Source organism: Salmo salar, chromosome 01 (genome assembly GCF_965601325.2).
Source record: "Salmo salar chromosome 01, fSalSal1, whole genome shotgun sequence".
Taxonomy (NCBI): Eukaryota; Metazoa; Chordata; class Actinopteri; order Salmoniformes; family Salmonidae; genus Salmo; species Salmo salar.
In genome coordinates this window covers 26,114,021-26,186,109 of record NC_138291.1, presented here as the reverse complement: position 1 = coordinate 26,186,109, position 72,089 = coordinate 26,114,021, and the positions used below count along the sequence as shown (strand labels likewise).

The following is a 72,089-nucleotide window of genomic DNA, read 5'->3' as shown; positions in this document are numbered from 1 at the left end:
TCCTCCACTTAGCTGACTGTTCACACTCCAGCTTTGCTCTTCCTCCTCCACTTAGCTAACTGTTCACACTCCTGCTCTGCTCTTCCTCCTCCACTTAGCTAACTGTTCAAACTCCTGCTCTGCTCTTCTTCCTCCACTTAGCTAACTGTTCACACTCCTGCTCTGCTCTTCCTCCTCCACTTAGCTGACTGTTCACAATCCTGCTCTGCTCCTCCTCCTCCACTTAGCTAACTGTTCACACTCCTGCTCTGCTCTTCCACCTCCACTTAGCTGACTGTTCACACTCCTGCTCTGCTCTTCCTCCTCCACTTAGCTAACTGTTCACACTCTTGCTCTCCTCTTCCTCCTCCACTTAGCTGACTGTTCACACTCCAGCTTTGCTCTTCCTCCTCCACTTAGCTAACTGTTCACACTCCTGCTCTGCTCTTCCTCCTCCACTTAGCTAACTGTTCAAACTCCTGCTCTGCTCTTCTTCCTCCACTTAGCTAACTGTTCACACTCCTGCTCTGCTCTTCCTCCTCCACTTAGCTAACTGTTCACTCTCCTGCTCTGCTCTTCCTACTCCACTTAGCTGACTGTTCACACTCCTGCTCTGCTATTCCTCCTCCACTTAGCTGACTGTTCACACTCCTGCTCTGCTCTTCCTCCTCCACTTAGCTAACTTTTCACAGTCCTGCTCTGCTCTTCCTCCTCCATTTAGCTAACTGTTCACACTCTTGCTCTGCTCTTCCTCCTCCACTTAGCTGACTGTTCACACTCCTGCTCTGCTCCTCCTCCACTTAGCTAACTTTTCACACTCCTGCTCTGCTCCTCCTCCGCCAGTTTGCTAACTGTTCACACTCCTGCTCTGCTCTTCCTCCTCCACTTAGCTGACTGTTCACACTCCTGCTCTGCTCCTCCTCCTCCACTTAGCTGACTGTTCACAATCCTGCTCTGCTCCTCCTCCTCCACTTAGCTAACTGTTCAAACTCCTGCTCTGCTCTTCCACCTCCACTTAGCTGACTGTTCACACTCCTGCTCTGCTCTTCCTCCTCCACTTAGCTAACTGTTCACATTCCTGCTCTGCTCTTCCTCCTCCACTTAGCTAACTGTTCACACTCCTGCTCTGCTCTTCCTCCTCCACTTAGCTGACTGTTCACACTCCTGCTCTGCACTTCCTCCTCCACTTAGCTAACTGTTCACACTCCTGCTCTGCTCTTCCTCCTCCACTTAGCTAACTGTTCACACTCCTGCTCTGCTCTTCCTCCTCCACTTAGCTAACTGTTCACACTCCTGCTCTGCTCTTCCTCCTCCACTTATCTAACTGTTCACACTCCTGCTCTGCTCTTCCTCCTCCACTTAGCTAACTGTTCACACTCCTGCTCTGCTCTTCCTCCTCCAGTTAGCTAACTGTTCACACTCCTGCTCTGCTCCTCCTCCTCCAATTAGCTAACTGTTCACACTCCTGCTCTGCTCTTCCTCCTCCACTTAGCTAACTGTTCACACTCCTGCTCTGCTCTTCCTCCTCCGCTTAGCTGACTGTTCACACTCCTGCTCTGCTCCTCCTCCTCCCCTTAGCTGACTGTTCACACTCCTGCTCTGCTCTTCCTCCTCCACTTAGCTGACTGTTCACACTCCTGCTCTGTTCTTCCTCCTCCACTTAGCTAACTGTTCACACTCCTGCTCTGCTCCTCCTCCTCCACTTAGCTAACTGTTCACACTCCTGCTCTGCTCTTCCTCCTCCCCTTAGCTAACTTTTCACACTCCTGCTCTGCTCTTCCTCCTCCACTTAGCTGACTGTTCACACTCCTGCTCTGCTCCTCCTCCACTTAGCTAACTGTTCACACTCCTGCTCTGCTCTTCCTCCTCCACTTAGCTGACTGTTCACACTCTTGCTCTGCTCCTCCTCCTCCACTTAGCTAACTGTTCACACTCCTGCTCTGCTCTTCCACTTCCACTTAGCTGACTGTTCACACTCCTGCTCTGCTCTTCCTCCTCCACTTAGCTAACTGTTCACATTCCTGCTCTGCTCTTCCTCCTCCACTTTGCTAACTGTTCAGACTCCTGCTCTGCTCTTCCTCCTCCACTTAGCTGACTTTTCACACTCCTGCTCTGCTCTTCCTCCTCCACTTAGCTAACTGTTCACATTCCTGCTCTGCTCTTCCTCCTCCACTTAGCTAACTGTTCAGACTCCTGCTCTGCTCTTCCTCCTCCACTTAGCTGACTGTTCACACTCCTGCTCTGCTCTTCCTCCTCCACTTAGCTAACTGTTCACACTCCTGCTCTGCTCTTCCTCCTCCACTTAGCTAACTGTTCACACTCCTGCTCTGCTCTTCCTCCTCCACTTAGCTAACTGTTCACACTCCTGCTCTGCTCTTCCTCCTCCACTTAGCTGACTGTTCACACTCCTGCTCTGCTCTTCCTCCTCCACTTAGCTGACTGTTCACACTCCTGCTCTGCTCTTCCTCCTCCACTTAGCTAACTGTTCACACTCCTGCTCTGCTCTTCCTCCTCCACTTAGCTAACTGTTCACACTCCTGCTCTGCTCTTCCTCCTCCACTTAGCTAACTGTTCACACTCCTGCTCTGCTCTTCCTCCTCCACTTAGCTAACTGTTCACACTCCTGCTCTGCTCTTCCTCCTCCACTTAGCTAACTGTTCACACTCCTGCTCTGTTCTTCCTCCTCCAGTTAGCTAACTGTTCACACTCCTGCTCTGCTCCTCCTCCTCCACTTAGCTAACTGTTCACACTCCTGCTCTGCTCTTCCTCCTCCACTTAGCTAACTGTTCACACTCCTGCTCTGCTCTTCCTCCTCCGCTTAGCTGACTGTTCACACTCCTGCTCTGCTCCTCCTCCTCCCCTTAGCTGACTGTTCACACTCCTGCTCTGCTCTTCCTCCTCCACTTAGCTGACTGTTCACACTCCTGCTCTGCACTTCCTCCTCCACTTAGCTAACTGTTCACACTCCTGCTCTGCTCTTCCTCCTCCACTTAGCTAACTGTTCACACTCCTGCTCTGCTCTTCCTCCTCCACTTAGCTAACTGTTCACACTCCTGCTCTGCTCTTCCTCCTCCACTTAGCTAACTGTTCACACTCCTGCTCTGCTCTTCCTCCTCCACTTAGCTAACTGTTCACACTCCTGCTCTGTTCTTCCTCCTCCAGTTAGCTAACTGTTCACACTCCTGCTCTGCTCCTCCTCCTCCACTTAGCTAACTGTTCACACTCCTGCTCTGCTCTTCCTCCTCCACTTAGCTAACTGTTCACACTCCTGCTCTGCTCTTCCTCCTCCGCTTAGCTGACTGTTCACACTCCTGCTCTGCTCCTCCTCCTCCCCTTAGCTGACTGTTCACACTCCTGCTCTGCTCTTCCTCCTCCACTTAGCTGACTGTTCACACTCCTGCTCTGTTCTTCCTCCTCCACTTAGCTAACTGTTCACACTCCTGCTCTGCTCCTCCTCCTCCACTTAGCTAACTGTTCACACTCCTGCTCTGCTCTTCCTCCTCCACTTAGCTAACTTTTCACACTCCTGCTCTGCTCTTCCTCCTCCACTTAGCTGACTGTTCACACTCCTGCTCTGCTCCTCCTCCACTTAGCTAACTGTTCACACTCCTGCTCTGCTCTTCCTCCTCCGCCAGTTAGCTAACTGTTCACACTCTTGCTCTGCTCTTCCTCCTCCACTTAGCTGACTGTTCACACTCCTGCTCTGCTCCTCCTCCTCCACTTAGCTGACTGTTCACACTCTTGCTCTGCTCCTCCTCCTCCACTTAGCTAACTGTTCACACTCCTGCTCTGCTCTTCCACTTCCACTTAGCTGACTGTTCACACTCCTGCTCTGCTCTTCCTCCTCCACTTAGCTAACTGTTCACACTCCTGCTCTGCTCTTCCTCCTCCACTTAGCTAACTGTTCACACTCCTGCTCTGTTCTTCCTCCTCCACTTAGCTAACTGTTCACACTCCTGCTCTGCTCTTCCTCCTCCACTTAGCTAACTGTTCACACTCCTGCTCTGCTCTTCCTCCTCCACTTAGCTAACTGTTCACACTCCTGCTCTGTTCTTCCTCCTCCACTTAGCTAACTGTTCACACTCCTGCTCCTCTCCTCCTCCTCCACTTAGCTGACTGTTCACACTCCTGCTCTTCCTCCTCCACTTAGCTAAATGTTTACACTCCTGCTCTGCTCTTCCTCCTCCACTTAGCTAACTGTTCACACTCTTGCTCTCCTCTTCCTCCTCCACTTAGCTGACTGTTCACACTCCTGCTCTGCTCCTCCTCCACTTAGCTAACTGTTCACACTCCTGCTCTGCTCTTCCTCCTCCACTTAGCTAACTGTTCACACTCCTGCTCTGCTCTTCCTCCTCCACTTAGCTGACTGTTCACACTCCTGCTCTGCTCCTCCTCCTCCACTTAGCTGACTGTTCACACTCTTGCTCTGCTCCTCCTCCTCCACTTAGCTAACTGTTCACACTCCTGCTCTGCTCTTCCACTTCCACTTAGCTGACTGTTCACACTCCTGCTCTGCTCTTCCTCCTCCACTTAGCTAACTGTTCACATTCCTGCTCTGCTCTTCCTCCTCCACTTTGCTAACTGTTCAGACTCCTGCTCTGCTCTTCCTCCTCCACTTAGCTGACTTTTCACACTCCTGCTCTGCTCTTCCTCCTCCACTTAGCTAACTGTTCACATTCCTGCTCTGCTCTTCCTCCTCCACTTAGCTAACTGTTCAGACTCCTGCTCTGCTCTTCCTCCTCCACTTAGCTGACTGTTCACACTCCTGCTCTGCTCTTCCTCCTCCACTTAGCTAACTGTTCACACTCCTGCTCTGCTCTTCCTCCTCCACTTAGCTAACTGTTCACACTCCTGCTCTTCTTCCTTAGCTGACTGTTCACACTCCTGCTCTGTTCTTCCTCCCCCACTTAGCTAACTGTTCACACTCCTGCTCTGCTCCTCCTCCTCCACTTAGCTAACTGTTCACACTCCTGCTCTGCTCTTCCTCCTCCCCTTAGCTAACTTTTCACACTCCTGCTCTGCTATTCCTCCTCCACTTAGCTGACTGTTCACACTCCTGCTCTGCTCTTCCTCCACTTAGCTAACTGTTCACACTCCTGCTCTGCTCCTCCTCCGCCAGTTAGCTAACTGTTCACACTCCTGCTCTGCTATTCTTCCTCCTCCACTTAGCTGACTGTTCACACTCCTGCTCTGCTCCTCCTCCTCCACTTAGCTGACTGTTCACACTCCTGCTCTGCTCCTCCTCCTCCACTTAGCTAACTGTTCACACTCCTGCTCTGCTCTTCCACTTCCACTTAGCTGACTGTTCACACTCCTGCTCTGCTCTTCCTCCTCCACTTAGCTAACTGTTCACATTCCTGCTCTGCTCTTCCTCCTCCACTTAGCTAACTGTTCAGACTCCTGCTCTGCTCTTCCTCCTCCACTTAGCTGACTGTTCACACTCCTGCTCTGCTCTTCCTCCTCCACTTAGCTAACTGTTCACACTCCTGCTCTGCTCTTCCTCCTCCACTTAGCTAACTGTTCACACTCCTGCTCTGCTCTTCCCTTCCACTTAGCTGACTGTTCACACTCCTGCTCTGCTCTTCCTCCTCCACTTAGCTAACTGTTCACACTCCTGCTCTGCTCTTCCTCCTCCACTTAGCTAACTGTTCACACTCCTGCTCTGTTCTTCCTCCTCCACTTAGCTAACTGTTCACACTCCTGCTCTGCTCTTCCTCCTCCACTTAGCTAACTGTTCACACTCCTGCTCTGCTCTTCCTCCTCCACTTAGCTAACTGTTCACACTCCTGCTCTGTTCTTCCTCCTCCACTTAGCTAACTGTTCACACTCCTGCTCTGCTCTTCCTCCTCCACTTAGCTAACTGTTCACACTCCTGCTCTGTTCTTCCTCCTCCACTTAGCTAACTGTTCACACTCCTGCTCTGCTCTTCCTCCTCCACTTAGCTAACTGTTCACACTCCTGCTCTGCTCTTCCTCCTCCACTTAGCTAACTGTTCACACTCTTGCTCTGCTCTTCCTCCTCCACTTAGCTAACTGTTCACACTCCTGCTCTGCTCCTCCTCCTCCACTTAGCTGACTGTTCACACTCTTGCTCTGCTCCTCCTCCTCCACTTAGCTAACTGTTCACACTCCTGCTCTGCTCTTCCACTTCCACTTAGCTGACTGTTCACACTCCTGCTCTGCTCTTCCTCCTCCACTTAGCTAACTGTTCACATTCCTGCTCTGCTCTTCCTCCTCCACTTTGCTAACTGTTCAGACTCCTGCTCTGCTCTTCCTCCTCCACTTAGCTGACTTTTCACACTCCTGCTCTGCTCTTCCTCCTCCACTTAGCTAACTGTTCACATTCCTGCTCTGCTCTTCCTCCTCCACTTAGCTAACTGTTCAGACTCCTGCTCTGCTCTTCCTCCTCCACTTAGCTGACTGTTCACACTCCTGCTCTGCTCTTCCTCCTCCACTTAGCTAACTGTTCACACTCCTGCTCTGCTCTTCCTCCTCCACTTAGCTAACTGTTCACACTCCTGCTCTTCTTCCTTAGCTGACTGTTCACACTCCTGCTCTGTTCTTCCTCCCCCACTTAGCTAACTGTTCACACTCCTGCTCTGCTCCTCCTCCTCCACTTAGCTAACTGTTCACACTCCTGCTCTGCTCTTCCTCCTCCCCTTAGCTAACTTTTCACACTCCTGCTCTGCTATTCCTCCTCCACTTAGCTGACTGTTCACACTCCTGCTCTGCTCTTCCTCCACTTAGCTAACTGTTCACACTCCTGCTCTGCTCCTCCTCCGCCAGTTAGCTAACTGTTCACACTCCTGCTCTGCTATTCTTCCTCCTCCACTTAGCTGACTGTTCACACTCCTGCTCTGCTCCTCCTCCTCCACTTAGCTGACTGTTCACACTCCTGCTCTGCTCCTCCTCCTCCACTTAGCTAACTGTTCACACTCCTGCTCTGCTCTTCCACTTCCACTTAGCTGACTGTTCACACTCCTGCTCTGCTCTTCCTCCTCCACTTAGCTAACTGTTCACATTCCTGCTCTGCTCTTCCTCCTCCACTTAGCTAACTGTTCAGACTCCTGCTCTGCTCTTCCTCCTCCACTTAGCTGACTGTTCACACTCCTGCTCTGCTCATCCTCCTCCACTTAGCTAACTGTTCACACTCCTGCTCTGCTCTTCCTCCTCCACTTAGCTAACTGTTCACACTCCTGCTCTTCTTCCTTAGCTGACTGTTCACACTCCTGCTTTGCTCTTCCTCCTCCACTTAGCTAACTGTTCACACTCCTGCTCTGCTCTTCCTCCTCCACTTAGCTAAATGTTCACACTCCTGCTCTGCTCTTCTTCCTCCACTTAGCTAACTGTTCACACTCCTGCTCTGCTCTTCCTCCTCCACTTAGCTAACTGTTCACACTCCTGCTCTGCTCTTCCTCCTCCACTTAGCTAACTGTTCACACTCCTGCTCTGCTCTTCCTCCTCCACTTAGCTAACTGTTCACATTCCTGCTCTGCTCTTCCTCCTCCACTTAGCTAACTGTTCACACTCCTGCTCTGCTCTTCCTCCTCCACTTAGCTGACTGTTCACACTCCTGCTCTGCACTTCCTCCTCCACTTAGCTAACTGTTCACACTCCTGCTCTGCTCTTCCTCCTCCACTTAGCTAACTGTTCACACTCCTGCTCTGCTCTTCCTCCTCCACTTAGCTGACTGTTCACAATCCTGCTCTGCTCCTCCTCCTCCACTTAGCTAACTGTTCACACTCCTGCTCTGCTCTTCCTCCTCCACTTAGCTAACTGTTCAAACTCCTGCTCTGCTCTTCTTCCTCCACTTAGCTAACTGTTCACACTCCTGCTCTGCTCTTCCTCCTCCACTTAGCTAACTGTTCACTCTCCTGCTCTGCTCTTCCTACTCCACTTAGCTGACTGTTCACACTCCTGCTCTGCTATTCCTCCTCCACTTAGCTGACTGTTCACACTCCTGCTCTGCTCTTCCTCCTCCACTTAGCTAACTTTTCACAGTCCTGCTCTGCTCTTCCTCCTCCATTTAGCTAACTGTTCACACTCTTGCTCTGCTCTTCCTCCTCCACTTAGCTGACTGTTCACACTCCTGCTCTGCTCCTCCTCCACTTAGCTAACTTTTCACACTCCAGCTCTGCTCCTCCTCCGCCAGTTTGCTAACTGTTCAGACTCCTGCTCTGCTCTTCCTCCTCCACTTAGCTGACTGTTCACACTCCTGCTCTGCTCCTCCTCCTCCACTTAGCTGACTGTTCACAATCCTGCTCTGCTCCTCCTCCTCCACTTAGCTAACTGTTCAAACTCCTGCTCTGCTCTTCCACCTCCACTTAGCTGACTGTTCACACTCCTGCTCTGCTCTTCCTCCTCCACTTAGCTAACTGTTCACATTCCTGCTCTGCTCTTCCTCCTCCACTTAGCTAACTGTTCACACTCCTGCTCTGCTCTTCCTCCTCCACTTAGCTGACTGTTCACACTCCTGCTCTGCACTTCCTCCTCCACTTAGCTAACTGTTCACACTCCTGCTCTGCTCTTCCTCCTCCACTTAGCTAACTGTTCACACTCCTGCTCTGCTCTTCCTCCTCCACTTAGCTAACTGTTCACACTCCTGCTCTGCTCCTCCTCCTCCACTTAGCTGACTGTTCACACTCCTGCTCTGCTCCTCCTCCTCCACTTAGCTAACTGTTCACACTCCTGCTCTGCTCTTCCACTTCCACTTAGCTGACTGTTCACACTCCTGCTCTGCTCTTCCTCCTCCACTTAGCTAACTGTTCACATTCCTGCTCTGCTCTTCCTCCTCCACTTTGCTAACTGTTCACACTCCTGCTCTGCTCTTCCTCCTCCACTTAGCTGACTGTTCACACTCCTGCTCTGCTCTTCCTCCTCCACTTAGCTGACTGTTCACATTCCTGCTCTGCTCTTCCTCCTCCACTTAGCTAACTGTTCAGACTCCTGCTCTGCTCTTCCTCCTCCACTTAGCTGACTGTTCACACTCCTGCTCTGCTCTTCCTCCTCCACTAAGCTAACTGTTCACACTCCTGCTCTGCTCTTCCTCCTCCACTTAGCTAACTGTTCACACTCCTGCTCTGCTCTTCCTCCTCCCCTTAGCTAACTTGTCACACTCCTGCTCTGCTCTTCCTCCACTTAGCTAACTGTTCACACTCCTGCTCTGCTCCTCCTCCGCCAGTTAGCTAACTGTTCACACTCCTGCTCTGCTATTCTTCCTCCTCCACTTAGCTGACTGTTCACACTCCTGCTCTGCTCCTCCTCCTCCACTTAGCTAACTGTTCACACTCCTGCTCTGCTCTTCCACTTCCACTTAGCTGACTGTTCACACTCCTGCTCTGCTCTTCCTCCTCCACTTAGCTAACTGTTCACATTCCTGCTCTGCTCTTCCTCCTCCACTTAGCTAACTGTTCAGACTCCTGCTCTGCTCTTCCTCCTCCACTTAGCTAACTGTTCACACTCCTGCTCTACTCCTCCTCCTCCACTTAGCTAACTGTTCACACTCCTGCTCTTCTTCCTTAGCTGACTGTTCACACTCCTGCTTTGCTCTTCCTCCTCCACTTAGCTAACTGTTCACACTCTCGCTCTGCTCTTCCTCCTCCACTTAGCTAACTGTTCACACTCCTGCTCTGCTCTTCCTCCTCCACTTAGCTGACTGTTCACACTCCTGCTCTGTTCTTCCTCCTCCACTTAGCTAATTGTTCACACTCCTGCTCTGCTCTTCCTCCTCCACTTAGCTAACATTTCACACTCCTGCTCTGTTCTTCCTCCTCCACTTAGCTAACTGTTCACACTCCTGCTCTGTTCTTCCTCCTCCACTTAGCTAACTGTTCACACTCCTGCTCTGCTCCTCCTCCTCCACTTAGCTAACTGTTCACACTCCTGCTCTGCTCTTCCTCCTCCACTTAGCTAACTGTTCACACTCCTGCTCTGCTCTTCCTCCTCCGCTTAGCTAACTGTTCACACTCCTGCTCTGCTCTTCCTCCTCCACTTAGCTAAATGTTCACACTTCTGCTCTTCCTCCTCCGCTTAGCTAACTGTTCACACTCCTGCTCTGCTCCTCCTCCTCCACTTAGCTAATTGTTCACACTCCTGCTCTGCTCTTCCTCCTCCACTCAGCTGACTGTTCACACTCCTGCTCTGCTCCTCCTCCTCCACTTAGCTGACCGTTCACAATCCCACTCTGCTCTTCCTCCTCCACTTAGCTAAATGTTCACACTTCTGCTCTTCCTCCTCCACTTAGCTAACTGTTCACACTCCTGCTCTGCTCCTCCTCCTCCACTTAGCTGACGGCTCACAGATGTCACTTCCTATCCATTTGATATTGCAGAATCAGGATAATGTCAATGCTGTGGAGCACACTGGTAGGAATTATCATACCTTTTTATATTAGTTATGCTATAGATGTTCATTATGTACACTTTTCTTCCTCCAGGGTAATAACTCAGCATGTTATAGTGTTGGAGCATGTGGTAATACCTCAGCATGTTATAGGTTTGGAGCATGTGGTAATACCTCAGCATGTTATAGTGTTGGAGCATGTGGTAATACCTCAGCATGTTATAGTGTTGGAGCATGTGGTAATACCTCAGCATGTTATAGTGTTGGAGCATGTGGTAATAACTCAGCATGTTATAGTGTTGGAGCATGTGGTAATACCTCAGCATGTTATAGTGTTGGAGCATGTGGTAATAACTCAGCATGTTATAGTGTTGGAGCATGTGGTAATACCTCAGCATGTTATAGTGTTGGAGCATGTGGTAATAACTCAGCATGTTATAGTGTTGGAGCATGTGGTAATACCTCAGCATGTTATAGTGTTGGAGCATGTGTTGTCTGCACCTTTCCATCCAAACATCCTACAGCAACGGAAACACAAGCTCCCATTAGACCAATAAGAAATAAATAGTCAGACTATCAGCCAAGTTTGCCATCACCCACTTCTCTCTCTCTCCATCCTCTGTTTGTTTTCTGCACCATTGTAATTACCCCACCCCCCTCCCCTAAAATCCAACTGGTTAACAATCCCCCCCTGCCTGGACGCTGACTGAGTCAGAAGCCATTGGGCTGTGACCCTGGACTCCTGCCAGAAACAGTCACAGTCTAATTGCCAAATCCTCTGTGCCAGTGGAGGCATTGTGTAGGACCCTGAGAGAACAGTTTATTCATCCCTGTATGTATGCTTGTCTTTACTGAAGTGGAACGCTCTTGACAATCTATATGTTTCTGCAAAAACAACAGGTCTGAATGAGTCGTTTGAGACAGCCATGAAAGCTTATACAATGAGAGTAAGCCTAGTCATACCGAATGAAAGGCAACGTGACAGTAAAGTGCAACGAAATGTGACAAAACATTGTCACGCTTAGACAGATTGTTACCATGGACACAGGGCCCAGCCAGACTGGTAGGGGATCTTTACAGCTGACTTTATGTAACTATATTGATGTCTAATGGGATTATCTGTCTATGTTGACTAAACATTTTGTGTTGTCTGGTCTGTATGTTGATTATCTGTATGGTGTGTGACACAGAAAAACGGTTTCAGTACAGTCATCACCATTGAATTACTGTGGTACTGTAGCCCTACATGAGACCGTATCTGCCCTGTAGTGTAGGCAGGTGGTCATCTGGGTCTCCTGATTGTGGCGTCTTTGCCTTGATCTCTGTGGGGTCCCTCTTTCATGGAACTGCATTCAAGATGACATACAGACATACCCAAATCTGGGTGTTTGTTTTGTTTATCCCCTCTGACTGCTTACACTGTGTGGGAACTGATGTAATTTTTACCAGCATGAAATCCTTCTGTCAATAGCCAGATTAGAGCTGTGGTCCAATGTTAGAAACAGCAGGGTGTAACTCAATGCAGATTAGATGCAATCATCTCTCTTTATCATGTCCATGATTGGATTTATCAAGCGTAATGGTGGCAATCTCTTTGATTATGAGCTAAGACTATTATAGGAGATACTGACAAGGCAAGCTAGTGTGGAGAGACAGACAGACCCCTGTAAAACACCAAATCATTGTTTTCAAAAGGACCACAGCTTTATTGATGCTCATCTGTAAAACAGACCTAGTTCTCAGCATGACTCCCTGTCAAAATAAAGGTTAAATAAATAAAAACAAATGTATGGTATGTGTTGGAGAGCTTATCAGACATGCTGTAATCTTGTCAAAAATGGAACATTATCACAGGTGGGACTAGGCCGAAACAATGGTGTTATGCCAGTTGTTGTCGCTAAAACAGTAGAATAGTATTATTTACGGGACATAACAACGCGTGTTATCTATTTTCTCTCTGGATCAGCACTTACAGGTTTTCCCAAGAATCCTTGAAAATAGCTCCAGACCACTTTTTTTTATCAGGAACACAACATTACTCTCTATAAACAACGCTGATATAAGAATGAGAAACACAAAGACATACAGTGGTTTAACATTCCTATGGGGTAGTACTACTTCTAGTACTACTTCTAGTCCTACTTCTAGTACTACTTCTAGTCCTACTTCTAGTACTACTTCTTGATCTACTTCTTGTTCTACTTCTAGTCCTACTTCTTGTTATACTTCTTGTTCTACTTCTAGTCCTGTTTTACTTCTAGTCCTACTTCTAGTACTACTTCTAGTCCTACCTCTTGTACTACTTCTAGTCCTACGTCTAGTTCTACTTCTAGTCCTACTTCGAGTCCTACTTCTTCTTCTACTTGTAGTACTAATTCTAGTCCTACTTCTAGTACTACTTATTGTTCTACTTCTTGTTCTACTTCTAGTCCTGTTCTACTTCTAATCCTACTTCTAGTACTACTTCTTGTTCTACTTCTAGTACTACTTCTTGTTCTACTTCTAGTTCTACTTATTGTTCTACTTCTTGTCCTACTTCTTGTTCTACTTCTAGTACTACTTCTTGTTCTACTTCTAGTACTACTTCTTGTTCTACTTCTAGTACTACTTCTTGTTCTACTTCTAGTCCTACTTCTTGTTCTACTTCTTGTCCTCTCAGGCTCTCTAGTCCACTCCGACTTCGCCTCCGTCTCTCGCACTTCTGCACCGTCCTCCGCACTTCGGTCCTACTTCTGCACATCTAGTACTACTTCTTGTTCTACTTCTAGTACTACTTCCTGTTCTACTTCTAGTACTACTTCTTGTTCTACATCTAGTACTACTTCTTGTTCTACTTCTAGTACTACTTCTATCTGAAGAACTCCTCTGCCAGTTCATATTCTCTCTGTCAGGTCTAACGGTCCTGTGCCACTCTTGTGGCTGAGAAGACATATCATGTGATGAAACAGGAAAGAAGGCTTCTATGAGTGGTTTGACTGCAGTTGAGGGCACCTACCCGTCTGCCTGTTCTGTTCTGGCTCGCATCAAGACTGTCAGTGGCCACGATCGTCTGTCTGTAGAAACCACAGACTCACCGCTCTCTCTCCGGCGTCGCAGCCGTTTGGAGGGCAGGGCCCGCCCACACCATACTACACCACACCTCACAACACCACAGAACTGAACGGCACCACAATCAGACACATAGGAACCCGGTCAACCCAGTCTCTACACAGCAATGCACTATCTGCAATGCATGAAACACCTGAGCTACATAATCTGTTTGTTTTGTGTATAAATTTAGCAAACTGGGAAGGTGGAGGTTTCACACATCAGCCCACTGGAAGACTGATGACTAAATCAACAATGATCTTTTGGCTTCCTGTTGTGTCTGGCTTCAAGTTCGTGCATGAGATGCAGCAAACTGAGAGACTATTGCCTGACCTTTATTAAGGAACTCATTTGTGAACAAGCCAACAGGAAGTTACAGTGCATTCGGAAAGTATTCAGACCCCTTCACTTTTTCCACATTTTGTTACGTTACAGCCTTATTCTAAAATTGATTAAATAGCTTTTTCCCTCATCAATCTACACACAATACCCCATAATGACAAAACAAAAACCGTTTTTTTGTAAAAAAGTACTTTGTTGAAGCACCTTTGGCAGCGATTACAGCCTCGAGTCTACTTGGGTATGACGCTACAAGCTTGGCACACCGGTATTTGGGGAGTTTCTCCCATTCTTCTCTTTTGATCATCTCAAGCACTGTCAGGCTGGATGTGATGCGGCGCGTCGCTGCACAGCTATTTTCAGGTCTCTCCAGAGATGTTCGATCAGGTTCAAGTCTGGGCTCTGGCTGGGCCACTCAGGGACATTCAGAGGGTTGTCCCGAATGCAGTCCTGCGTTGCGTTTGCTGTGAGCTTAGGGTCATTGTCATGTTGGAAGGTGAACCGTCATCCCAGTCTGAGGTCCTGAGCACTCTGGAGCAGGTTATTATTAAGGATCTCTCTATACTTTGTACCGTTCATCTTTCCCTCGATTCTGACTAGTCTCCCAGTCCCTGATGCTGAAAAACATCACCACAGCATGATGCTGCCAACACCATGCTTGACCGTAGGGATGGTGCCAGGTGACGTGACGCTTGGCATTCAGGCCAAAGAGTTACATTTGGTTTCATCAGACCAGATAATCTTGTTTCTCATGGTCTGAGAGTCTTTAGGTGCCTTTTGGCAAAATCCAAGTGGGCTGTCGTGCCTTTTACTGAGGAGTGTCTTCCATCTGGCCACTCTACCATAAAGCCCTGATTGGTGGAGTGGTGCAGAGATGGTTATCCTTCTGGAAGGTTCTCCCATCTCCACAGAGGAACTCTGGACTTTCAGAGTGACCATTGGGTTCTTGGTCACCTCCCTGACCAAGGTCCTTCTATCCCAATTGCTCAGTTTGCTTGTTTTGGTGGTTCCAAACTACTTCCATTTAAGAATGATGGAGGCCACTGTGTTCTTGGGGACCTTCAATGCTGCAGACATTTTTTGGTACCCTTCCCTAGATCTGTGCCTCGACACAATCCAGTCTCGGAGCTCTTCCTTTGACCTCATGGCTTGGTTTTTGCTCTGACATGCACTGTCATCTGTGGTACCTTATATAGACAGGTGTGTGCCTTTCCAAATCATGTCCAATCAATAGAATGTACCACAGGTGGAATCCAATCAAATTTAGAAACTCCATTTTTAGTCTCATAGCAAAGGGTCTGAATACTTATTTAAATAAGGTATTTCTAGTTTTTATTCGTAATAAATTAGCAAAAATGTCTAAAAACCTGTTTTTGCTTTGTCATTATGGTGTATTGTGTGTAGGTTGATGTGAAAAAAATTATCAATTTTAGAATAAGGCTGTAACGTAACAAAATATGGAAAAAGGGGAGGGGTCTGAATACTTTCCTAATGCACTGTATCTCCAATAGGACCCGACAGAAAGGTCAATATTCAAGTTATGCACATCTCACGGTGGTAGTATCCAGTAGTCTACAGCATATAGTAAAGTATTATGATCAATCTCTTGCGCTTTTTTTTCTTTGTGTTTCGCTGTTGGAGGTAGGCACTTGATTCAGAAGCCCTGCGCACCTGGTAGGCAAAGTGTTCCCATTTTGAACCATTTAATATGTCTGAAAAGACCAACCCCGCCTATCCGGCAGACCGGGAGAGCTGTGGCTAAATTGAGTTGTGCTGGCCAATCGGATAGCTCAAATCACTGTGCCCACAGCTTCCATGATCCAGCCACAGCAAAGTTTGATAGCCTACATGAGATTGCATAACTTTTAAAACCATGACCAGAGAGAGACTCTCAAAGAATTCAGCAAAGACATGCTGTTTTTTTGAGTGGGTTCATGTTTAAGTGTATATTCAACACTGTCAACAATGTTTTTATTCAACACAATTACAAAACATAAAACGGGCTTCTCCCTACTTCCACTCGTGTTGCAGCTGCAATGAATGAGTAGCCAAGTGTATCCATAGGCCTGCTTTTTTATTATTAACAGCTCATGTATTTTTTAATATCGAGGAATATTTAACTTTCTCTGGTCATAGGAACAACATGAATATGTGCATGAGGCAGATGCGGTGTGACTCGAGTTTCACCATCAGGTGAAAAACGGTGCCTCCTCCCTCTGGTCAGTCTCAGGAAAGGATTTGGCCTAGTTTTTTTCCCGAGTTGCCAGTATTCTTAAAAGAACCATGACAGATGCAGGTACCATCAGTCCACTAAAATAAAAAAGCTAATTATTTGCTAATTATTTCAATTCATGCTCAGCTGTGCCTTGCAAGCACTACACCAACTGATCTATTTTGTTATCAAAGCTCGAGTTTTGAAATATAATATGGTCTGAGAAGAACAATATTGGCAGGCCAGGCATATAGCCAATATATTGGGATAATGTATAAGGCCTACTGCACAAACCTCATTCCTACAGAACTGTTTTTGATAGGTTAGCGTTACATTTTTAAATGATGTTAAATAAATAAAATCTGAGCGGCAGATCTCGGCATGCTTTTTGAATGCGAAAGTGATCTCGACTTAGAGAACGTTGGTGACAGCTGTAGTAAATCATGGGCATGGCAGTCACCAAAATGAAGTTTAAAATACAAATGTTACACATCACTCACTGTTCATTAAATTCACTGTTTTTTTTATTTTTATCTCTGCTTCTACTTGAAATGCATCTGACTGTCTTTTAACTGAATAATTTATGAGGAAATCTGTTCATTTGAGTGTCTGTATTTGTTTTGTTATGCTGTGTTTCCCGAGTGGATTCAGCTGGGGTTCTATACCAGGTTATTTTCAATACTTTTAACAAAGTCAATATCCAAAGTGCAAGAAGTTATTTATTTAAAAAATAATAACGTAATTGCTGGAGTACTACTGAAGTACTACTTGGAATGATAACCTTCATACAAGAAACTCTGTACTGTTCTCCAATGTTATTCATGAGATACAGTGAATTTGTTGTTTTGTTTATCTTGAGGAATGTTTTCATGTGTTCCCATGGTACAGTAGTGTCATCAGGTTAATGATGAACTGCCAGCTCAGAGAAGATCATGGGAGTCTGAGTCCATCCCAGGTGGCTTCCAGCTCCAGATGTCTCTATGTTATCTCTTAGAGGAGTCTGGGTTCAGGAGTTTACACGGCTCCACTGGGTAATAACGCCAGCCCTCAGCGTTAGGGATGAGCCTGTTGATTAGCTGTGATGGCTGGCACTGTGACCTCAGTATGTGAATGAATGACAGTGGGGACAGGATCCACATGAAAAAGTATTTCTGTTTACTATAGAATACCACTGTATTTACAATAGAATTTTGTAGTAAACTGAAGTATACAGTTGAATACTATACTACATGCTGTAGTATCCCTCGATCATGTGTAGTACTTACTATAGAATGCTGTAGTAGACTGTGTAATACTGTATTAAATACTACTGTATTATCCGGGGTGAAAAAACACTGTAGTAAATACTACAGTAATGTTAGTAAAAACACTACAGTCCGCAAAAACACTACAGTTTTTTAACTATAGCAAATATTACAGTATTTAATTTGCATATACCCTGCCAACACCTCTCCCCCATATCTCAACATGTGCCACCCATAAGTGAGAAACCTACATGCCAAGTATACAGTAGACCATATATTGTGTTCCCTATAGGTTATAGAAAAGAGCAGAAGCTCTGAACTATCCAACACCAGTCCTATCTACCTACAGGTTAAACAGTACCAGTCAAAAGTTGACACACCTACTCATTCAAGGGTTTTTCTTTACTTTTACTATTTTCTACATTGTAGAATAAAGGTGAAGACATCAAAACTATGAAATAACACATATGGAATCATGTAGTAACCAAAAAAGTGTTAAACAAATCAAAATATATTTTATAGTTGAGATTCTTTAAAGTAGCCACCCTTTGTCCTGATGATAGCTTTGCACACTCGTGGCATTTTATCAACCAGCTTCATGAGGTGGTCACCTGAAATGCACTTAAATTAACAGGTGTGCCTTTTTAAAAGTTAATTTGTGGAATTTCTTTCCTTCATAATGCGTTTGAGCCAATCAGATGTGTTGTTACAAGATAGGGTAGGGGTGGTATACAGAATATTGCCCTATTTGGTAAAATATTATGGCAAGAACAGCTCAAAGAAGTAACGAGAAATGACAGTCCATCACTACTTTAAGACATGGTCAGTCAGTCACAAAAGCCATCAAGTGCTATGATGAAACTGGCTCTCATGAGGACCGCCATAGTAAAGGAAGACCCATAATTACCTCTGCCGCAGAGGATAAGTTCATTAGAGTTACCAGACTTCAAGTATCAGACACATCTCAACATCAACTGTCCAGAGGAGATTGCATGAATCAGGCCTTCATGGTCGAATTGCTGAACAGAAACCACTAATAAAGGACGCAAATAAGAAGAAGAGACTTGCTTGAGCCAAAAAACACGAGCAATGGACATTAGACCGGTGGAAATCTGCCCTTTGGTCTGATGAGACCAAATTTGAGATTTTTGGTTCCAACCGCTGTGTTTTGTGAGATGCAGAGTAGGTGAATGGATGATCTCTGCATGTTTGGTTCACACCGTGAAGCATGGAGGAGGAGGTGTGATGGTGTGGGGGTGCTTTGCTGGTCAGTGATTTATTTAGAATTCAAGGCACACTTAACCAGCATGACTACCATAGCATTCTGCAGCAATACGCCATCCCATCTGGTTTGCGCTTAGTGGGACTATCATTTGTTTTTCAACAGGACAATGACCCAACACACCTCCAGGCTTTGTAAGGGCTATTTGACCAAGAAGGAGAGTGATGGAGTGCTGCATCAGATGACCTGGCCTCCGCAATCACCAGACTTCAACCCAATTGAGATGGTTTGGGATGAGCTGGACCGCAGAGGAAAAGCAGCCAACAAGTGCTCAACATATCTGGGCACCCCTGCAAGACTGTTGGAAAAGCATTCCAGGTGAAGCTGGATGAGAGAAAGGCAAGAGTGTGGAAAGCTGTCGTCAAGGCATAGGGTGGCTACTTTGAAGAATCTCAAATATAAAATATATTTTGATATGTTTAACACCTTTTTTCGTTACTACATGATTCCACGTGTTATTTTATAGTTTTGATGTCTTTACTATTATTCTACAACGTAGAAAATAGTAAAAATAAAGAAAAACCCTTGAATGAGTAGGTGTGTGCAAACCTTTGACTGGTACTGTAGAAAATTAGCTATTTTAGTATTTATCTAGCAGGTTTCCTCAAGGAGAAAGCCTCCACTTCTATAAATGTCACGCCCTGATCTGTTTCACCTGTCCTTGTGCTTGTCTCCACCCCGCTCCAGGTGTTGCCCATCTTTCCATTATCCCCTGTGTATTTATATCTGTGTTGTCTGTTTGTTGCCAGTTCGTCTTGTTCGTTCAAGCTAACCAGCGTTTTTCCTGTCAGCTCCTATTGTTTCCCAGCCTCTCTTTCCTCATCCTCCTGGTTCTTGACCTTTGCATGTCCTGACCATGTACCCGCCCGCCTGACCTCTCCGCCTGACCCTGAGCCTGCCTGCCATCCTGTACCTTTGCTCGACCTCTGGATAACTGAACTCTGCCCGTCCCTGACCCTGAGTCCACCTGCCGTCCTGTTCCTTTGCCTTACCCTGTTTCTTCAACCCCTGCCTGCCTTGACTTGTCTTGCCTGCCCCTGTTGCTACAATAAACATTGTTACTTCGACAGTCTGCAACTGGGTCTTACCTTGATTCCTGATAATGTTAAAGATAACATTTAAAAAACACTCTAGTAAACACTACAATAATGTCCGCCACAACACTATAGTAAATGCTACAATATACTACAATCTGCAAAAACACTACAGTAAATGCTTCAGTATACTACAATCTGCAAAAATACTACAGTAAATGCTACAGAGTCAATGTGCGGGGGCACCGGTTAGTCGAGGTAGTTGAGGAAATATGTACATGTAGATAGAGTTAGTGATTATGCATAGATAATAAACAGAGAGTAGCAGCAGTGTAAAATAGTAAAAGAGAGGGGGCAATGCAAGTAGTCTGGGTAGCCATTTGATTAGCTGTTCAGGAGTCTTATGGCTTGGGGGCAGAAGCTGTTAAGAAACCGGTTGGACCTAGACTTGGTGCTCCGATACCAATTATCGTGCTGTAGCAGAGAGAACAGTCTATGACTGGGGTGGCTAGAATCTTTGTCATTTTTAGGGCCTTCCTCTGACACCGCCTGGTATAGAGGTCCTGGATGGCATGAAGCTTGGCCCAAGTGATGTACTGGGTCATACGCACTACCCTCTGTAGTGTCTTGCGGTCGGAGGCCGAGCAGTTGCCATACCAGGCAGTGATGCAACCAGTCAGGATGTTCTCAATGGTGCAGTTGTAGAACTTTTTTGAGGATCTGAGGACCCATACCACATCTTTTCAGTCTCCTGAGGGGGAATAGGCTTTGTCATGCTCTCTTCACAACTGCCTTGATGTGTTTTGACCATGATAGTTTGTTGGTGATGTGGACACCAAGGAACTTGAAGCTCTCAATCTGCTCCACTACAGCCCCGTTGATGAGAATGGGGGTGTGCTCGGTCCTCCTTTTCCTCTAGTCCACAATCATCTCCTCTCCGTCTCATCATTGTCAGCGATCAGGCCTACCACTGTTGTGTCATCGGCAAACTTAATGATGGTGTTGGAGTCATACCTGGCCATGCAGTCATGAGTGAACAGGGAGTACAGGACGGGACTGAGCACGCACCCCTGAGGGGCTCCAGTGTTGAGGATCAGTGTGGCAGATGTGTTGTTACCTAACCTTACCACCTGGGGGCAGCCAGTCAGGAAGTCCAGGATCCAGTTGCAGAGGGAGGTGTGTAGTCCCAGGGCCCTTAGCTTAGTGATAAGCTTTGAGGGCACTATGGTGTTGAATGCTAAGCTGTAGTCAATGAATAGCATTCTCACATAGGTGTTCCTTTTGTCCACGTGGGAAAGGGCAGTGTGGAGTGCAATAAAGATTGCATCATCTGTGGATCTGTTGGGGCGGTATGGAAATTGGAGTGGGTCTAGGGTTTCTGGGATAATGGTGTTGATGTGAGGCAAGACCAGCCTATCAAAGCACTTCATGGCTACAGACGTGAGTACTACGGGTCGGTAGTCATTTAGGCAGGTTACCTTCATGTTCTTGGGCACAGAGACTATGGTGGTCTGCTTGAAACATGTTGGTATTACAGATTCAGTCAGGGAGAGGTTGAAAATGTCAGCGAATACCCTTGCCAGTTGGTCAGAGCATGCTCGGAGTACACGTCCTGGTAATCCGTCTGGCCCTGCGGCCTTGTGAATGTTGACTTGTTTAAAGGTCTTACTCACATCGGCTACGGAGTGCGTGATCATACAGTCGTCCGGAACAGTTGAAGCTCTCATGCATGTTTCAGTGTTGCTTGCCTCAAAGCGAGCATAGAAGTAATTTAGCTTGTCTGGTAGGCTTGTGTCACTGGGCAGCTGTGAGCACAATTGGTTAGGTGGCCATAAAATGGCAGCCATCTCCTCCGGCGCCATTCTTATGCTATGATGTCTAAATAAGTCCATTGCACAGACGTTGAAGATGGGTTCTGTTCACAGCTGCTGGACACATCAGGCCTGCTGGGGTTTAGCAGCGCAGAGCGAGGCAAAGAGCCAATCTACTACCTTGTTGCCATCAGAACTTGGCTCTGCTGGCCCTGCAACTCGTGCAATTTTTTTAGATGAGATGGCAGCCATCCAAGCCTGGAGTACATCAGCACTGTCCGTCAGTCAACATCAGCCAGCACAGAGAGGAGGGGGGGGGGAGGAGTGAAGGGAGGGGGAGCATGAACATTTTTTGTGGGAAAGTATGAGTGGGGGAGGGAAGGCAAGAGAGATCGAGGGCTTGGTCTGTTTTTGTGAAACCTGAGCTGGGAAAAATGTCTCTGATTTTAACACTTTCCCAAAATGTTTTTGCAGTTGTTACTGTTAGGAGGGATCCATTGTGTGAGCCAACACACACAGGCACAGAACCGTACACACGTACATGTAGAGCCTCATACCCACCCCTGGTGTGCTTGTTTTTCTCTGTCCCTGCCCCATCCCTCGCCACACTTATGTTATCAAGGTGAGGCACACACACACTAACAAGGCAGCCTGACGTCTCTGGCCTGCCGTCCAGCCAACTGTCTCCAGAAAAACTGTCTCCACCCACTGAACCGGACCGGCTTCTGCCAGGAGGCTCTATCAGCTCTTTATCTGCAGCCTCCCTGCCTCGCTGTCTCTCAGCAAGAGGCTGTCTGGAAACTGGGCATGAGCAAATGCTGCTCTCATTACTGAACACCTCATGCAGAGTGAACACAGAGGGTTGAGACTGGTGTGTCCTCAGGAAACCACGTTGACTGCCTTATTTTATTCTGAAAGGAGCCTTTTCCTGCCAATTAGTTCTCAACAATACTCCACCTTGTTTATGTCCTGTATATTGTATACTGCTTGAGCCTCCACAAGTGATGTTCCAAATCATGGATTATCAGACACATGAAACAACAGTTGCCTGCGGTGGGAAGGTTAACAGTTTGAATCCTTTAATTAGGTTTTAAATGTAATAAAATAAGCAAAAAAAGATCAAATGTAAAAAGTAGCCCACAGAACAATAGGCAGCAGGAGACAAAAATGGCAAGTTCACTAGGTTTACGTGCTTTACTTGGAGGATTTTAAATCCCTCCCCTTGACCGCAGGATACTGCTGGTGTTTGTGAGTCAGAGATTGTGTGTGTGTGTGTTTTGGGTGTAACTATCCTTGTTGGGGCTAGAACAAGGACAATTCTGACAAGTGGTGACAGAAGGAAATAGGCTATTTTAGGCTTAGGGGTTAGGGTTAGGGTTAGGGTTACAACTAGAGTTGAAGGGATAATTTGGGATTTTGGCAATAGCTCTTTAACTACTTCCCCAGAGTCAGACGAACTTGTGGATACCCTTTGTTATGTCTCTGCGTCCAGTATGAAGGAAGTTAGAGACATTTTCTTGTGCTAATGCTAACTAGCATTAGCTCAATGACTCAAAGTCTATGGTACAGTATCTGCTAGCATGCTATCAGGTACCATAGACTTCCAGTCATTACGCTAACGCTAGTTAGCAATTGCACTAGCGCTAGTAAGCAACTTCCTTCCAGCTGCATGCAGAGATATACAATTGGTATCCACAAGTTAATCATGCTCTGGGGAAGTAAAGGACCTCATTGCCAAAATCCTGAAATATCTCTTTATGGTTAGAATTACGGTTGGAGTTAGGGTTAGGGTTAAGTTAGAGTTAGGGTTAGGACATAGGGTTTTGGGGGATAAGGTCAGGGTTAAGGTTAGGGTTTGGAGAAAATAGAATTCTGAATGGGAATCAATTGTTTGGTCCCCACAAGGATAGTAAAACAAACATGTGTGGGTGTGTGCGTGTGCATGTGTCTGCATGTGTGTGTGTGCATGTGTGCTTTTATCTGTGTGTGTATGTGTGCCAAGAGTGTGTGAGTGTGCGTGCATATGTATGTGTGTGCTTGTCCTTCTGCTTGCGTGTGCTTCACAGCTGTGCGGCTTGGAGTGACTGGCGCTCAGCTAAGGACTGGGCTCTGCTGGGTTTCTCTTGGTTAACAGAAGAGAACTCACAGTGCTGCACACTGATTGCACAACTTATTTTCTAAAGAAAATGTACAGACGGCTGCAGAAGAAAATAAGAATCAAAGGAGAAACACAATACAGAATATGGACAGAGTCAAAGAGATTAACTCTCACTGTCCCAAATCACATGAATTTAACAACACTTGCAGCCCCCTTAATAAGACACTGGCCTTATGCATGCCAGTGTCTTAAGCCTCAGTCTCTAAGCATGAACTAAATGCATCTTTGCCTTACTTATACCACAATAGTTACATCACTTTCATAGCCTTGCATACTAATTGGGAAGGGGTTGAACTGAAGTGACTTAATGTTTCATGCATAGATATTAAAATCCCACACTGTATTAAAATCCCACACACACATTGTCTTCAATTGCAGAAAATATTGACCTTGAGTCAACAGATCCATCTGCAGATAGTTGTGTGCTGTGTCATTCATCCCAGCTGTGATTTGATAGTAGAGCAGGGCTGAGGGCTAGAAAGGCTGGGAGGCTTGAGTTGGGGCTTGGGATGGCGGCAGGTAGCTTAGCGGTTAAGCGGTTAAGTGTGTTGGGCCAGTAAGCAAAAGGTCGCTGGTTCTAATTCCCGAACTGACTAGGTAAAAAATTGGTTGATGTGCCGTTGAGCAAGGAACTTAACACTCATTAGGGATAGGGGGCAGCATTGGGAAGTTTGGATGAAAAGCGTGCCCAGAGTAAACTTCCTGTTACTCAGGCCCAGAAGCTAGAATATGCATATAATTAGTAGATTTGGATAGAAAACACTCTACAGTTTCCAAAACTGTTAAAATGATGTCTGTGAGTATAACAGAACTCATATGGCAGGTGAAAACCTGAGACAAATCCAACCAGGTAGTGGGAATTCTGAGGTTTGTAGTTTTCAAGTGAATGCCTATCGAATATCCAGTGTCGGTGGGGTCAGGCTTCCACTAGATGTCAACAGTCTTTAGAAGTTGTTTCAAGCTTCTATTGTGAAAGGGGAGCGAATAAGAGCACTCTAAGCAGATGGCCCAGGTGAAAGCCTTTAGTTTAGTCACACGCGTGGCCGTGAGCGCGAGCTTCGTTCCCTTTACTTTCTAATGAAAACACTATTGTCCGGTTGAAACAGTATTGAATATTTATGATAAAAACACCCTAAGGATTGATTAGAAACATCGTTTGACATGTTTCTATGAACTCAAATGGAACTTTTTTGACTTTTCGTCTAGACTTTGTGCCCGCGCTTTGTGCATTTGGATTACTGGACTAAACACGCGAACAAAAAGGAGGTATTTGGACATAAAGATTAACTTTATCGAACAAAACAAACATTTATTGTCTAACATGGAGACCTGGGAGTGCCATCAGATGAAGATCATCAAAGGTAAGTGATTCATTTTAATGCTATTTCTGACTTTTGTGACACCTCTCCTTGGTTGGAAAATGGCTGTATGGTTTTTGTGGCTAGGTGCTGACCTAACATAATCGCATGGTGTGCTTTCACCGTAAAGCCTTTTTGAAATCGGACACAGCGGCTGGATTAACAAGAAGTGTATCTTTAATCGTATGTATAACACTTGTATCTTATATCAATGTTTATGATGAGTATTTCTGTAATTTGATGTGGCTCTTTGCATTTTCAGCGGATGTTTGTTTGAGACAATGCATTTCTGAACATAACACGGCAATTTCAAATGAGGTTTTTGGACATAAAGATTAACTTTATCGAACAAAACAAACATTTATTGTCTAACATGGAGTCCTGGGAGTGCCACCAGATGAAGATCAAAGGTTAGTGATTCATTTTAATGCTATTTTTGACTTTTGTGACACCTCTCCTTCTTTGGAAAATGGCTGTAGGTTTTAGTGGCTAGGCGCTGACCTAACATAATCGCATGGTGTGCTTTCACTGTAAAGCCTTTTTGAGATCGGACACTGTGGTTGGATTAACGAGAAGTTTATCTTTAAAATGGTGTATAATACTTGTATGTTTGAGGAATTTTAATTATGAGATTTCTGTTGTTTGAATTTGGTGCCCTGCAATTTCACTAGCTGTAGGCCAGGTGTTCCCCTAGCGGAACCCCCTTCCCAGAAAGGTTAACCCTAACTGCACTGGATAAGAGCATGTGCTAAATGACTGAAACATAAAAATGGATGGGAATGGGAACTGGATGCTGGAGGGCTTGGGGACTAGAGGGCTGGTGAGTCTGTGCTAGAGCTGGACAATAAACTGAAAATGATCAACACCAACCTTTCTGACCACTTTTCGTAAAAATGTTGTTGATATCATTCATTACGATAAGTAGATATAGCTTATACTGGAGAAATGTGAAGTCTGAAATAAATAAGTCTGCTAATATGGGTGATGGTTAATGGGACAACTGATAACTACAACATTTAAAGTAATAACAGCAGCCTTTAGGGTAACATAAAAAATTACTGAGGTACATTCATGTTTTATACAACGGGTGGGCCTAATCTTGAATGCAATGACTGATAATGACATCAGTCATTGGCTTCATCAAAAAGTGCATCGATGACGTCGTCCACACAGTGACCATAAGTACATACCCCAACCAGAAGCCATGGATTACAGGCAACATCCACACTGAGCTAAAGGCTAGAGCTGCCGCTTTCAAGGAGCGGGACCCTAACCTGGAAGCTAATAAGAAATCCCGCTATGCCCTCCGACGAACCATCAACCTCTCCCTGTCCGAGTCTGTAATACAAACAGGTTTTAAGCAGACCACCATAGTGCCTGTGCCCAAGAACACGAAGGTAACCTGCCTAAATGACTACTGACCCGTAGCACTCACGTCTGTAGCCATGAAATGCTTTGAAAGGCTGGTCATGGCTCACATCAACACCATTATCCCAGAAACCTTGGACCCACTCCAATTAGCATACCGTCCCAACAGATCCACAGATGATGCAATCTCTACTGCACTCCACACTGCCCTTTCCCATGTGGAAAAAAGGAACACCTATGTGAGAATGCTATTCATTGACGACAGCTCAGCGTTCAACACCATAGTGCCCTCAAAGCTCATCAATAATCTAAGGACCCTGGAACTAAACACCTCCCTCTGCAACTGGATCGTGGACTTCCTGACTGGCCGCCCCAGATGGTAAGGATAGGTAACAACACATCTGCCACACTGATCCTCAACACAGGGGCCCCTCAGGGGTGTGTGCTCAGTCCCCTCCTGTACTCCCTATTCACTCATGACTGCATGGCCAGACACGACTCCAACACCATCAATAACTTTGCCGATGACACAAACGTGGTAGGCCTGATCACCGACAACGATGAGACAGCCTATAGGGAGGAGGTCAGAGACCTGGCCGTGTGGTACCAGGACAACAACCTCTCCCTCAACGTGATCAAGACAAAGGAGATGATTGTGGACTAGAGGAAAAGGAGGACCGAGCAGGCACCCATTCCCATCTACGGGGCTGTAGTGGAGCAGATTGAGAGCTTCAAGTTCCTTGGCGTCCACATCACCAACAAACTAACATGGTCAAGGACACCAAGACCGTCATGAAGAGGGCATGACAAAACCTATTCTCCCTCAGGAAACGGAAAAGTTTTGTGATGGGTCCTCAGATCCTCAAGAAAGTTCTACAGCTGGACCATTGAGAGCATCCTGACTGGTTGCATCACTGCCTGGTATGGCAACTGCTCGGCCTCCGACCGCAAGGCACTACAGAGGGTAGTGCAAACAGCCCAGTACATCACTGGGGCCAAGCTTCCTGCCATCCAGGACCTCTATACCAGGCGGTGGCAGGGGAAGGCCCTAAAAATTGTCAACGACTCCAGCCACCCTAGTCAAAGACTGTTCTCTCTTCTACCGCATGACAAGCGGTACCCGAGCACCAAGTCTAGGTCCAAGAGGCTTCTAAACAGCTTCTACCCCCAAGCCATAAGACTCCTGAACACCTAATCAAATGGCTTCCCAGACTATTTGCGTTGCCCCCCCCCCCCCCCCCCCCTTACACCGCTGATACTCTCTGTTGTTATCATCTATGCATAGTCACTTTAATAGCTCTACCTTCATGTAAACTCAGAAAAAAGTAACGGCCCTTTTCAGGACCCTGTCTTTCAAAGATAGTTTGTAAATATCCAAATAACTTCACAGATCTTCATTGTAAAGTGTTCAAACACTGTTTCCATGCTTGTTCAAAGAACCATAAACAATTAATGAACATGCACCTGTGGAACGGTCGTTAAGACCCTAACAGCTTATAGATGGTAAGCAATTAAGGTCACAGTGATGAAAACTTAGGACACTAAAGAGGCCTTTCTACTGACTGAAAAACACCAAAAGAAAGATGCCCAGGGTCCCTGCTCATCTGCGTGAACGTGCCTTAGGCATGCTGCAAGGAGGCATGAAACCTGCAATAAATTGCAATGTCCGTACTGTGAGACGCTTTAGACAGCGCTACAGGGAGACAGGACGGACAGCTGATCATCCACGCAGTGGCAGACCACGTGTAACAACACCTGCACAGTATTGGTACATTCAAACATCACACCTGCATGGACAGGTACAGGATTGCAACAACAACTGCCCGAGTTATACCAGGAACGCACAATCCCTCCATCAGTGCTCAGACTGTCCGCAGTAGGCTGAGAGAGGCTGGACTGAGGGCTTGTAGGCCTGTTGTAAGGTGGGTCCTCACCAGACATCACCGGCAACAACGTCACCTATGGACACAAACCCACCGTCACTGGACCAGACAGGACTGGTAAAAAGTGCTGACGAGTCGTGGTTTTGTCTCACCAGGGGTGATGGTCGGATTCGCGTTTATGTCTAAGGAATGAGTGTTACACCGAGGCCTGTACTCTGGAGCGGGATTGATTTGGAGGGGGAGGGTCTGTCATGGTCTGGAGCAGTGTGTCACAGCATCATCAGACTGAGCTTGTTGTCATTGCAGGCAATCTCAACGCTGTGCGTTACAGGGAAGACATTCTCCTCCCTCATTTGGTACCCTTCCTGCAGGCTCATCCTGACATGACCCTCCAGCATGACAATGCCACCAGCCATACTGCTCGTTCTGTGCATGATTTCCTGCAAGACAGGAATGTCAGTGTGGCCAGCGAAGAGGCAAGCGAAGAGCTCGGCTCTCAATCCCATTGAGCATGTCTGGGACCTGTTGGATTGGAGGGTGAGGGCTAGGGCCATTCCCCCAGAAATGTCCAGGAACTTGCAGGTGCCTTGGTGGAAGAGTGGGGTAACATCTCACAGCAAGAACTGGCAAATCTGGTGCAGTCCATGAGGAGGAGATGCACTGCAGTACCTAATGCAGCTGGTGGCCACACCAGATACTGACTGTTACTTTTGATTTTGACCCCCCCTTTGTTCAGGGACACATTTTCTACGCCAGGTGAAATTGTGCATTATTAGGTCATTGTTATGGATGTATCCAAATAGTCACTACAAAACAGCAAAAACTAAATTAAATGCAGCTACTTTGCTGTTATTCTGGCTGCACTGTTTGATGTTACTGTAATTTAGCCGTAGTTGGCTAGATAGCAAGAAAAGGGACAAGAAAGTTACCATCCAGTATGGCAATCGAACATTTAGAAAGAACCACTGGGTCCAAAGATACAGAACCAAAGGACTGAACAACTGGGTCGCGTCTCTGGCAACCGAACTGATAGAACGAATGACCAGCCGGCTTGGGTAGCAACCCTTGATTTGTGTCCGGACTATTTATTGTGGAAGGATGAAATAGTATGAATAAATGAATACAAATATATTTTTTATGAAAATACAGTGACTTGCAAAAGTATTCACCCCCTTGACATGTTTCCTATTTTGTTGCCTTACAACCTGGAATTAAAATAGATTTTCGGGGGTTTGTTTCATTTGATTTACACAACATGCCTACCACTTTGAAGATGCAAAATATTTTTTCTTGTGAAACAAACAAGAAATAACACACAAAAACTGAAAACTTGAGCGTGCATAACTATTCACCCCCCCAAAGTCAATACTTTGTAGAGCCACCTTTGGCAGCAATTACAGCTGCAAGTCTCATGGGGCATGTCTCTATAAGCTTGGTACATCTAGCCACTGGGATTTTTGCCCATTCTTCAAGGCAAAACTGCTCCAGCTTCTTCAAGTCAGATGGGTTCCACTGGTGTACAGCAATCTTTAAGTCATACCACAGATTCTCAATTGGATTGAGGTCTGGGCTCTGATTAGGCCATTCCAAGACATTTAACTGTTTCCCCTTAAACCGCTCAAGTGATGCTTTAGCAGTATGCTTAGGGTCATTGTCCTGCTGGAAGGTGAACCTCTGTCCCAATCTCAAATCTCTGGAAGACTGAAACAGGTTTCCCTCAAGAATTTCCCTGTATTTAGCGCCATCCATCATTCCTTCAATTCTGGCCAGTTTCCCAGACCCTGCCGATGAAAAACATCCATTACAGCATGATGCTACCACCGCCATGCTTCACTGTGGAGATGGTTTTCTCGGGGTGATGAGAGGTGTTGGGTTTGTGCCAGACATAGCGTTTTCCTTGATGGCCAAAAAGCTACATTTTAGTCTCATCTGACCAGAGTCCCTTCTTCCATATGTTTGGGGAGTCTCCCACATGCCTTTTGGCAAACACCAAACGTGTTTGTTATTTTTTTCTTTAAGCAATGGCTTTTTTTCTGGCCACTCTTCTGTAAAGCCCAGCTCTGTGGAGTGTACGGCTTAAAGTGGTCCTATGGACAGATACTCCAATCTCCGCTGTGGAGCTTTGCAGCTCCTTCAGGATTATCTTTGGTCTCTTTGTTGACTCTCTGATTAATGCCCTCCTTGCCTGGTCCATGAGTTTTGGTGGGCGGCCCTTTCTTGGCAGGTTTGTTGTGGTGCCATATTCTTTCCATTTTTTAATAATGGATTTAATGGTGCTCAATGGGATCTTCAAAGTTTCGGGTATTTTTTTATAACCCAACCCTGATCTGTACTTCTCCACAACTTTGTCCCTGACCTGTTTGGAGAGCTCCTTGGTCTTCATGGTGTCGCTTGCTTAGTGGTGTTGCAGACTCTGGGGCCTTTCAGAACAGGTGTATATATACTGAGATCATGTGACAGATCATGTGACACTTAGATTTCACACAGGTGGACTTTATTTAACTAATTATGTGACTTCTGAATGTAATTGGTTGCACCAGATCTTATTTAGGGGCTTCAAAGCAAAGGGGGTGAAAACATATGCACACACCACTTTTCCGTTTAAAAAAATAATAATTTAAACAAGTTATTTTTTTAATTTCACTTCACCAATTTGGACAATTTTTTTGTATGTCCATCACATGAAATCCTAATAAAAATCAATTTAAATTACAGTTTGTAAATCAACGAAATAGGAAAAACGCCAAGGGGGAGGAATACTTTTGCAAGGCACTGTATGTAAGTCATTATTTGAATATGTTCGTCACCCGTTGTGTAAAAGTGATAATGCCCTTGAAGCCGGTGTTTTGAGGATATATTGGTATGGATTTTCAGGCATTATCACTTAAATAAACATATTGTTCTATTTATCATTTTGTGATAATTCATTACATTTATCGTGATATGGATTTTTGTTCATATCGCCCAGCAATGAGTCTGTGCCGACTGGGAGGTTAGCTGTGTTGGAGGAGGCTCTGTTGCCCCCAGCATGCACAGTCCAAATTAGCTCAGCCTATGCACTCTGGCTTTGTTGACTTAGCCGGTGTTCCCATGACAACTGTAGACTTTCCTGGAGCCAGATGTGTACAGAGAAGAGTAGAGAAAGTGAGGATACTTCAGTGTTTGTGTTCGCTATGACATGGCTGAGGTTGTTATTTGATATGTAGACTATTGCCTTTCTGCAGAAGTAGCATGGAAATAACTCTGGCATACGGTGTCAAGTAAGACAGGATGGTGTTATTATTCACTGTCAATGGACTATTATAAACTCTTAGTAATAATGTTAATTTGTTGGATCACTGCCTTACTCAAACAACAAACAACACAACAGTACTTCAGGTAGTGAGTCAGAAGCCATGGGCACCTCCAGTATTATTTTAGCCAAAGCACAGACAAGACAATTAAAGGCAAAAACAAACAATGGCAAAATACACAATGCTATCTAAAGAACAATCTTAAACAAAAGAGAAAAGTGCTGTAATCATGAGGTTAGTTTATCTCCATTTTAATATGTCTTCCCAGACAGCACCAGTCCCCTGCCATCAACTTCATCTGGCATGCAATCAGGAGAGCCACAGAGTTGTTTTGGTGCTGTCACTCAATCAGGAGGTGCCTCCCAACCCCCCCTTGTACTCATCCTAGCCCCCCACTTTACAGCCCACTTTGCAGAGCCTTTCAGACCAGGAGGGATGTCTTTACAGACGCACAATATCAAGAAACAGAACAAAGAAAAACTGGAAAATGTTACACATAAACGTGAAACATATACATTTACAGAAAACGGGCCTTTTTTTACTAGAGCTACAGAGATCATTATTTGTTATTGACTTGTGGAAATGACTCACAACAGCCAGACAGGGTGCCTCAGTTCCTAGCAGAGAATACAAACAATTGATGTACTAACAAACCGACCTATCCATGTAGCCTATCCAGCTCTGTATGGTCTGCTTTGTCCCTGATAATAGGGTAAAATTACTATTGTCAAGGAGTAATTCATGTCATAGTAGACACATTAAAATGAGCTGTAGTCACTAGTTGCTCCCCCAGTAAATGTCTGTCTGAAATTATAGGTTCATGAAATGAGTGTGCTGCTCATAGGTGATAATTTAGTAATTACCTTTGTGTTTGGGTGAGATGGTGTGAGATGAGATGGTGTTGGGTGAGAGTACAGTCCTGGGGGGATTCTGTGGCTGGGTGGGACACAGGGGGTGATGAGGTGCCTGTCAGCGCTAATTTGCTGTTATTCGCCAGCTCACAGCTACTTTATTCACTTAATGATACCGTGCCTATCTGATGCCTTTAGCACAAAAGTCAGCCTCTACCGAGAGAAAACAGAACTCAACAGTACTAAACAGAGGCCAGACCGAATGAAAGGTAGAGAATGACTCTGTGCTGGTTTTGTTGTGTTCATCAGCTGAGCACAATCAGTCTTCTTTTCTCAGTTCTCTTGTGAGCCGCCCCACTCAGCCAAAGGCTCCAGTCACGGAGGCTGCACTGCATCGATTGGCTTTGCAGACATAAACAAGAGCTGCACTTGCAAGTGACCCCTGGGCCTGACCCCAGAGATAGACGCTCCCTCTAATGGGTGTCTCTTTCAGCGGGCGGTCCAGGGAACAGAGAAGCCATTGTTTGTGCCAGGAACAGCCAAGACTCAAGCCCACAAAAGTGCTGAGCCAAGAGGAGCAGGCTAGAGAGCCAGGGAACTATGGGCCCTTCCTCCTCCTCCTGCTGCAAGGCAGAGCCTCAGCCTTCTACTCCCGAGGGAGAGTTAACCCAGGAGAGGATTGCCACCTACCCCCTCAGAGCAGAGCCATGCTAACAAAGCAATCATTGCACTGATAACACCTGGTCTGGCTGCTTCACTTGTTTTGGTCACACATCTTTTATCACTTTTATCTTTTCTTAGTCTCTTGTTGCTTTTTGGAGGATTTGAAGAGATACTTTAAATGACAAACCTATAACAGCTAGAAGTGAGAAGCCACCACATCCTCTGATGCACACAGGCCAGGGAGTTCTCCTGCTGGAAGTGGCCAAACAGGTGAGCCAGGTGTCAGTGAGGTGTGAAATTCTACCTGGCAGCCATGACAATAGGATTGCCACACGTCACCCTTGGGGGAGGTGACTTTACACACAGCACACAGCGTTGACTAGTCTATTCAACTCAGCCTGAGCTGAAGAGCAAAATAACACTGGGTTTTACTGCAATTTGTTGTAATGATGATCCCTTGTAAGATATGGTGCAAAGAAAATGACATAAACTAGGAGGTAATATTGAATGTGAGGTTTATATTATGTTGTGGTACTTGTGTAGGTCATGTATCTACAAAAACAACACCTTTATCTCACAAGAACATTCACAAGTGATTATATAGTCATTATAAACACCATGTTAGGAACCACACACTGATATTCCACCACTTTTATGCATGAGGAACATTCATGCGTATATTTGTCATCAGCAGTATATCAAGCCCCCTGGTCTGAGAGTCCCAGTAGTACTGTAAGTCATCTGCAGGCACAGCAGCCATGGCTCTGACCTTTGTAGAAGTGACAGTAATGCAGAGTGAGGGGACTTCATGGACACATCCTCCTAACCAAGGCTCTGCTGGAGACCAGGGCACAGGTCGTCTGTAGTAGCTACTCATCTTCAGTGTTACCGTTGCCCTGCTAGACAGGCCTGTGTGTGTGTGTGTGTGTGTGTGTGTGTGTGTGTGTGTGTGTGTGTGTGTGTGTGTGTGTGTGTGTGTGTGTGTGTGTGTGTGTGTGTGTGTGTGTGTGTGTGGTGTGTGTGTGTGTGTGTGTGTGTGTGTGTGTGCGTGTGTGCGTGTGTGTGCGTGAGTGTGTGTGTGTGTGTGTATACAGTACTGCTAGTTAGGCAGTCATATGAGTGTAGGCTGAAGGCCCCATCACTCCCACTAAATTAATGAGCACTCAGCAGGAGGGATGTGACGGGCACTCCCACTGCCAAACACCTGGCTAACTTCTAATGGCTGGCTGGCTATCCTCAGATGCTTGGCTAGTTTTAAGTGGCTTCATTTCACAATGAGGCTTATAACAAATGGACAACTTGATGTTGGATGTTGGCGGGAAGAGAATAATGACTTCCACCTTAGCACTACAGTACTTGCATCGAAGCAAAGAATTTATCAAGTAACCATATAGCTGAAGTCGGAAGTTTACAAACACCTTAGCCAAATACATTTTAACTCCGTTTTTCACAATTCCTGACATTTAATCGAAGTAAAAATTCCCCGTCTTACCTCAGATAGGATCACCACTTTAAAAAATAATTTCTGGGTTTCCAAGGTGTCTTGTTTCTCTTTCAAAGTAATCAAAGACTGTTCTATGCAGGTTATCGCATCGTCAATGGTCTGCTATACTACAGACACACAGCTAGTTCTGCACACGACAGATTTGAAAGAACGAACCAGAGTATACTGTACAATATCACAGGGATTGCTCAGGGACGCATCAGATCTACAGACACAAAGTACTTTCCAGTGCATGTTGATTACAAAAGAATGCTAAAGTAGACAAAAAGGATTGAACCCATAACCAATGCCCAGTGACGAAAAGAAATGTGGCAAATTATCTGCAGGGTACTGATCCAGCTCCAAACCATTGGCCAGAACATGGTCATACTGTAGTTAAGTACAGTTGAAGTCAGAAGTTCACATACACCTTAGCCAAATACCTATCTCACTGGTCACCCCCAAAGCCAATTCTTATTTTGGCCGCCTTTCCTTCCAGTTCTCTGCTGCCAATGACTGGAACGAACTGCAAAAATTACTGAAGCTGGAGACTCATATCTCCCTCACTAGCTTTAAGCACCAGCTGTCAGAGCAGCTCACAGATCACTGCACCTGTACATAGCCCATCTGTAAATTGCCCATCCAACTAATTCATCTCCATACTGTACTTATTTTTTATCTTGCTCCTTTGCACCCCAGTATCTCTTCTTGCACATTCATCTTCTGCACATCTACCATTCCAGTGTTTAATTGCTATATTGTAATTACTTTGACGTGATGGCCTATTTATTGCCTTACCTCTCTTATCCTACCTCATTTGCACACACTGTATGTAAACTTCTGACCCATGGAATTGTGATGCAGTGAATTATAAGTGAAATAATCTGTCTGTAAGCAATTGTTGGAAAAATTACTTGTGTCATGCACAAAGTAGATGTCCTAACCGACTTGGGGAGGCTTGCAAGCTGAAGAACACCATCCCAACATGAAGCACGGGGGTGGCAGCATCATGTTGGGGGGTGCTTTGCTGCGGGAGGGACTGGTGCACTTCACAAAATAGATGGCATCATGAAGAGGAAAATTATGTGGATATATTGAAGCAACATCTCAAGACATCAGTCAGGAAGTTAAAGCTTGGTCGCAAATGGGTCTTCCAAATGAACAATGACCCCAAGCATACTTCCAAAGTTGTGGCAAAATGGCCTAAGGACAACAAAGTCAAGGTATTGGAGTGGCCATCACAAAGCCCTGACCTCAATCCCATAGACAATTTGTGGGCAGAACTGAAAAAAGTGTGTGCGAGCAAGGAGGCCTACAAACCTGACTCAGTTACACCAGCTCTGTCAGGAGGAATGGGCCAAAATTCACCCAACTTATTGTGGGAAGCTTGTGGAAGGCTACCCGAAATGTTTGACCCAAGTTAAACAATTTAAAGGCAATGCTACCAAATACTAATTGAGTGTATGTAAACTTTTGACCCACTGGGAATGTGATTAGAGAAATAAAAGCTGAAATAAATAATTCTCTCTACTATTATTCTGACATTTCACATTTTTTAAATAAAGTGGTGATCCTAACTGACCTAAGACAGGGATTTTTTACTCTGATTAAATGTCAGGAATTGTGAAAAACTGAGTTTAAATGTATTTGTCTAAGGTGTATGTAAACTTCCGACTTCAACTGTAAGTGTATGTAAACTTCCGACTTCAACTGTAACATGTACTTTTATCAGGGGACCTTTTTTGGGAGAAAACAAATGAAACCTTTTACACTTTCAATATAATTTTATTGAAAAAAAGTACCAATAAAACAAAACAAGTAATTCAGAAAAAGATTTGTTGAGCAAAGCTCTTATATGTACAGCATATTGCACTACATAACAAATTGTCCTTACTTCCATAATGTATCAACGAAAATAAAACACAAAAAAATAAATGAGTGCACAGTACAGTCTTGAAAACACACAGTCAATGTTCACAAAAATGCTACATTTTCGCTGGGTCTCTTTTCTTGGGAGTACAGAGAGTGTGTGATAATCAAGACTTAGTTGAAACTGAGCAGTTAAAGGCATTTTCCAGGTGTCAGTAATACATGTACAGTTCATCGGTTCCTAAAAAAGGACAATGTTTCTTGGTGATGATTTAACCTCAGAGATCATATGGAGCACAACATTGAAATAAATGTTTCAGTTTTGACAGTATCATTGAAAACATGTTTACACCAGAACCAGTCACAAAAGAAATGTTTTAAGCTCATTTTTATACAAAAAAGCCTTTGATCTCATTGGACTTGTTAAAAAGATCTAACAGGTATTAAACATGATTTAAAAGCCTCAAAACTGTCCCTATAAAAACTGACCCTTCATATGAAAAGACATTAAAAAAGTTAGGAAAGACAATGAGTAAGAAATGGTCTCATAAAAATGTACATTAAAGGAAACGGACAAAAAAAATCAAGACACTGACGGTTTTTCCATAATATACAAAACTCACGGTATCGAGTTCCTGTAGCTTTGCACAGTGCTGAGATATGGCAAATATATGTCTATCTCCAGTACACAGCTTCAGAACCCCCTCTGAAAAATTATTTCTGGGCACCATGGTGGCTTGTTTCTCTTTCAAAGTAATCAAAGACTGTTCTATGCAGGTTATCGCATCGTCAATGGTCTGCTATACTACAGACACACAGCTAGTTGAGCACACGACAGATTTGAAAGAACGAACCAGAGTACACTGTACAATATCACAGGGATTGCTCAGGGACGCATCAGATCTACAGACACAAAGTACTTTCCAGTGCATGTTGTTTACAAAAGAATGCTAAAGTAGACAAAAAGGATTGAACCCATAACCAATGCCCAGTGACTAAAAGAAATGTGGCAAATTATCTGCAGGGTACTGATCCAGCTCCAAACCATTGACCAGAAAATGGTCATACTGTAGTTATGTACAGTTGAAGTTGGAAGTTTACATACACCTTAGCCAAATACATTTAATATTGTTTGTACAGATGAACGTATTACCTTCAGGCATTTGGAAATTGCTCCCAAGGATGAACCAGACTTGTGGAGGTCTACAATATTTTTCTGAGGTCTTGGCTGATTTCTTTTGATTTTCCCATGATGGCAAAGAGGCACTAAGTTTGAAGGTAGGCCTTGAAATACATCCACAGGTACACCTCCAATTGACTCAAATGATGTCAATTAGCCTATCAGAAGCTTCTACAGCATTACATTTTCTGGAATTTTCCAAGCTGTTTAAAGGCACAGTCAACGTAGTGTATGTAAACTTCTGACCCACTGAAATTGTGATACAGTAAATTATAAGTGAAATAATCTGTCTGTAAACAATTGTTGGAAAAATTACTTGTGTCATGCACAAAGTAGATGTCCTAACCGACTTGCCAAAACTACAGTTTGTTAACAAGACATTTGTGGAGTGGTTGAAAAATGAGTTTCAATGACTCCAACCTATGTGCATGTAAACCTCCGACTTCAACTGTAGCTAAACTGACCTGTGATTTTTCCAGAACGAACACTGAGATTCTACTGCTATCTGCTGAATGGATGACGTGACGTGGCTGATTCAGATAAATGCCTTAACCGATTGGGCCCATTTCTGGAGATTATTACCCTCAGGGAAAACCAGACACAGCGCAGATAACCATCGCTCTATACAGTCAAACAAATGAATTATATACACATTTAAAAGCCCCAAAAGGAAGAGAAATTGCACACAAAATCTATACAGTAGAAAAGGGCGAATATACAAAAAATAAATAAAAAATAAAATAAATAAAAAACGGAAAACAACGCTAAAAGTCCTAAAGGAAATGGATGAGCAGTAAACATAGATGTAGGCTACAGTAGAGCGAGAGAAGCGAGTTTAGGGACGGTTTAAGGGCTACAGTGAGACAGGAAGCTACAGTGACTGGCTCAGCATTCAGGATCTGCAGGAAACAACAACAAACAACAACAACAGCGATGTTCAGCTCATCTCTCACTGCCCCATATGGTTCTAAATTAGTCCCTGCCTCAACAGAGACAGAGCAAGCGTCATCATCTGACCAGTCTGTCTAAAGTATACCTTTATATCTATGGTTATGTATCTAATATATTTCAACTGATGCAGACAACAGAATGGGACTGAACCACTCCATTCCTTTGTCGTCCTACTCTACATGGGAAACTGTTATTAGTATTTTCCGTGGCCCTGAAACATACAGGTAACTGACAAACTAATGGCAACACTTGAGTAAATGAGGGATGCAAAGTATATATTAAAGCAGGTATTTCCACACAGGTGTGGTTCCTGAGTTAATAAAGGAATTAACATCCCATCATGCTTAGGGTCATGTTTAAAAATGTTGGGCAGGCCATTATTTTGGCTACCATGGCTATGCCCCCATAGGATGACAATGTCCCCATCCACAGGACACGAGTGGTCACTGAATGGTTTGATGAGCATGAAAACGCTGTAAACCATATGCCATGGCCGTCTCAGTCACCAATTCTCAACCCAATCGAACACTTATGGGAGATTCTGGAGCGGAGCCTGAGACAGCGTTTTCCACCACCATCAACAAAACACCAAATTATTCCAAGCACTTGTAGAATCTATGCCAAGGTGCATTGAAGCTGTTCTGGCTCGTGGTGGCCCAACGCCACCCTATGAAGACACTTTATATGGGTGTTTCCTTGATTTTGGCAGTTACCTGTTTCTCCAGCATTCTAAATTAAGGGTTGAAAGAAAGCACTGATTATACAGACAGAAGATAACACAGAAGATGACTGTAGGACTAAATTACAAAGAGTTGTGTCTGAAATTACAGCCTCATGATGTATACTGCTCCTTCAAAATGGACAAAAAGTAAAGTACTGTAAAACCAAACATAACCGTATTAACAGGAGTTGTGTCTAAAATTACAGCCTCATGATATATACTGCTACTTCAAAATGGACAAAAAGTGAAGTAAAAAGGCAATAAAATGTACAACAAACAGCATCTTCAAGAATACATCAGTGTCTTCAAAAAGATTCATATTTCAATAGTAATTACAGTCTTGCATACTACCAGTTAATTTCTAATCTCAGACACGTTCTCTTGTCAATTGGATTAGCAGTGGTGATTTCTATTAAAAAGTTACACCACAGGATCTGAGGACAAAGAACTAATACAAGATCACTCCACAGGTTAAAAAAAAATATATATAAAAGCCCATGCAAGAATCCTGAGAGGAGAGAAGATGTTGTTGTTTCACATGTTTGTTTTGGTGTCCAGAATACAAGTGCATCTCTGACAGTGGGTTAGAGAGCACATCAATTGGAGGGCTAAAAAACATTTTAATTTCAATGAGGCATTCAGTTAACCAGCATCACTTGTACCTCAGATGTTTTTCTAATAATAACAGGCCATATTCAGTCACTTCCTGGGATGATATGTCTTGGTCATGTGAATGAAAACATCGTAATGTTACCATGACAAGTCAGATACAGTTAAAAACCTTCATTAAATGACAGAGGTTGGCTTTGTAACCTAATCTAGTCCTGACTGATGTACTATAGTGCAAACAGTGTGGATACATAGCTCCACTTGAAGGGCCTGTTAGTCTTAAGACACAAAAATTATCAGCACACTCTCTCTTACAATGACTGGGGTCCAGTTTGGGGATTTATGAAATAAGTAAAAGATAAATCTGAAATAAACTATGATTGAAAATCTGGTGTTCTCTCTGAGTAACTCGTGGGATCCACTTCCTTTTGGAAGTTGTATCATGTATCATGGCTGCGGGTAGATGTTTTGGGTTGGGAGTGCTGTTGATGGGGGGTGGGGTGGGGGTCCTAAGAAGGATTTTTCTCTGCTAATACAGCAGTAATAAAGGCCTAGTTCACAAATTATATGAGAAAATGTTTTTTATATATATTTTTTATTATATATATATATATAATTTTTTTCATCAGGAGGTGCTGCAGCTATTTCCCGCGGCTATGTACTGTATCTACCTTCACACCACAAAGTGGGATTTACCACATCAGAAGCCACTGGATGTTTGATTATTTTTGGTGACAATGGGAAAAACAACAATTATTGAAATCAAAACAATAAAAGTGACTGGAAGAGCAAAGAATAATCAACATGTAATATAACAGTATACACAACCCCATTGAGGAGAAGGTTGAGGTGAAAAAATGCTTTGTTCTGAGAGACTGCATCTTTGGAAATTAGTAAGTTATCAAATTTGACCAATTATTTCCTGGAAACCTCAGAAAAAAAACCCCCATGAACCACTCTTCTTTCCCTTCTTCAGATACCTCCATCTCTTTCTTTCTTCTGCTTGGTTCTTGTCAACAGTCATTGGGTTGTGGTAGAAGACATTGACAAGGCATTCCCGGGACCATGGAGGCCATTCAAGATGTACACATACGGAAGTGCAAACAAATTCAACAGGAATAATGTACTGTACAAAATACTACATCAAACAATTACCAAAATAAGGACATCGTCCAGTAGAGGAATCTCGTGAAACAACATGGCATCTTCTTGGGAAAAAACGACCTCGTAAAAAATGGTTGTCTCCGTCCCGCGGGGACCTTTTCTCTTTTGTTATTTTTCCCCAACAGACCCGTGTTAGATTTGACAGTGCCATTAGGAGTCCAGTCCTTGTGGGAGAGGGGTAGTCTGGGCTGGTCCTCTCCATCACCTCCACCCTGCTCTCTCCCCTCCAGCGATGGCCTCCTGCTCAAACAGCAGGGTGAGCAGAGCCGAGGCCAGGCGCCTCCACAAGGGCCTCATGTTTCTTTGGTTTCGGTGATACTGCAACAAAACAAGGGAGAAAAACAAGCGAGTCAGAGCAGCATGTGGACAGGGAACTGGCATAGTCAATGAAATAATATATGTCATCATTCCTTTACCAGGGTTTTCAGTTGGAGCTGTGGGTGTGTGTTGGTGTGTGATGGGTGGTGATAGTGATTGAGAGGGATCAACATGGTGAATTGAGGAGGGATAGGTCATAACCAGACACCGGAACGGCTCTGATATTCTCACAACAGTCTGTGTGTGTGTCCAGCACTACTTATTAATGCAGTTTCTTTGTGTGCAGGATTGAAAACCCTATACAGCCAATGTAACACTAACTATCACCCCATGCCACAGACACATTCATTGCACAGCAAGTCTATGGAAACAGAATCCAACAGCACATCAGGAGCAGCCTCCCTCTCCCTCTCTGGCTGGAGAGCCAACTGGATGCTGTGTGATTAGGAGGATAATGCTATCTCTGCCATAGAGGAGGAGATAAGATAATTGCACTATATAGGACTAGAGAGCACTTGAGGAGGGGCGTGGATCCACAGGAACACATCTCAGTATGAGAGCTGAGCTTAGGTCCACAGACGAAACACAGACACTACCGGACCTGATAACACCACAGCTATTTCAGATACACGTCACACATTAACAAAGAGCAACAATAGGCTTAATAAAAAGCTTTGACAATACACTTTTAGCACATTGCCAGTGTCAGACAACATTCTCCCGTTGTAAACCAATTCCACCAAAGCGTGACTGCCGAGTTGACTTGTTTCTTAACATGACAGCTGAGGCAGCATCTGTGTGCAAGCCCAGAAATCAACCTGTTTACAACTAGCCTGCACTTTGCAATGTGATAAGACCCAGGTTTTCACTAGCCCCCATACAGTGAGATGAACTTTGCAGAGCGTTGCATAAGCTGGTGCCAGTTTCAAACAGGCTCATGCACTGTCCACACCCACACACACACGTTTTTGTAAAAGGTAGAAAAGGAAGAAATACATTATTGTATAGCCATCGGCTATTTGAGGTACTACTGGGAATCTTGATAGCACTAGTTTTGTGATATAGCATTTATCAAAAGTTAACCTGGGGATATTTTGATAATTGCATAATAACGATGAAGTCTGCGTCATAAATATACATTATCCAAAGCACAAATTGAACTATATTGAACAAAAATATAAACGTAACATGTAAAGTCTTGGTCCCATGTTTCATGAGCTGAAGTAAAAGATCCCTAAAATGTTCCATTCGTACACAAAGCGTATTTCTCTCAAATGCTGTGCACAAATTTGTTTACATCCCTGTTAGTGAGCGTTTCTCTTTGACAAGATAATCCATCCACGGTTACGACCGGACCGGGGACCGTCGCTGGAGGCTCTGGACTGTGGACCCTCGCAGGCGGCTCTGGACTGGGAACCCCCGCTGGAGACTCCGGACCTTGGCTCGTCGCTGGAGGCTCCAGACCTTGGCTCGTCGCTGGAGGCTCCGGACCTTGGCTCGTCGCTGGAGGCTCCGGGCCATGGATCGTCGCTGGAGGCTCCGGGCCATGGATCGTCGCTGGAGGCTCCGGGCCATGGATCGTCGCTGGAGGCTCCGGGCCATGGATCGTCGCTGGAGGCTTCGTGCCATGGAGTGTCACTGGAGGATTCGGGCCATGGATCTTCACTGCAGGCTTCGTGCCATGGATCATCACTGGAGGCTTCGGGCCATGGATCATCACTGGAGGCTTCGTGCCATGGATCATCACTGGAGGCTTCATGCCATGGATCATCACTGGAGGCTTCGTGCCATGGATCATCACTGGAGACTTCGTGCCATGGATCATCACTGCAGGCTTCAGGCCAAGGATCACCACTGGAGGCTTCGGGCCATGGATCATCACTGGAGGCTTCGGGCCATGGATCACCACTGGAGGCTTGGTGCGTGGAGCCAGCACAGGGCGTACCAGGCTGGGGAGACGCACTGGAGACTGGGTGCGTGGAGCAGGCACAGGGCGTACCAGGCTGGAGAGACGCACTGAAGGCCGGGTGCGTGGAACAGGCACAGTGCGTACCAGGGTGGAGAGACGCACTGGAGGCCAGGTGCGTGGAGCAGGCACAGGTCGTACCGGGCTGGGGAGACACACTGAAGACCGGGTGCGCGGAGCTGGCACAGGATATACTGGGCCATGGAGGCGCACTGGAGGTCTGAAGCGTAGAGCTGGCACAACCCGTCCTGTCTGGATGCTCACTTTAGCCCGGCAGGTGCGGGACGCTGGCACAGGACGCACTGGGCTGTGAAGGCTCACTGGCGACACAGTGCGTAGAGCCGGCGCAGGATATCCTGGACCAAGGAGGCGTACTGGAGACCAGGAGCGCTGAGCCGGCACAACCCGTCCTGGCTGGATGCTCACTTTAGCACGGCAAGTGCGAGGAGCTGGCACAGAACGCACCGGGCTGTGGATGCGCACTGGAGACACATTGCGTATCTCTGCAAAACATGGTGCCTGAAGGGTATAGACACTTGCCAGACTTTTATTTACACATTTTTTAACCTTTATTTAACTAGGCTAGTCAGTTAAGAACAAATTCTTCTTTACAATGACGGCCTACAAGAAGGCAAAAGGCCTCCTGCGGGGATGGGGGCTGGGATTAAAAATACAATAAAATATAGGACAAAACACACATCACGACAAGAGAGACACCACAAAACGACATAAAGAGAGACCTAAGACAACAACATAGAATGGCAGCAACACATGACAACACAGCATGGTAGCAACACAACATGACAACAACATGGTAGCAACATAACATGGCAGCAGCACAACATGGTAGCAGCACAAAACATGGTACAAACATTATTGGGCACAGACAACAGCACAAAGGGCAAGAAGGTAGAGACAACAATACATCACGCGAAGTAGACACAACTGTCAGTAAGTGTCCATGATTGAGTCTTTGAATGAAGAGATGGAGATAAAACTGTCCAGTTTAAGTGTTTGTTGCAGCTCATTCCAGTCGCTAGCTACAGCGAACTGAAAAGAGGAGTGACCCAGGGATGTGTGTGCTTTGGGGACCTTTAACAGAATGTGACTGGCAGAACGGGTGTTGTTTGTGGAGGATGAGGGCTGCAGTAGGTATCTCAGATAGGGGGGAGTGAGGCCTAAGAGGGTTTTTATAAATAAGCATCAAGCAGTGGGTCTTACGACGGGTATACGGAGATGACCAGTTTACAGAGGAGTATTGAGTGCAGTGATGAGTCCTATAAGGAGCATTGGTGGCAAATCTGATAGCCGAATGGTAAAGAACATCCAGCCGCTGGAGAGCACCCTTACCTGCCAAACTATAAATTATGTCTACGTAATCTACCATGGGTAGGATGGATATCTGAATCAGGGTTAGTTTGGCAGCTGGGGTGAAAGAGGAGCGATTACGATAGAGGAAACCAAGTCTAGATTTAACCTTAGCCTGCAGCTTGTGCTGAGAGAAGGACAATGTACCATCTAGCCATACTCCCAATTACTTGTATGAGGTGACTACCTCAAGCTCTAAACCCTCAGAGGTAGTAATCACACCTGTGGGGAGAGGAGCATTCTTCTTACCAAATAACATGACCTTTGTTTTGGAGGTGTTCAGAACAAGGTTAGGGGCAAAGAAAGCTTGTTGGACACTAAGAAAGCTTTGTTGTAGAGTGTTGAACACAAAATCCAGAGAGGGGCCAGCTGAGTATAAGACTGAATCATCTGCATATAAATGGATGAGAGAGCTTCCTACTGCCTGAGTTATGTTGTTGATGTAAATTGAGAAGAGCGTGGGGCCTAGGATCGAGCCTTGGGGTACTCCCTTGTTGAGACACTGCACTCTTTGAGAGAGGTAGTTAGCAAACCAGGCCAAAGACCCCTCAGCGACACCAATACTCCTTAGCCGGCCCACAATAATGGAATGGTCTGCCGTATCAAAAGCTTTGGCCAAGTCAATAAAAATAGCAGCACAACATTGCTTAGAATCAAGGGCAATGGTGACATCATTGAGGACCATTAAGGTTGCAGTGACACATCCATGACCTGAGCGGAAACCACATACCAGAGAGATTACTATAGACATCAAGAAAGCCAGTCAGTTTGTCCAACACTTCTGATAAACAGGGCAACATAGAAATAGGCCTATAACAGTTAGGATCAGCTTGATATCCCCTTTTAAATAAAGGACACACCGTGGTTGCCTTCCAAGTAATGGGAACTTCCCCAGAGAGGAGAGACAGGTTAAAAAGGTCAAAGATAGGCTTGGCGCTGATAGGGGCAGCAACCTTAAAGAAGAAAGGGTCTAAACCATCTGACACAGATGGTTTTTGGGGTCAAGTTTAAGGAGCTCCTTTAGCACCTCTGACTCAGCAGGGAGAAACTTTGTAGCGGGGCAGGGGAAAAGAGGGAGGAGCATCGGGGCTAGTCGCATTAGAAGGGGTGGGAGATGAGGAAATGTTGGACGGGCAAGGAGGCATGGCAGAGTCAAATAGGAATCCTGACTTAATGAAGTGGTGATTAAAGAGCTCAGCCATGTGCTCCTTGTCAGTAACAACCTCATCATCAACATTAAGGGACATGGGCAGCTGTGAGGAGGAGGGTTTATTCTCCAGGTCTTTAACCATTTTCCAGAACTTCTTGGGGTTAGACCCACAGTGAGAGAACTTCTCCTTAAAGTAACTAACTTTGGCCTTCCGGATAGCCTGAGTGCTCTTATTTCTCATTTGCCTGAATGAGAGCCAGTCAGCCTGAGTATGCGTGTGCCGAGCATCATCACTTTAACACAAGCCTGATGTGTTTGTCAGAGCCTCATAATGCAGGCAACCTGTCTGTCTGTCGGCCCAATGGCTCAGACAAGCATTGGCTTATCAGCTACACAGACAGGCAGCGACCAGTGGCCAGAGACTCACAGCTTAGGACAGGAGTGCAGCCAAGAGGCAGGAGTGGACAGGAATATAGACATGCACATCTCAACAACAACCACAAGCATTATTCCCCACCCCCTCCTCTGTGCTGTAAAGAAAATAGAGTGCCCTTATAGAACAGTGAGAAGAAAAGGAAAGGAAACACACACACACACACACACACACACACACACACACACACACACACACACACACACACACACACACACACACACACACACACACACACACACACACACCCCCCCCCCCCTAGGGACATTCAATGCTTGCGCTTTCAACACTCTCATCGAAAGCACCAGGAGGAGTCTTTAGAAAAACACACTATTGTAACTCAACTCTGCTCCTCGCCCCCATGCAGACTGTGGCAGTCTTCCTGTCATTGTGACTGTCATTACTGTCATGTCAGTCCTGCTCTGCTCTAGGGACCTCTGCTCTGTCCCCTCCAGCCTTCTCATACTGAGGAGCAATTTATCTGTCAGCACCAATGCTCCTCTTATACTCTTAAGCACCTTAAGCCCTTCCCCTGCCATGATGGGAGGATGATATGGAAATAGGAGGGGGTTGAGCCATAATACACAGTATGCCATGTCTCTTCATTTATGAGTCAATCAAAGAGATGAACGTCAAACTGTGTTTGAAAGCCTGCTGATGCACTACATAATTGCAATAATCCAAGAAGAGGGAGAAATAGAGGGATGGCGAGAGAGAGAGAGACATATCAACATTGAAAAGTGGCAGTCCAAGTGAGACTGAAAGACGAGATCACACTCAGTCTCATGCATGCACGCACACACACTCACTCACACACACGCACACAGCGTCCTCTCACTGTCAACTGTGTTTATTTTCAGCAAATGTAACGTGTAAATATTTGTATGAACATAAGATTCAACAACTGAGACATAAACTGAACAAGTTCCACAGACATGCGACTAACAGAAATGGAATATTGTGTCCCTGAACAAAAGGGGGGGTCAAAATCAAAAGTAACAGTCAGTATGTGGCCACCAGCTGCATTAAGTACTGCAGTGCATCTCCTCCTCATGGACTGCACCAGATTTGCCAGTTCTTGCTGTGAGATGTTACCGCACTCTTCCACCAATTCACCTGCAAGTTCCGGGACATTTCTGGGGGGGGGGGGAATGGCCCTAGCCCTCACCCTCCGGTCCAACAGGTCCCAGACGTGCTCAATGGGATTTAGATCCAGAACGAGCAGTATGGCTGGTGGCATTGTCATGCTGGAGGGTCATGTCAGGATGAGCCTGCAGGAAGTGTACCACATGAGGGTGGAGGATGTCTTCCCTGTAACACACAGCGTTGAGATTGCCTGCAATGACAACAAGCTCAGTCCAATGATGCTGTGACACACCACCCCAGACCATGACGGACACTCCACCTCCAAATCGATCCCACTCCAGAGTACAGGCCTTGGTGTAACGCTCATTCCTTAGACGATAGACGCGCATCCGACCATCACCCCTGGTGAGACAAAACCGCGGCTCGTCAGTGAAGAGCACGTCAGTGAAGAGCACCAGAGACGGTGGGTTTGTGTCCATAGGTGACGTTGTTGCCGGTGATGTCTGGTGAGGACCCGCCTTACAACAGGCCTACAAGCCCTCAGTCCAGCCTCTCTCAGTCTGTTGTGGACAGTCTGAGCACTGAAGGAGGGATTGTGCGTTCCTAGTATAACTCGGGCAGTTGTTGTTGCTATCCTGTACCTGTCCCGCAGGTGTGATGTTTGGATGTACCGATCCTGTGCAGGTGTTGTTACACGTGGTCTGCCACTGCGAGGACAATCAGCTGTCCGTCCTGTCTCCCTGTAGCGCTGTCTTAGGCGTCTCACAGTACGGACATTGCAATTTATTGCCCTGGCCACATCTGCAGTCCTCATGCCTCCTTGCAGCATGCCTAAGGCACATTCCCGCAGATGAGCAGGGACCCTGGGCATCTTTTTTTTTGAGTTTTTCAGAGTCAGTAGAAAGACCTCTTTAGTGTCCTAAGTTTTTATAACTGTGACCTTAATTGCCTACCGTCTGTAAGCTGTTAGTGTCTTAACGACCGTTCCACAGGTGCATGTTCATTAATTGTTTATGGTTCATTGAACAAGCATGGGAAACAGTGTTTAAACACTTTACAATGAAGATCTGTGAAGTTATTTGAAATTGTATGAATTATCTTTGAAAGACAGGGTCCTGAAAAAGGGATGTTTCTTTTTTTGTTGAGTTTATGTGGGTGTGTGCATACATGCAGCATGGAAATGAGTGTACCTACCTCACTGCTGAAGACTTAAATACACAACAAAACCACACAGCCAGGAATAGCAGCCATGGGCTAAACTTGAGATCACGCATACAAACCACACTGATCTGTTTGGGGTTCGTCTGTCCAAGCATCACTCAACAGCAGCCAGACAGGCAGAGAGAAACTCTCAGAGACTCAGGCTTGTATAACTCCCTGGGCTGAGTGGGCTCTGCACACAATAACAGTAATTCTGCCCACTCGAATGACAAGAGAGTAAATCAAGAACTGAAATAACACCTAATTGTTGGTTACTATGTAGGTAATCAAAGTCAATATTCCAGATCCACTATTCTCTGGGCATCGGAAATCTAAAAAACAATTCCTCACGCGGTTATTTTTTTCCTTAGCCTCTCTGGGGCAGGGGGCAGTATTTTGAAGTTTGGATGACAAACGTGCCCAAAGTAAACTGCCTGTTACTCAGGCCCAGAAGCTAGGATATGCATATAATTGGTAGTATTGGATAGAAAACACTCAGTTTCTAAAACTGTTAAAATATTGTCTGTGGGTATAACGGAACTGATTTTGCAGGCGAAACCCCGAGGACAATCCATCCAGGAATTGTTTGTTGAGGTCATTGGACTTTCCTATGGTTTTCTATGGCCATTCGTTGTTTTTCCTTTCTATTGAATACGCTATTGTCCGGTTGAAATATTATCGATTATTTAGATAATTGACAACCTGAAGATTAATTATAAACATCGTTTGACATGTTTTGACGAACTTTACCGGTACTATTAGGATGTATTCGTCTGCATGTTTTGACCGCCTTTGAGCCAGTGGATTACTGAACAAAACCCGCCAACCAAACTGAGTTTTTGGGATACAAAGAGGGACTTTATCGAAAAAAACAACCATTCTTGTGTAACTGGGGACCTTTGGATTGCAAAAAGATGAAGATCTTCAAAGGTAAGTTATTTATTTTATCGCTATTTTTGAGTCTTGTGACACCTTTGCAGGTTATGAATTTATGTTAATGCAGGAAGTATGTGAGGCGCTGTCCTCAGACAATCAAATGCTATGCTTTCGCCGTAAAGCCTATTGTAAATTGGACCACGCGGTTCAATTACCAAGATTCTAAGCTAAAGAATCATGTATGAGACTTGTATTTTCATGAATTTTTAATATTAGCAATTTTGTATTTTGAATTTGGCGCTCTGTAATTTCACCGGATGTTGGCCTGCCCGAGAGAGGTTAATTGCTGAGGTTAACAGCGTGTAAGTGTGTGAGCCCTATCGCTCTGTCGCTTCAGGATATGACATCACAATGTTCTCACTCATCCTGATGTTACTTGTTGTGTTTACCCAGTGAGAAACGAGAGAGAGAGACTCTTCCCTTATCCCCTGCCCTGGCCTGTCTCTGCTGAGGCTCTGCTGTGCGCCAGTCAGTGTAACATAGCCCTAGTGTAATAACGCCTGCCTGCAATGTCCTGTGTCATATCAGATGAGTCACAGTGCACTGTGGCTGCAGGACAGAAGTCTGTGGTATTAATAAAATCTCAGCATGAGTGTGGGAGAAAAAAATGCATTCTGTTTCCATGAATCATCCTTGAGATGTTTCTACAACTTTATTGGAGTCTACCTGTGGTCAAATTCAAATTGTTTGGACATGATTTGGAAAGGCACACACCTGTCTATATAAAATCCCACAGTTGACAGTGCATGTCAGAACACAAACCAAGCCATGAGGTAGAAGGAATTGGCCGTAGAGCTCAGAGACAGAATTGTGTCGCAGCACAGATCTAGGGGAGGGTACCAAAAAATGCCTGCAGCACTGAAGGTCCCCAAGAACACAGTGACATTCTTCATTCTAAAATGGAAGCATTTTGGAACCACCAAGATTCTTCCTAGAGCTGGCCGCCCAGCCAAACTGAGCAACCGGTAGAAAAGGGCCTTGGCCGATATTCACTCTGACAGAGCTCCACCGTTCCTCTGTGGAGATGGGAGAACCTTCCAGAAGGACAACCATCTCTGCAGCACTCCACCAATCATGCCTTTATGGTAGAGTGGCCAGATGGAAGCCACTCCTCAGTAAAAGGCACATGACAGCCCACTTGGAGTTTGCCAAAAGGCATCTAAAAGACTCTCAGACGATGAGACACAAGATTCTTTGGTCTGATGAAACCAAGATTGAACTCTTTGGCCTGAATGCGAAGCGCCATGTCTGGAGGAAACCTGGCACCATCCCTACGGTGAAGCATGGTGGTGGCAGGATCATGCTGTGGGGATGTTTTTCAGCGGCAGTGACTGGGAGACTAGTCAAGATCGAGGGAAAGATGAACGGAGCAAAGTACAGAGAAATCCTTTTTTTTGCTAGCTACCTAATGTTAGCATATTCACTAGCTAGCACAACATAGCTTTCTAGCTAGCTAAGGACACTGCACTAACTCGGCAGCTAACACAGGCAGCTGTTTGACAGACACTAATCCATTGTGATTTAAAGATGCACTACAGAGAAATCGCTCAGCCATTTCCTGGTTGCTAAAATTTGAATATTTCGCCTAATTTCAGTTATGTGACAAAACAAGCAAGTATAGTGTAGAGATCATTGTGCCATCTAAACCGCTGTGAAATATATTTACCATAACCAAAGATGTTGTATTTTCAGCTGTTTGAAGCTGGTGTACAAAACTTGTGGTGGTGTACAAGACAGGGAAGCATAGACATAGTGCACATAGAACCGATCTACCCCTTAGACTTGTTTTCAATAAAAATGACAGATCTATAACTTACATTTCTATGTGAATTTGGTTGGGTCCCCCAAAAAGTTACATATTGCAGCTTTAATTATGTCAATACTAACTACAGTGATAGATAGCTTGGAGGAAGTATTTAGTGTTGTGTGCATTGCGTCTGTGTACTTAGCTAGTTACTATCCCATAGCCTACATTGCATATGAAGTGTGACTGGCTCATGACATTTAACCATGAATGTACAGAGAAAATGCTTTCTTTTTTCCTTTTTGTTGTCACTCATGATGGCTCCCCCACGTGGGGGTTCGTGCTCTCTGATTCGCTCAAAGTCAAGTTGTTGGCCACTGACGAGCATTGTAATTCTACAAATAGAAACGGCAGGTTCGTCGCTTCTGGGGCAGAATGCAGCAGGTACCGCTTTTGTTCTAGCAAGTGAAGGAATGACCTCCCACTGTGGTAAGTACCTAGTCAGCAGTCTATCGGCAGTGAGATTCTCTGTGTGTTTCATGCTTAAGACTCAAGAGGTCCATGCAATTCATGAAAGAGATTTTAAGGAAATGCAAGACGGTTGTCTTTAGTTGGTCAGACTCCCTAACCACAGCTGTTCACCTGGGCTCACGCACCAAGCTTCGGGTACAACATTAGTTTTTGCATTTTAGTTATTTAGCAGACGCTCTTATCCAGAGCGACTTACAATTGGTGCATTCATCTTAAGATAGCTGGGTGAGACAATCACATATCATAATCGTAGCAACAAGTTTACCTAGTCCGGTCACTTCAGCTTTGTCTCTGTATGAGAGTGTGTTGAGTGTGTTAATACATGTAAGAGTGTGTGTGAGTGTGTGTCTTTGATTCTGTGTTTTCCTTTTCCTCTAAATGTGCCATTGGTGCTCTGCAGAAAGAAACTCTCAATGATCCACGGTTCTAACACCAATACAACCTAACTTTTAGAATGTCAAGAGAGAACAGTATGACTACTTCAATGCAGCCAGTACAGAAACTAGCAGTGTCACCCCGACCATAGTATACAGTGTTTGGTGTGGACTCCTCCATGCCCCCTGTGGCGCCATGGCAGCATAGGGAGGAAATGGGGTGAGAGAGGCAGAGAGAAATAAACAGGAAGCTGAGGCCGGGAGGGAAGGGGTGAGTGTGGGAAAAGGCTGCCCTGGTTAAGCTACGTCTTGGGGGGGTAGAATGAGAGGTCAGAACACTGGGCTAATGCATGCTCACTGACTAGCCAAAACAAACAAGGGACACTGAGACGTGAACACAATGGATGCCCGTAAAGAAGCCACTTCTGCTGCTCAGTCTCTCTCTCAGCAGACCTCTGAGTACAGTAGGCCTGTTCAGTGGGCTTTAGCTGTGCTGTGCAGTCAGTCACGTTGGGTATTCTCACCACTTGAACATGTTCTTGGTGGAACTGGTCTCCGATGAGTTGGAGTTTCTGTCCAATGCAGATCTCTATGCTGCGTGCTGGCTGCTGGGGCTGCTGATTGAGCCTCTCCATCCCCCCTCGCTCTCCCAGAGGCCCCTGGTCTCCAACACGCTCAAACTGCGCTGGGAAGTGCAATCGAAAGCCTGCGTTGCCTGTGGGAAAAAATCCATAGATACTGGTCATGTCAATATCTTAATGTTCATTGAGAGTGCCATATGCTCCGCAACTCATAACAACGCCAAAGTTCAGATACAGTAATCTTTTCCATTACCAGTGCTATCTGTAGTGTGACAGGACAGAGAGGGCATCACTGACAGAAGGCTATCCTTGGTATTCTAGTAAAGGGTCAGTTATACAGGTATGGCCTGTTGTCACGTCAGGGCCAGGCTAAATCACCTAATGGTGCCATCTGAATGGGAAAGCAGCTGGGTACACTACACACAGGTCATAAAAGCTGCTGTGGCTGGGACTATCAGGCACCAAGAGAGGAGTACCGCAGAGCTCCACTCTTATCTATTCCTCACACTGTGTTTGTGTGGGTGTGTGTTAACATAGTGTGTGTGGCCGTACCGTAGAAGAGTGGTCTGGGCTCCTGGGCCACCCCGCAGGGCAGCATATTATTGGGCAGTGGCAGGACAGGGCTGGGTGTCTGGGTTCCCCTGTCCTCGTACTTTATCTCCCTGAAGGCTGTGCGCCAGCAGTGGGAGTCTGGTTCAAACACATCATCCTCCTCATCGTCCATACGGCGGCGATCTGCCAAGATCTGCCTAGGGGGAGAAGAGAGAGAGAAATTGAGAGGGAGTTGGGCCTATTGCTCTGCTAAGACTTCCTTTGACTACTGTTTTGATAAATTGAGATCTTTACCTTCAAATTTTATTTTATTTAACCTTTATTTAACCAGGAAGGGCTCATTGAGATTTAAAATCTCTTTTTCAAGAGCGTCCTGGCCAAGATAGGCAGCACCAAGTCATTACAAAAAATTACAGACAAACAACATGAAAAACTACAAGTAATCTAGTAAAAACCATAGAATTCACAAGAGTATAACAAAATCAAAAACAGCAAATGAAAAACATTGCCAGGTCAGGGAATCAGTCTCAAGATCATTCATCAGTGATTTAAAAATACCAATCGGGACAAGTTCTTCCAGTTTAAAAGTATTTTGTAAGGTGTTCCAAGACGATGGCGCAGAGTACATAAAAGCTCTTTTACCAAATTCAGTTCGGACATTTGGAACAGTTAGCAGGATAAAGTCCAGCGAACGAAGAGAGTACCCACCACATTTCTGAACAATAAAAATGGCCAAATCTTAAGGTAGTAAACCCAAAATGGCTTTGTAAATAAAAGTATACCAGTGACTGAGCCTATAAGTGACTAGAGAAGGCCAACCAACCCTAGTATACAAAGTGCAGTGGTGTGTAAGGGTTTTGCAGTTTAAAATAAATCTCAAAGTGCCATGGGAAAGGGTGTCAATTGATCTCAAACACTGAGCGGAAGCATTCATATATAAAATATCCCCATAGTCTAGTAAAGGCATAAATGTAGCCGATACTAGCCTCCTTCTGGCTTCAAACGAAAAACAGGCCTTATTCCTAAAATAAAATCCCAGTTTCAGCTTCAATTTTTTTGTAAGTTGTTGAATATGCAAATCAATGTGGATTCTAAACATGTCTGTCTCTGTACTAATGCGATGACCTCAGGCAGGACCACAGAGTACATTTACCATTTCATTTTCATTAAAGACAACTTTCTAATCCATAATAACTACCCTTCCATAAATAAAACCCTCTGTCTGGCTGATCCAGACAGAGCAGACCCAAGTCATTGGAGGATATCTATGTGGAACAGAAAACTAGCAGAGATCTGCTCAGTCTATGGTTGTGAAGCACAGTGCTGATTTCGACAAATAGCTCAGCTCGTCACAGTCATCAAACCACACAATTGGCTGCGGCTAAGAGACTTGTTGGCTAAATGTACCTAAATCGGGGGTTTGGTTGAGCGAGAGGCAGTCTCCATCTCTCTCCGATCTCAACCCAGCAGACCTGTGGCTAGCTTGGTCCCTCATACAGTCCAAAGAATTGAGACTACAAGATGCAGAGTAGCCTAGACAACAAATTATTTGCAAATCTGACTAATGGGTTTATATGGAAAAACTGAAGCTTGGTCTCTAAAGACTTGCTTATAATAAATAGTTCATGACAGTTGTAAAAAACAACAAAAAAGTTAAAAGATTCTCTACAACATTGCTTCAAGATCACACTTAAGGATCCCTCCAGTACTCGCAGTGTTTCAGGCCCTAGGCTAGCAGAGAAAATAATCTTGGTTAACCCAGAACTAAAGTCTTGTGTAATCGGTCAGATGCTCGATTAAGTTCTGGGTCCATATGTGTTGAGAAGAGATCGGAAACTAGACTAGTGGCCAAATATCCCTTCCTCTTCCGAAATTCAAAAGATGCTAACACTTGCGAAAATGTGATTTGTCCAAAGCACCGTAACGAATACTGTCCAATCTCTAGATAACAAGGTGGACGAAATTAGGGCACGAGTTGCCTTCCAGAGAGACATCAGCGATTGTAACATTCTCTGTTTCACGGAAACATGGCTCACTTGGGATATGTTGTCAGAGTCGGTACAGCCACCCGGTTTCTACACGCATTGCACCGACAGAAACAAACATCTCTCTGGTAAGAAGAAGGGCGGGGTGTATGCCTTATGATTAACGACTCATGGTGTAATCAAAACAACATACAGGAACTCAAGTCCTTTTGTTCACCCAACCTAGAATTCCTTACAATCAAATGCTGACTGCATTATCTTCCAAGAGAATTCTCTTCGATTATAGTCACAGCCGTGTATATCCCCCCCCAAAGCAGATCCCTCATCGTCCCTGAAAGAACTTCACTGGACTCTATGTAAACTGGAAACCATACATCCTGAGGCTGCATTTATTGTAGCTGGGGATTTTAACAAAGCTAACCTAAGAACCATACTTCCTAAATTCTATCGAATGCGCGCCAAGAGCTGGTAGCTTTCTGGATCATTGCTACTTGAACTTCCGCGATGCATACAAAGCCCTCCCCCGCTCTGCCTTCGGCAAATCTGACCATGACTCCATTTTGTTGCTCCCAGACTATAGACAGTAACTAAAACAGGAAACGCCCGTGCTCAGGTCAATACAACGCTGGTCTGACCAATCAGATTCCAGGCTTCAAGATTGCTTCGATCACGTGGACTGGGATAGGTTCCGGATAGCCTCAGACAATAACATTGATGAGCGAGTTTATTAGCAAGTGCATCGGAGATGTCATTCATTCTGTGACCATTAAAACCTTTCCTAACCAGAAACCGTGGATTGATGGCAGCATTCATACGAAACTGAAAGCGCGAACCACTACTTTTAATCATGTCAAGGTGACCGAAAACACCACTGAATACAAACCGTGCAGCTATTCCCTCTGCAAGATAATCAAACAAGCAAAGCTTCAGTATTGAGACAAAGTAGAGTCGCAATTCAACGGCTCAAACACGAAACGTAAAGGCAGGGTCTACAGTCAATCACGGATTACAAAAAGAAAACCAGCCCCGTCGCGGACACCGACGTCTCTCAGACACATTAAATAGCTTCTTTGCTCGCTTTGAGGACAATACAGTGCCACTGACACGGCCCGCTACCAAAGCCTACGGGCTCTCCTTCTCCATGGCCAACGTGAGTAAAACATTTACACGTGTTAATCCTCGCAAGGCTGCTGGCCCAGACGGCATCCCTAGCCGCGTCCTCAGAGCATGCGCTGACCAGCTGGCTGGTGTGTTTACGGACATATTCAACCAATCCCTATCCCAGTCTGTTGTCCCCATGCTTCAAAATGGCCACCATTGTTCCTGTTCCCAAGAAAGCTAAGGTAACTGAACTAAATGACTATCGCCCCGTAGCACTCACTTCTGTCATCCTGAAGTGCTTTGAGAGACTAGTCAAGGACCATATCACCTCCACCCTACCTGATACCCTAGACCAACTCCAATTTGCTTACCGCCCCAATAGGTCCACTGACGATGCAATCGCCATCACACTGCACACTGCCCTATCCCATCTGGACAAGAGGAATACCTATGTGAGAATGCTGTTCATTGACTACAGCTCAGCATTTAACACCATAGTACCCTCCAAACTCATCATTAAGCTTGAGACCCTGGATCTCGACCCCGCCCTGTGCAACTGGGTCCTGGACTTTCCGACGGGCCGCCCCCAGGTGATGAAGGTAGGAAACAACATCTCCACCCCGCTGATCCTCAACACTGGGGCCCCACAAGGGTGAGTTCTCAGCCTTCTCCTGTACTCCCTGTTCACCCATGACTGTGTGGCCATGCACGCTTCCAACTCTATCATCAAGTTTGCAGACGACACTACAGCGGCAATTGCACCGCCCTCAACCGCAAGGCTCTCCAGAGGGTGGTGCGGTCTGCACAACGCATCACCGTGGGGGCAAACTACCTGCCCTCCAGGACACCAACAGCACCCGATGTCACAGGAAGGCCAAAAAGATCATCAAGGACAACAACCACCCGAGCCACTGCCTGTTCACCCCACTATCATCCAGAAGGCGAGGTCAGTACAGGTGCATCAAAGCTGGGAGCGAGAGACTGAAAAACAGCTTCTATCTCAAGGCCATCAGACTGTTATACAGCCATCACTAACATAGAGAGGCTGCTGCCAACATACAGACTCAAATCTCTGGCCACTTAAATAAACTGAATTAATAAAATATCACTAGTCACTTTAAATAACGCCACTTTAAGAATGTTTACATATCCTACATTACTCATCTCATATGTATGTACTGTATTCTACACCATCTACTGCATCTTGCCTATGCCACACGCCATCGCTCATCCATATATTTATCTGTACATATTCTTGCCCATCCCTTTACATTTGTGTGTATAAGGTAGTTGTTGTGAATTTGTTGGACTACTTGTTAGATTTTACTGCATAGCCGGAACTAGAAGCACAAGCATTTCACTACACTTGCATTAACATCTGCTAACCATGTGTATGTGGCCAATAAAATTGGATTTGATATGCTCCACGCATGACTGCTCTACAGTACCATTTATGCTTACGTAGTCTGTCCACAAGAGATTAGCAGACAACAATCTCCCTGCTTGGTTAATTCACAGCATCGCAACCTTCAGCAATATGGGGGTCAAACGAAAATGAAATGAAAATGAAAATACTTCTGAAATGTAAGTAACCTTGTGAACCCTTTCAGAACTCTTCATCAAGCCTTTAATGCAGAGTTAGGCTACTAACACACCACTTCCAAATGAGAGTGCAACAAATGGGTAATGACAGCCTTGGAGGAAGAGAGACAGAGCCACTCTCCTCTTCTCTCCTTGGATTTGTCAACATGCCAGCTTCTGAGGACACTTTTTAATTTATTCACCCAAAGAGATTTGCCTCAGTCTCTTTAGTGCCTATTATTCTGGGGTTTGCTATGCCACGCTGTATGCATTCACAATAAGCCCTATGTGGAAAACCACTTAGTGCTTTGTTCTGACAAACAAGACAAGAACATGGAAGTTGCAAGAAAATACAATGTATTCAGAAAGTATTCAGACCCCTTGACTTTTTCCACATTTCATCAATCTACACACAATACTCCATAATGAAAAAGCAAATACAGGTTTTCAGAAATTTTGAAAATGTATAAAAAAAACAAACAACTGAAATATCACATTTACATAAGAATTCAGACCCTTTACTCAGTACTTTGTTAAAGTATATTTGGCAGCAATTACAGCCTTGAGTCTTATTGGGTATGATGCTACAAGCTTTGCACACCTGTATTTGAGGAGTTTCTCCCATTCTCTCTGCAGATGCTATCAAGCTCTATCAGGTTGGATGGGGAGCGTCGCTGCACAGCTATTTTCAGGTCTCTCCAGAGATGTTTGATCAGGTTCAAGTCCGGGCTCTGGCTGGGCCACTCAAGGACATTCAGAGACTTGTCCCAAAGCCCACTTCTGCTTTGTCTTGGCTGTGTGCTTAGGGTCATTGTCCTGTTGGAAGGTGAATCTTCTCGCTAGCCTGAGGTCATAAGCATTTTGGAGCATGTTTTCATCAAGGATCTCTCCGTATTTTGCTCCGTTCATCTTTCCCTCGATCCTGACTAGTCTCCCAGTCCCTGCCGTTGAAAAACATCCCAACAGCATGATTCTGCCACCACCATGCTTTACCGTAGGAATGGTGCCAGGTTTCCTCCAGACGCATTCAGGCCAAAGAGTTCCATCTTGGTTTCATTAGACCAGAGAATCTTGTTTCTCATGGTCTGAGATTCCTCCAGGTGCCTTTTGGCAAACTCCAAGCGGGCTGTCATGTGCCTTTTACTGAGGAGTGGCTTCCATCTGGCCACTCTACCATAAAGGCCTGATTGGTGGAGTGCTGCAGAGATGGTTGTCCTTCTGGTAGGTTCTCCCATCTCCACAGAGGAACTCTGGAGCTCTGTCAGAGTGACCATCGGGTTCTTGGTCACCTCCCTGACCAAGGGCCTTCTCCCCAATTGTTCAGTTTGGCCGGGCCGCCAGCTCTAGGAAGAGTCTTGGTGGTTCCAAAATTCTTCCATTTAAGAATGATGGAGACCACTGTGTTCTTGGGAACCTTCAATGCAGCAGACATTTTTTGGTACCCCTCCCCAGATCTGTGCCTCGACACAATCCTGTCTCTGAGTTCTACAGACAATTCCTTCGACTTCATGGCTTGGTTTTTGTTCTGACATGCACTGTCAACTGTGGGGCCTTATATAGACAGGTGTGTACCTTTCCAAATCATGTCCAGTCAATTGAATTTACCACAGGTGGACTCCAAGTTGTAGAAACATCTCAAGGATGATCAATGGAAACAGGATGCACTTGAGCTCAATTTCGAGTCTCTCATAGCAAAGGGTCTGAATACTTATGTAAATAAGGTATTTCTGTTTTTTGTTTGTAATACATTTGCAAACAAAAATGAAAACCTGTTTTGCTTTGTCATTATGGGGTATTGTGTGTAGATTGATGAGAGAAAAAATATATTTTATAAATTTTAAAACAAGGCTGTAACATAACAAAATGTGGAAAATGGGAAGGTGTCGGAATACTTAGGTTATTTTTCTTACGACTTCCATTCAGTTCTCTGCCACAGACCAAAGTCTGCTCTTTTAAGAGTGTGTCAGCCAGTGGCTCCCCCTACTGCATTGGGTTCATGGATTCACAAATAGTCTACTATCACTTAATACAACTCTAAACATCACCTTCACACATACTGACAACACACTCACATCAGCTCAGCTTAACATTCACACCCATACACCTCTAGAGTACAGCACTAATGTCATAAACAACACATAGTTCAACTTTATACTCACAGTCATGTACACACCACAAAGAAGACTCTCCATCACAAAGATGACCCTACACCACAAAGACCCTCACTGCAACAACAAAAAAAACACTACACACTTACAGTGTACATACACACTCACAGAGACACATACGCAGCACCCTGTAATAATTATCTACCCCATCACACTACATCCCACTATTTGGAAATCTGACAGTGACAACTAATTCTTTATCTGTGTACCTGCATATAGTTATTGGGGAAAGTGAGGTTATGGATAAGGAGTGTGGTCAAGACGGGTGGGTCGAGCATTATACACTAAAACCATTCAGGCAACTGACATGATATGGGCCATACTACCTCAGACACTGAACTGTGAGATATGACAATGACAACTGTCTCTCTCAACTGTCAAGCCAAGGCTATTGCATAATTTATTATGCGGCCGCAGATAATCTTTATCCTCTTCTTTATCGTAACGCGCTCTGATTATTTCAGAACAACCTGTAATAGCTGTCTTATTACACTTGCTTATTCCTTTGTTTATAAACCATGCACGTTAATAATCAAAGTTGAACGAATTACATAGTCGACAATATAGATGTGCTATTTTCCAATGTGAGTCCCTGGTTAAATTGCTTGCTTGTTTAGAGTTTAAGTAAACCTACCAGAAGCTGGACATGCTGACACCGTGCCGACAGAACGTAGCTCTACAGAGACCGAAGCGCGCAAAATAAAACAGCCTACAAGGTTTGCTACGAATGTTGTCATAATACAACACCCCACAACTACTGTCAAGACAAAAGTTAGTAAAATATTCATCCAATGACATATATCGGTGAGAAATAGCCACATAATTGGTCGGTAAATTCACTTTATCCCAGCGGCTATACCGGGGATGTAGCGACTCAATGATGACACACAATGTCCAAGATTTTACAGCACAGGCAGGTCTTTCAAACTATGCAAACCAGCAAAACAACAATGTAAAAAACAACAGGTTAATGACAGTGTTCAATCTTATTTGATACATTAGGACTCGGAACTCACCACAAGATAAAATCCTTAGTGTATAGAAAAATGTAAACGCGTATATTTTCACTGTAAACCCAAGTGGATTTAGTCCGTACTCAGTATCACTCCCCGCAAATTTTTATTCTGTGTGAGACAAATAGCAACAAGCTGATTTCATTTCACAGACGTCAGCTAGAAAATAACCCCGCCCTCACCAACAGGGCGTGAACACAGAAAAAAATGGGCTAAATTGAAGTGGTCTTAAAGAAGCAGCTGTATGTTAGGCCATTTTTTATTGTTTTATAACGTGACTCGTGTATGGCCCTTTAAGATATTTTTCGCGTTTTGTTCTCATAACCAATCAGAGTGTTTGTTTTGATCCCGCCTTCAAAATAGTGTATTCAGACACGTGGACGGGAAATTCCCTCGTGCACGAAACAGTTTCGGTTTGTTGATTATTCTTAGCTGATTGAGCTGCTATCAATGAAAGTAAGAACAAGTGAGCACAAAGGGTTTATATACTACTACTGTATTACTGTATAATCTGTATAAAAAGAGTAATGTCAGTAGTATTATGGGTGACAAAAAACATTGAATGTTATAGGTTACACTATGCCCACTCAATATTTTTGCAATGACCAGAGTCCAGCCAACTTTTGAAAGCTTGGAGTGATATTTTCTATGTGAATTTCATTGCCCCCTGGCACAACCCTTAGACTGGGACTGGCTGTCCTCCCCGAATACAACATGTGTAGACCTTACCTTGAAATGCTTACTTATAAGCCCTTAACCAACAGTGCAGTTCAAGAAAGAGTTAAGAAAATATTTATCAAATAAACTAAAGTAAAAAACTATAAAAACTAACACAATAAAATAACAATAACGAGGCTATATACATGGGGTACCGGTACTAAATCAATGTGCGGGGGTACAGGTTAGTCGAGGTAATTTTTACATGCAGGTGGGGGTGAAGTGACTATGAATACATAATAAACAGCGAGTAGAAGAAGTGTAAAAAACAAATGGAGGGGGTGTCAATGTAAATAATCCAGTGGCCATTTGATTGATTGTTCAGCAGTCTTAAGGCTTGGGGGTAGAAGCTGTTAAGGAGCCTTTTGGTCCTAGACGTGGCGCTCCGGTAGACGTGGCGCTCCGTGGCGCTCTTGCTGAACGATAGCAGAGATTGGATTGGAGTCTCTGATCATTTTTTGGGCTTTCCTCTGACACCGCCTAGTATATAGGTCCTGGATGGCAGGAAGCTTGGCCCCAGTGATGTACTGGGCCGTACGCACTACCCTCAGTAGCGCCTTACAGTCAGATGCCAAGCAGTTACCGTACCAGGCAGTGATGCAACTAGTCAGGATGCTCTCGATGGTGCAGTTGTAGAACCTTTTGAGGATCTGGGGACCCATGCCAAATCTTTTCCGTCTCCTGAGGGGGAAAAGGTGTTGTCGTGCCCTCTTCACGACTGTCTTGGTGTGTTTGGACCATGATAGTTCGTTGGTGATGTGGACACCAAAAAACTTGAAACTCTCGACCCACTCCACTACAGCCCTGTCGATGTTAATGGGGGCCTGTTCGGCCTACCTTTTCCTATAGTCCTCGATCAGCTCCTTTATCTTGCTCACATTGAGGGAAAAGTTGTTGTCCTCACACCACACTACAAGGTCTCTGACCTCCTCCCTATAGGCTGTCTCATTGTTGTCGCTGTTGTGTCATCAGCAAACTTAATGGTGGTGTTGGAGTCGTGTTTGGTCACGCAGTCGTGGGTGAACAGGGAGTACAAGAGGGGACTACGCAAACACCCCTGAGGGGCCCCAGTGTTGAGGATCAGCACAGCAGACGTGTTGTTGCCTACCCTTACCACCTGGGGGTGGCCCGTCAGGAAGTCCAGGATCCAGTTGCAGAGGGAGCTGTTTAGTCCCAGGGTCCTTAGCTTTGGGAGCTTTGTGGGCACTATGGTGTTGAACGCTGAGCTGTAGTCAATGAACAGCATTCTCACATAGGTGTTCCTGTTGTCTAGGTGGGAAAGGGAAGTGTGGAGTGTGATTGAGATTGTGTCATCTGTGGATCTGTTGGGCAGTATGCGAATTAGAGTGGGTCTAGGGTATCCGGGAGGATGCTGTTGATGTTAGCCATAACCAGCCTTTCAAAGCATTTCATGGCTACAGACATGAGCGCTACGGGTGGTAATCATTTAGGCAGGTTACCTTCGCTTCCTTGGGCACAGGGACTATGGTGGTCTGCTTGAAACATGTAGGTATTACAGACTCAGAACAGTGAGAGACAGAATAACAACAAAAATATCCAGAAAAACACATGTAAAAAATGTTATGAATTGATTTGCATTTTAATGAGGGAAATAAGTATTTGACCCCCTCTCAATCAGAAAGATTTCTGGCTCTCAGGTGTCTTTTATACAGGTAACGAGCTGAGATTAGGAGCACACTCTTAAAGGGAGTGCTCCTAACCGCAGCTTGTTACCTGTAAAAAAGACACCTGTCCACAGAAGCAATCAATCAATCAGATTCCAAACTCTCCACCATGGCCAAGACCAAAGAGCTCACCAAGGATGTTAGGGACAAGATTGTAGACCTACACAAGGCTGGAATGGGCTACAAGACCATCGCCAAGCAGCTTGGTGAGGTGACAACATTTGGTGCGATTATTCGCAAATGGAAGAAACACAAAAGAACTGTCAATATCCCTCGGCCTGGGGCTCCATGCAAGATCTCACCTCGTGGAGTTGCAATGATCATGAGAATGGTGAGGAATCAGCCCAGAACTACACGGGAGGATCTTGTCAATGATCTCAAGGCAGCTGGGACCATTGTCACCAAGAAAACAATTGGTAACACACTACGCCGTGAAGGACTGATATCCTGCAGCGCCCGCAAGGTCCCCTTGCTCAAGAATACATATACATGCCCATCATAAGTTTGCCAATGAACATCTGAATGATTCAGAGGACAACTGGTGAAAGTGTTGTGGTCAGATGAGACCAAAATGGAGCTCTTTGGCATCAACTCAACTCGCCGTGTTTGGAGGAGAAGGAATGCTGCCTATGACCCCAAGAACACCATCTCCACAGTCAAACATGGAGGTGGAAACATTATGCTTTGGGGGTTTTTTTCTGCTAAGGGGACAGGACAACTTCACCGCATCATTTGACGGGGCCATGTACTGTCAAATCTTGGGTGAGAACCTCCTTCCCTCAGCCAGGGCATTGAAAATGGGTCGTGGATGGGTATTCCAGCATGACAATGACCCAAAACACACGGCCAAGGCAACAAAGGAGTGGCTCAAGAAAAAGCACATTAAGGTCCTGGAGTGGCCTAGCCAGTCTCCAGACCTTAATCCCATAGAAAATCTGTGGAGAGAGCTGAAGGTTCGAGTTGCCAAACGTCAGCCTCAAAACCTTAACCTGTTAGGGCTAGGGGGCAGCATTGACACGGCTGGATAAAAAACATACCCGATTTAATCTGGTTACCACTCCTACTCAGTAACTAGAATATGCATATACTTATTACATATGGATAGAAAACACCCTAAATTTTCTAAAACTGTTTGAATGGTGTCTGTGAGTATAACAGAACTCAAATGGCAGGTCAAAACCTGAGAGATTCCTTTACAGGAAGTGGCCTGTCTGACCATTTCTGGAACTTCTTTGCCATCTCTATCATTTACTAAGGATCTCTGCTCTAACGTGACACTTCCCACGTCTTCCATAGGCTCTCATAGCCCGGGAAAAAAGAGAATGTCGTCATCCCAGCCCCAGGCTGAAACACATTATCGCCTTTCTCAAGTGGCCCATCAAGAGACACTAGCTTATGCGCGTGACCCCGACCGCCCCCGCCTTTGGGATTTTTTCCTCTGTTTGCCGAAAAGGAGATTCCCTGTCGGAATATTATCGCTTTTCTACGAGAAAAATGACGTAAAAATTGATTTTAAACAGCGGTTGACATGCTTCGACTTACGGCAATGGAATACTTTGAATTTTATTGTCAGGAATTGCGCCAAGCGCGCGACACTTCTTTACTATTTCGGATAGTGTCTGGAACGCACGAACAAAACGCCGCTATTCGGATATAACGATGGATTATTTTGGACCAAACCAACATTTGTTATTGAAGTAGACGTCCTGGGTGTGCATTCTGACGAAGACAACAAAAGGTAATGACATTTTTATAATAGTAAATATGATTATGGTGAGTGCTAAACTTGCCGGGTGTCTAAATAGCGAGCCCGTGATGCCTGGGCTATGTACTTAGAATATTGCAAAATGTGCTTTCACCAAAAAGCTATTTTAAAATCGGACATATCGAGTGCATAGAGGAGGTCTGTATCTATAATTCTTAAAATAATTGTTATGCTTTTTGTGAACGTTTATCGTGAGTAATTTAGTAAAATGTTAGCGAATTCCCCGTAAGTTTGCGGGGGGTATGCTAGTTCTGAACGTCACATGCTAATGTAAAAAGCTGGTTTTTGATATAAATATGAACTTGATTGAACAAAACATGCATGTATTGTATAACATAATGTCCTAGGGTTGTCATCTGATGAAGATCATCAAAGGTGAGTGCTGCATTTAGCTGTCTTCTGGGTTTTGGTGACATTATATGCTGGCTTGAAAAATGGGTGTCTGATTATTTCTGGCTTGGTACTCTGCTGACATAATCTAATGTTTTGCTTTCGTTGTAAAGCCTTTTTGAAATCGGACAGTGTGGTTAGATTAACGAGAGTCTTATCTTTAAATGGCTGTAAAATAGTCATATGTTTGAGAAATTGAAGTAATAGGATTTTGAAGATTTTGAAAATCGCGCCACAGGCTGGCAGTGGATGTTACGTAGGTGGGACGAATTCGTCCCGCCGGTCCCATAGAGGTTAATGACTTGGAGAAGATCTGCAAAGAGGATTGGGACAAAATCCCTCCTGAGTTGTGTGCAAACCTGGTGACAAGAAACGTCTGACCTCTGTGATTGCCAACAAGGGTTTTGCCACCAAGTACTAAGTCATGTTTTGCAGAGGGGTCAAATACTTATTTCCCTCATTAACCTGTTAGGGCTAGGGGGCAGTATTTACACGGCCGGATAAAAAACGTACCCGATTTAATCTGGTTATTACTACTGCCCAGAAACTAGAATATGCATATAATTATTGGCTTTGGATAGAAAACACCCTAAAGTTTCTAAAACTGTTTGAATGGTGTCTGTGAGAATAACAGAACTCATATGGCAGGCAAAAACCTGAGAAGATTCTGAACAGGGAGTACCCTCTCTGACCATTCCTTGGGCTTCTTGGCTCTGTTTATTGAACATTTAGGATCTTTGCTGTAACGTGACACTTCCTACGGCTCCCATAGGCTCTCAGAACCCGGGAAAATGCTGAATGATGTAATTCCAGCCGCTGCCTGAAAAACTTTAGCGCCTTTGGATAGTGGCCGATCAGAGGACCATCAGACTGAGCCTCGTGCACGAGGGGATCCCATGTTTTTATTTTCTCTCTCTTTGAACGTAAACACGCTTTCCCGGTCGGAATATAATGTCTTTTTTATGAGAAAAATGGCATAAAAATTGATTTTAAACAGCGGTTGACATGCTTCGAAGTACGGTAATGGAATATTTAGTTATTTTTTGTCACGAAACGCGTCGGGCGCATAACCCTTATTTACCCTTTCGGATAGTGTCTTGAACGCACGAACAAAACGCCGCTATTTGGATATAACTATGGATTATTTGGGACCAAACCAACATTTGTTATTGAAGTAGAAGTCCTGGGAGTGCATTCTGACGAAGAACAGCAAAGGTAATAACATTTTTCTTATAGTAAATCTGACTTTGGTGAGGGCTAAACTTGCTGGGTGTCTAAATAGCTAGCCCTGTGATGCCGGGCTATCTACTTAGAATATTGCAAAATGTGCTTTCACTGAAAAGCTATTTTAAAATCGGACATAGCGAGTGCATAGAGGAGTTCTGTATCTATAATTCTTAATTTTTTGTGAACGTTTATCGTGAGTAATTTAGTAAATTCACCGGAAGTTTGCGGGTGGTATGCTAGTTCTGAACGTCACATGCTAATGTAAAAAGCTGGTTTTTGATATAAATATGAACTTGATTGAACAAAACATGCATGTATTGTATAACATAATGTCCTAAGATTGTCATCTGATGAAGATCATCAAAGGTTAGTGCTGCATTTAGCTGTGGTTTGGGTTTATGTGACATTATATGCTAGCTTGAAAAATGGGTGTCTGATTATTTCTGGCTGGGTACTCTGCTGACATAATCTAATGTTTTGCTTTCGTTGTAAAGCCTTTTTGAAATCGGACAGTGTGGTTAGATTAACGAGAGTCTTGTCTTTAAAATGGTGTAAACTAGTCATATGTTTGAGAAATTGAAGTAATAGCATTTCTAAGGTATTTGAATAACGCGCCACAGGATTCCACTGGCTGTTACGTAGGTGGGACGAAATTGTCCCACTGGCCCTAGAGAAGTTAAAATGCAAATCATTTTATAACATTTTTGACATGCGTTTTTCTGGATTTTTGTTGTTGTTATTCTGTCTCTCACTGTTCAAATAAACCTACCATTAAAATGATAGACTGATCATTTCTTTGTAAGTGGGCAAACGTACAAACTCAGCAGGGGATCAAATACCTTTTTCCCCCACTGTATGTACTCAGAATATTGAACAATGTGCTTTCTCCGTAAAGTTATTTTGAAATCTGACAAAGCGGTTGCGTCAAGGAGTAGTGTATCTCAAATTCTTTCAATAACTGTTGTAAATTTTATCAACGTTTATGATGAGTATTTTTGTAAATTGATGTGCACATTCACCGGACGTTTTGGTGGGAATACATTTTCTGAACATCATGCGCCAATGTAAAATGCTGTTTTTGGATATAAATATGAACTTTATCGAGTAAAACATACATGTATTGTATAACATGAAGTCCTATGAGTGCCATCTGATGAAGATCATCAAAGGTTAGTGAATATTTTAGCTGTACTTTTGGTTTTTGTGATGCATGTCCTTGCTTGGAAAATGGCTGTGTGGTTTTTCTTGTGAAGTTTATGTCCTAACATAATCTAATTTTATGCTTTCGCCGTAAAGCCTTTTTGAAATCGGACAATGTGGTTAGATTAATGAGAGTCTTATCTTTAAAATGCTGTAAAATAGTTGATTGTTTGAGAAAATTAAATGATGAGATTTTTGCTTTTTTTTATTTCGTGCCATGTTATTTCACTGGCTGTTGAATAGTGTCCCGCAGGTGGGACGGTAGCGTCCCACCTAGCCCAGAGAAGTTAAGAACAAATTCTTATTTTCAATGACGGCCTAGGAACAGTGGGTTAATTTCCTTGTTCATGGGTAGAACGACAGATTTGTACCTTGTCAGCTCGGGGATTCGAACTTGCAACCTTTCGGTTACTAGGCCAATGCTCTAACCACTACGTTACCCTGCCGCCCCTGGCTGAAATCCCAGAGAGGTTAAATCGATTTTAATCCGAACTAAAGTTTTGTTACTAAGGATTCCACAACGCGGTTAGCCTTTACGGCTGGGACTGCAAGCTTGTATTCCTTTTTTTTGCGTGGATTCCGTGAGTGCTAGCTGGCTGTACTACAGACACCTGTCGTCGTCGTGGGAAAGACTCATTGTTATCTTTTCGTAAAACAACTGGTTGCAGTATAGAGCCAATCAGGATACCAAGCAGATCCTGAGGGAAATCGACGAGTACCAACAGCTTTACGCTATGGAGGAACAACATACTCCTTCGTGGAAAGATCCGACCACCTCACAAAATACCTTTACCTGACAAAAAAAAAGAAAAACAGATTAATCTACAGACACGGACGATTTACTTACCATTGAGGTAGAGGCTAGTGCTCTGGCTGGAATCCATGCAACAATGGAAAAGTTGTGTGAGGAGGTAGCAGGGCTGAGGGGGAGTTTGGAGTTCAGCCAGAGTGAAATTCTCAAGCTCCAAAGAGAAAACAAGACACTCACAGCCAAGGTAAAAATACACGATTCCAACATGGATTGTCTACTCAGGGAAAACAGGGTGATGAAGGAGACGCTACTAGACATACAAAGTCGCAGCATGTGTGAAAATCACATTTTTTCTGGTATTCCTGAGGACGCATCCAATAATCCGGAGGGCGCCATCAGAGAATTCATGAAATCCGCATTGAAACTTCCTATAGAGACTGTAAACAAGGTGGCTTTCCACCGAGTACACAGACTTGGAGCTCGGAGCGACAAGACCAATGGTCCCCGACCGATCATCACAAAATTTGAACACTACCAACAAAAGTAGCTGATCAAAAGCAGAGGAAGGGAGCTTAAAGGGACCAAATTCGGTCTCAATGACCAATTTCCAAAGGAGATAAACGAACGTCGTAAGAGACTGTATCCGGTACAAAGACAACAAAGGATGGATGGTAGGCGTGCCTTTATCATTATGGACAAACTCTTTATAGATGGACAGCTATTCCGAGACAGCTCCATAACACCGTGGCTGTACTAAATTCTACAGGGACTTCAGGTTACGAAAAAAAGAAGATATGGGAACTGTTTAAAATATCTGAACATTATGAAGTGGATATGAACACACACGTACTCAACTACATGCTTGCTTAGACATACGGACTTATACATACACACACACACCCGATCTCGCTCTCTTCTCTCACTCTCTCTCTCTTTTCTCTCCCTCTCTCTCTATTGTCGAGAACTGTTTTATAATTTAATGTGTTTATTGTTTGTCTATCTTTTTTATGTATTTGTCTACAAGTTTTTATATGTTTACAACAAGCAAGGGGAAGATATCAAAATAGGGGAATAATAACATATTGTACGGAATACATCTGTACTGTAGTGAAGCCGTCTCTACAGTAATGCAAGGTCTCTTTCATGATCATGTGAAACGTCAATTGCTATGGAAATGCTGGGATGTGTTTTTCAATTATGTTAAAGGTCATTTTGATGCAACTATGATGGTGATACAATATGGATTACAATTATGACTATTAAGGCTATACGCACTACATGTAACACACATAGACACTCAAACATGCAAATTGGCAGTTATTATTTATTTGGACATCACACATTATAGTCTTACTCTTATACAGACATCATACACACTCTCATTATATCATATCCAATATCATACACATCAACTTACTCAGATTTGTTACACACATCATTGTCTCAATTTTCTTACATCTGTGGCATTGGCTCACAGGCAAACAGGCAAGGGAATAAAAAAATATTGCTAGAACCTATTTCTTGAATTCTAAATATCAGACATTTGAAAGCTCTAGTTTTGACCTTCATAATACCTCTGATGGCAGTAACTTTACAAGCACTAATTATGGTCAATTTAGCCTGAGAATAGTATCTAGTTATGGTAAGAGGTGAAATAAGTATAGCTAGTTATAATTGTAACGGTTTGGCAGATTATAAAAAAAGATCAGTCTTTACATGGCTAAAAGAAAAGGAATATAACATATACTGTTTACAGGAAACTCACTCTACATCCTTAGATGAAGTTGCGTGGAAAAAGGAATGGGGTGGTGAAATTATTTTCTGTCATGGACAAAGGAACTCAAAGGGTGTGATGATATTAATTAACAAAAAATTTGATCTGAAGGCGCAAATAATCAGGAATGATTCGCAAGGAAGCTGGATCCTTTTGAATATGAAAGTGGATGAAAAAGAGATTTGGCTCATTAATCTATATGGTCCAAATCAGGATGATCAACACTTCTTCGAAAACATTTATACCAATTTATTGAACTTACAGGCAACAAATGATCTAATCATTATGGTAGGAGACTATAACACAGTGTTAAGTACCTCAATGGACCGTAAAGGTAATCACTCTACAAACTATCATCACCGTGCCCTTAAGGAAATCACAAATATTATGGACACATTAGAAATAGTGGATATTTGGAGACTAAAAAACCCCTACCTAGTGAGATATACATGGAGGAGACTTAATCAAGCTAGTCATCTTGACTACTTTCTTGTCTCTTTCTCTCATGCATCAAAGGTCAAAAAAGTTTTAATAGGAGACAGAATGCAATCGGATCATCATCTAATTGGCATTCACATAACTCTTATAGATTTTCCACGTGGACGGGGATATTGGAAATTTAATCAAAGTTTACTGGAGGACAGCTTATTTTTTAACTAAGACAAAATAATTTATAACTGAATTTTTCCAGTATAATATAGTTTCAGCAAATCCCCCTATTGTTTGGGATACCTTTAAATTTACCTTCAGGGGTCATTCAATTCAATATTCATCAATAATAAAAAAGCAGTTTCTGGCTAAAGAAACAAGACTAACAAGGGAAATCCGTGAACTAATAGTACAGGTAGATAGCAATAAAAACGATACTACAGAGATACAAAATAAGTTAGAGGAAAAACAAAAAGAACTTGAGGAACTTATTCAAGAACAATCTAATGTAATCTATTACAAAAATAAAGCAAACTGGATGGAATATGGAGAAAAATGCACAAAATTCTTCCTGAATATCCAATACAGGAATGCTAACAAAAAGAAATTGCAGAAACTCGTTACTGAAGACGGAGTGATCTATGATTCTCTGAATGATATTTTAAAAGAGGAAGCTAATTATTTTAGGCAGATGTTCTCTTTTCTGTCTCATCCTCTCCCATTGAATGATGATTACGGTAAGGAATTCTTTCCAAATAATATAAGAAATGGAAAATTAACAAATGTACAGAAAGATCAGTGCGAAGGAGAAATTACAGAGGAAGAACTTTTTGAGGCTATTAAATCCTATCAGTCTGGAAAAACCCCAGGGCTTGATGGCATACCGGTAGAGGTATATGAAGTATTTTTTGATATTCTAAAAGCTCCATTGTTAGATTGTTTTAACTACTCCTATAGAAATGGTAGTCTGTCAGGTACTCAGCAGGAAGGTCTGATTTCTCTATTATTAAAACAAGAACCAGATGGCAAATATAAAGACCCGGTCTATCTAAAAAACTGGAGGCCCCTTACACTTCAATGTTATGATGCAAAATGCATAGCGCTCAGAATTAAAAGGGTTTTACCAGGTATTGTTCATCCTGATCAGACAAGTTTTTTACATGGACAATACATTGGAGATAATAT

At 44.4% G+C, this 72,089-nt stretch overlaps 1 protein-coding gene and 1 non-coding gene across 3 annotated transcripts; one reads left to right on the top strand and one right to left on the bottom strand.

Moving 5' to 3' along the window:
* The first annotated feature begins 19,049 nt into the window (after positions 1-19,049).
* Positions 19,050-19,104, top strand: LOC123726800 (U7 small nuclear RNA). The gene has a single exon (XR_006758948.1). It is a non-coding gene; the product is annotated as a U7 small nuclear RNA (small nuclear RNA).
* A 17,045-nt stretch (positions 19,105-36,149) lies between these two features.
* Positions 36,150-61,089, bottom strand: LOC106583292 (bcl-2-modifying factor). 2 transcript variants are annotated; one of them, XM_014167329.3, is made up of 4 exons: positions 60,970-61,089; positions 53,119-53,315; positions 52,510-52,700; positions 36,150-41,197 (listed from the first exon to the last, which is right to left on the bottom strand). In XM_014167329.3, exons 2-4 carry the CDS (start codon positions 53,288-53,290, stop codon positions 41,081-41,083), a joined length of 480 nt encoding a protein of 159 aa, XP_014022804.1. In that variant the 5' UTR covers positions 53,291-53,315; positions 60,970-61,089; the 3' UTR covers positions 36,150-41,080. The 2 variants fall into 2 exon arrangements, with proteins under 2 accessions (XP_014022804.1, XP_082829016.1); XM_082972890.1 differs by having other exon boundaries at positions 53,119-53,311; positions 60,970-61,087.
* Between the last annotated feature and the right edge of the window lie 11,000 nt (positions 61,090-72,089).

Bases quoted from the DNA above. Each gene is read 5' to 3' on its own strand.
- LOC106583292 (XM_014167329.3), bottom strand. From the start codon at position 53,290: ATGGACGATGAGGAGGATGATGTGTTTGAACCAGACTCCCACTGCTGG. The intron at 52,701-53,118 runs GTACGGCCACAC...TTTTTCCCACAG, and splicing joins GCCCAGACCACTCTTCTACG to GCAACGCAGGCTTTCGATTG. The intron at 41,198-52,509 runs GTGAGAATACCC...GTTTTGTTGCAG, and splicing joins ACCAAGAACATGTTCAAGTG to TATCACCGAAACCAAAGAAA.